Source organism: Argiope bruennichi, chromosome 5 (assembly GCF_947563725.1).
Source record: "Argiope bruennichi chromosome 5, qqArgBrue1.1, whole genome shotgun sequence".
In the NCBI taxonomy this organism is placed as follows: Eukaryota; Metazoa; Arthropoda; class Arachnida; order Araneae; family Araneidae; genus Argiope; species Argiope bruennichi.
This window is the reverse complement of record NC_079155.1, coordinates 137458535-137530623: the sequence shown is the minus strand read 5'-3', so window position 1 is coordinate 137530623 and position 72089 is coordinate 137458535.

The following is a 72089-nucleotide window of genomic DNA, read 5'->3' as shown; positions in this document are numbered from 1 at the left end:
CGTCGTACCCGCAGCGCGTCTGAATGGTCTAAGACTCTCATTATGATTATCCACTAAAAGTTTTAACGTGGTGTCATTCTGCTCTAAAAGCACAATGTTTTGAATAGGAATGAATTCTGCGCATGTGCGTGAACTCGACTCCTAAAATTTCTGTTGAATATAGAAATATTTTGACATAAAATTTTATTTTAGTAGTATAAGATTTGGAAAAGTTCTTAGTAAGTGTGGGAATAAAGGATAAAAATATCTTAAAAAAATGTAAAAAAAAAGAAAAGAAAAATATATTTAAAAATTTCTCAGTTTCGAGACTCGAACTGAAGACCAGCAAAACTAGATGGCTCGTGCTGCCGATCTGGCCACGAAGCTTCGTACCCGCAGCGCGTCTGAATGGTCTAAGACTCTTATTATGATTATCCACTAAAAGTTTTAACGTGGTGTCATTCTGGTCTAAAAGCACAATGTTTTGAATAGGAATGAATTCTGCGCATGTGCGTGAACTCGACTTCTAAAATTTCTCTTGAATATAGAAATATTTTGACATAAAATTTTATTTTAGTAGTATAAGATTTGGAAAAGTTCGTAGTAAGTGTGGGAATAAAGGAGAAAAATATCTAAAAAAAATGTAAAAAAAGAAAAGAAGAATATATTTAAAAAGTTCTCAGTTTCGAGACTCGAACTGAAGACCAGCAAAACTAGATGGCTCGTGCTGCCGATCTGGCCACGAAGCTTCGTACCTGCAGCGCGTCTGAATGGTCTAAGACTCTCATTATGATTATCAACTAAAAGTTTTAACGTGGTGTCATTCTTGTCCAAAAGCACAATGTTTTGAATAGGAATGAATTCTGCGCATGTGCGTGAACTCGACTCCTAAAATTTCTCTTGAATATAGAAATATTTTGACATAAAATTTTATTTTAGTAGTATAAGATTTGGAAAAGTTCGTAGTAAGTGTGGGAATAAAGGATAAAAATATCTAAAAAAAAATGTAAAAAAAAGAAAAGAAAAATATATTTAAAAAGTTCTCAGTTTCGAGACTCGAACTGAAGACCAGCAAAACTAGATGGCTCGTGCTGCCGATCTGGCCACGAATCTTCGTACCTGCAGCGCGTCTGAATGGTCTAAGACTCTTTTTATGATTATCCACTAAAAGTTTTAACGTGGTGTCATTCTTGTCCAAAAGCACAATGTTTTGAATAGGAATGAATTCTGCGCATGTGCGTGAACTCGACTCCTAAAATTTCTCTTGAATATAGAAATATTTTGACATAAAATTTTATTTTAGTAGTATAAGATTTGGAAAAGTTCGTAGTAAGTGTGGGAATAAAGGATAAAAATATCTAAAAAAAATGTAAAAAAAAGAAAAGAAAAATATATTTAAAAAGTTCTCAGTTTGAGGACTCGAATTGAAGACCAGCAAAACTAGATGGCTCGTGCTGCCGATCTGGATACGAATCTTCGTACCTGCAGCGCGTCTGAATGGTCTAAGACTCTCATTATGATTATCAACTAAAAGTTTTAACGTGGTGTCCTTCTGATCTAAAAGCACAATGTTTTGAATAGGAATGAATTCTGCGCATGTGCGTGAACTCGACTCCTAAGATTTCTCTTGAATATAGAAATATTTTGACATAAAATTTTATTTTAGTAGTATAAGATTTGGAAAAGTTCGTAGTAAGTGTGGGAATAAAGGATAAAAATATCTAAAAAAAATGTAAAAAAAAGAAAAGAAAAATATATTTAAAAAGTTCTCAGCTTCGAGACTCGAACTGAAGACCAGCAAAACTAGATGGCTCGTGTTGCCGATCTGGCCACGTAGCTTCGTACCAGCAGCGCGTCTGAAGGGTCTAAGACTCTTATTATGATTATCCACTAAAAGTTTTAACGTGGTGTCATTCTGGTCTAAAAGCACAATCTTTTGAATAGGATTGAATTCTGCGCATGTGCGTGAACTCGACTCCTAAAATTTCTGTTGAATATAGAAATATTTTGACATAAAATTATATTTTAGTAGTATAAGATTTGGAAAAGTTCTTAGTAAGTGTGGGAATAAAGGATAAAAATATCTTAAAAAAATGTAAAAAAAAGAAAAGAAAAATATATTTAAAAAGTTCTCAGTTTCGAGAATCGAACTGAAGACCAGCCAAACTAAATGGCTCGTGCTGCCGATCTGGCCACGAAGCTTCGTACCCGCAGCGCGTCTCAATGGTATAAGACTCTCATTATGATTATCCACTAAAAGTTTTAACGTGGTGTCATTCTGGTCTAAAAGCACAATGTTTTGAATAGGAATGAATTCTGCGCATGTGCGTGAACTCGACTTCTAAAATTTCTCTTGAATATAGAAATATTTTGACATAAAATTTTATTTTACTAGTATAAGATTTGGAAAAGTTCGTAGTAAGTGTGGGAATAAAGGATAAAAATATCTAAGAAAAATGTAAAAAAAAGAAAAGAAAAATATATTTAAAAAGTTCTCAGTTTCGAGACTCGAACTGAAGACCAGCAAAACTAGATGGCTCGTGCTGCCGATCTGGCCACGAAGCTTCGTATCCGCAGTGCGTCTGAATGGTCTAAGACTCTCATTATGATTATCTACTAAAAGTTTTAACGTGGTGTCATTCTGGTCTAAAATCACAATGTTTTGAATACGACTGAATTCTGCGCATGTGCATGAACTCGACTCCTAAAATTTCTCTTGAATATAGAAATAATTTGACATAAAATTTTATTTTAGTAGTATAAGATTTGGAAAAGTTCGTAGTAAGTGTGGGAATAAAGGATAAAAATATCTAAAATAAAACTTTAACAAAAGAAAAGAAAAATATATTGAGAAAGTTCTCAGTTTCGAGACTGAACTGAAGACCAGCAAAACTAGATGGCTCGTGCTGCCGATCTGGCCACGAAGCGTCGTACCCGTAGCGCGTCTGAATGGTCTAAGACTCTCATTATGATTATCCACTAAAAGTTTTAACGTGGTGTCATTCTGGTCTAAAAGCACAATGTTTTGAATAGGAATGAATTCTGCGCATGTGCATGAACTCGACTCCTAAAATTTCTCTTGAGTATAGAAATATTTTGACATAAAATTTTATTTTAGTAGTATAAGATTTGGAAAATTTCGTAGTAAGTGTGGGAATTAAAGGATAAAAATATCTTAGAAAAATGTAAAAAAAAGAAAAGAAAAATATATTTAAAAAGTTCTCAGTTTCGAGAATCGAACTGAAGACCAGCAAAACTAAATGGCTCGTGCTGCCGATCTGGCCACGAAGCTTCGTACCCGCAGCGCGTCTGAATGGTCTAAGACTCTCATTATGATTATCCACTAAAAGTTTTAACGTGGTGTCATTCTGGTCTAAAAGCACAATGTTTTGAATACGACTGAATTCTGCGCATGTGCATGAACTCGACTCCTAACATTTCTCTTGAATATAGAAATATTTTGACATAAAATTTTATTTTATTAGTATAAGATTTGGAAAAGTTCGTAGTAAGTGTGGGAATAAAGGATAAAAATATCTAAAAAAAATGTAAAAAAAAGAAAAGAAAAATATATTGAAAAAGTTCTCAGTTTCGAGACTCGAACTGAAGACCAGCAAAACTAAATGGCTCGTGCTGCCGATCTGGCCACGAAGCTTCGTACCCGCAGCGCGTCTGAATGGTCTAAGACTCTCATTATGATTATCCACTAAAAGTTTTAACGTGGTGTCATTCTGGTTTAAAAGCACAATGTTTTGAATAGGAATGAATTCTGCGCATGTGCGTGAACTCGACTTCTAAAATTTCTCTTGAATATAGAAATAATTTGACATAAAATTTTATTTAACTAGTATAAGATTTTTAAAAGTTCGTAGTAAGTGTGGGAATAAAGGATAAAAATATCTAAGAAAAATGTAAAAAAAAGAAAAGAAAAATATATTTAAAAAGTTCTCAGTTTCGAGACTCGAACTGAAGACCAGCAAAACTAGATGGCTCGTGCTGCCGATCTGGCCACGAAGCTTCGTACTCGCAGCGCGTCTGAATGGTCTAAGACTCTCATTATGATTATCCACTAAAAGTTTTAACGTGGTGTCATTCTGGTCTAAACGCACAATGTTTCGAATAGGAATGAATTCTGCGCATGTGCATTAACTCGACTCCTAAAATTTCTCTTGAATATCGAAATATTTTGACATAAAATTTTATTTTAGTAGTATAAGATTTGGAAAATTTCGTAGTAAGTGTGGGAATTAAAAGATAAAAATATCTTAGAAAAATGTAAAAAAAAGAAAAGAAAAATATATTTAAAAAGTTCTCAGTTTCGAGACTCGAACTGAAGACCAACAAAACTAAATGGCTCGCGCTGCCGATCTGGCCACGAAGCTTCGTACCCGCAGCGCGTCTGAATGGTCTAAGACTCTCATTATGATTATCCACTAAAAGTTTTAACGTGGTGTCATTCTGGTCTAAAATCACAATGTTTTGAATACGACTGAATTCATGCTCATGTGCGTGAACTCGACTCCTAAAATTTCTGTTGAATATAGAAATATTTTGACATAAAATTTTATTTTAGTAGTATAAGATTTGGAAAAGTTCTTAGTAAGTGTGGGAATAAAGGATAAAAATATCTTAAAAAAATGTAAAAAAAAGAAAAGAGAAATATATTTAAAAATTTCTCAGTTTCGAGACTCGAACTGAAGACCAGCAAAACTAGATGGCTCGTGCTGCCGATCTGGCCACGAAGCTTCTTACCCGCAGCGCGTCTGAATGGTCTAAGACTCTCATTATGATTACCCACTAAAAGTTTTAACGTGGTGTCATTCTGGTCTAAAATCACAGTGTTTTGAATAGGAATGAATTCTGCGCATGTGCGTGAACTCGACTCCTAAAATTTCTCTTGAATATAGAAATATTTTGACATAAAATTTTATTTTACTAGTATAAGATTTGGAAAAGTTCGTAGTAAGTGTGGGAATAAAGGATAAAAATATCTAAAAAAGATGTAAAAAAAAGAAAAGAAAAATATATTTAAAAAGTTCTCAGTTTCTAGACTCGAACTGAAGACCAGCAAAACTAGATGGCTCGTGCTGCCGATCTGGCCACGAAGCTTCGTACTCGCAGCGCGTCTGAATGGTCTAAGACTCTCATTATGATTATCCACTAAAAGCTTTAACGTGGTGTCATTCTGGTCTAAACGCACAATGTTTCGAATAGGAATGAATTCTGCGCATGTGCATGAACTCGACTCCTAAAATTTCTCTTGAATATAGAAATATTTTGACATAAAATTTTATTTTAGTAGTATAAGATTTGGAAAATTTCGTAGTAAGTGTGGGAATTAAAGGATAAAAATATCTTAGAAAAATGTAAAAAAAAGAAAAGAAAAATATATTTAAAAAGTTCTCAGTTTCGAGACTCGAACTGAAGACCAACAAAACTAGATGGATCGTGCTGCTGATCTGGCCACGAAGCTTCGTACCCGCAGCGCGTCTGAATGGTCTAAGACTCTCATTATGATTATCCACTAAAAGTTTTAACGTGGTGTCATTCTGGTCTAAAAGCACAATGTTTTGAATAGGAATGAATTCTGCGCATGTGCGTGAACTCGACTCCTAAAATTTCTGTTGAATATAGAAATATTTTGACATAAAATTTTATTTTAGTAGTATAAGATTTGGAAAAGTTCTTAGTAAGTGTGGGAATAAAGGATAAAAATATCTTTAAAAAATGTAAAAAAAAGAAAAGAAAAATATATTTAAAAAGTTCTCAGTTTCGAGACTCGAACTGAAGACCAGCAAAACTAAATGGCTCGTGCTGCCGATCTGGCCACGAAGCTTCGTACCCGGAGCGCGTCTGAATGGTCTAAGACTCTCATTATGATTATCTACTAAAAGTTTTAACGTGGTGTCATTCTGGTCTAAAATGACAATGTTTTGAATACGACTGAATTCTGCGCATGTGCATGAACTCGACTCCTAAAATTTCTCTTGAATATAGAAATATTTTGACATAAAATTTTATTTTAGTAGTATAAGATTTGGAAAAGTTCGTAGTAAGTGTGGGAATTAAAGGATAAAAATATGTTAGAAAAATGTAAAAAAAAGAAAAGAAAAATATATTTAAAAAGTTCTCAGTTTCGAGACTCGAACTGAAGACCAACAAAACTAGATAGATCGTGCTGCCGATCTGGCCAGGAAGCTTCGTACCCGCAGCGCGTCTGAATGGTCTAAGACTCTCATTATGATTATCCACTAAAAGTTTTAACGTGGTGTCATTCTGGTCTAAAAGCACAATGTTTTGAATAGGAATGAATTCTGCGCATGTGCGTGAACTCGACTCCTAAAATTTCTCTTGAATATAGAAATATTTTGACATAAAATTTTATTTTACTAATATAAGATTTGGAAAAGCTCGTAGTAAGTGTGGGAATAAAGGATAAAAATATCTAAGAAAAATGTAAAAAAAAGAAAAGAAAAATATATTTAAAAAGTTCTCAGTTTCGAGACTCGAACTGAAGACCAGCAAAACTAGACGGCTCGTGCTGCCGATCTGGCCACGAAGCTTCGAATCCGCTGTGCGTCTGAATGGTCTAAGACTCTCATTATGATTATCTACTAAAAGTTTTAACGTGGTGTCATTCTGGTCTAAAATCACAATGTTTTGAATACGACTGAATTCTGCGCATGTGCATGAACTCGACTCCTAAAATTTCTCTTGAATATAGAAATATTTTGACATAAAATTTTATTTTACTAGTATAAGATTTGGAAAAGTTCGTAGTAAGTGTGGGAATAAAGGATAAAAATATCTAAGAAAAATGTAAAAAAAAGAAAAGAAAAATATATTTAAAAAGTTCTCAGTTTCGAGACTCGAACTGAAGACCAGCAAAACTAGACGGCTCGTGCTGCCGATCTGGCCACGAAGCTTCGCATCCGCAGTGCGTCTGAATGGTCTAAGACTCTCATTATGATTATCTACTAAAAGTTTTAACGTGGTGTCATTCTGGTCTAAAATCACAATGTTTTGAATACGACTGAATTCTGCGCATGTGCATGAACTCGACTCCTAAAATTTCTCTTGAATATAGAAATATTTTGACATAAAATTTTATTTTACTAGTATAAGATTTGGAAAAGTTCGTAGTAAGTGTGGGAATAAAGGATAAAAATATCTAAAAAAAATGTAAAAAAAAAGAAAAGAAAAATATATTGAAAAAGTTCTCAGTTTCGAGACTCGAACTGAAGACCAACAAAACTAGATAGATCGTGCTGCCGATCTGGCCACGAAGCTTCGTACCCGCAGCGCGTCTGAATGGTCTAAGACTCTCATTATGATTATCCACTAAAAGTTTTAACGTGGTGTCATTCTGGTCTAAAAGCACAATGTTTTGAATACGACTGAATTCTGCGCATGTGCATGAACTCGACGACTAAAATTTCTCTTGAATATAGAAATATTTTGACATAAAATTTTATTTTAGTAGTATAAGATTTGGAAAAGTTCGTAGTAAGTGCTCGAATAAAGGATAAAAATATCTAAAAAAAATGTAAAAAAAAGAAAAGAAAAATCTATTGAAAAAGTTCTCAATTTCGAGACTCGAACTGAAGACCAGCAAAACTAGATGGCTCGTGCTGCCGATGTGGCCACGAAGCTTCGTACTCGCAGTGCGTCTGAATGGTCTAAGACTCTCATTATGATTATCCACTAAAAGTTTTAACGTGGTGTCATTCTGGGCTAAACGCACAATGTTTCGAATAGGAATGAATTCTGCGCATGTGCATGAACTCGACTCCTAAAATTTCTCTTGAATATAGAAATATTTTGACATAAAATTTTATTTTAGTAGTATAAGATTTGGAAAATTTCGTAGTAAGTGTGGGAATAAAGGATAAAAATATCTAAAAAAGATGTAAAAAAAAGAAAAGAAAAATATATTTAAAAAGTTCTCAGTTTCGAGACTCGAACTGAAGACCAGCAAAACTAGATGGCTCGTGCTGCCGATCTGGCCACGAAGCTTCGTACCCGCAGCGCGTCTGAATGGTCTAAGATTCTCATTATGATTATCCACTAAAAGTTTTAACGTGGTGTCATTCTGGTCTAAAAGCACAATGTTTTGAATAGGAATGAATTCTGCGCATGTGCGTGAACTCGACTTCTAAAATTTCTCTTGAATATAAAAATATTTTGACATAAAATTTTATTTTACTAGTATAAGATTTGGAAACGTTCGTAGTAAGTGTGGGAATAAAGAATAAAAATATCTAAGAAAAATGTAAAAAAAAGAAAAGAAAAATATATTTAAAAAGTTCTCAGTTTCGAGACTCAAACTGAAGACCAGCAAAACGAGATGGCTCGTGCTGCCGATCTGGCCACGAAGATTCGTACTCGCAGCGCGTCTGAATGGTCTAAGACTCTCATTATGATTATCCACTAAAAGTTTTAACGTGGTGTCATTCTGGTCTAAACGCACAATGTTTCGAATAGGAATGAATTCTGCGCATGTGCATGAACTCGACTCCTAAAATTTCTCTTGAATATAGAAATATTTTGACATAAAATTTTATTTTAGTAGTATAAGATTTATAAAATTTCGTAGTAAGTGTAAGAATTAAAGGATAAAAATATCTTAAAAAAAAGAAAAGAAAAATATATTTAAAAAGTTCTCAGTTTCGAGACTCGAACTGAAGACCAGCAAAACTAAATGGCTCGTGCTGCCAATCTGCCCACGAAGCTTCGTACCCGGAGCGCGTCTGAATGGTCTAAGACTCTCATTATGATTATCCACTAAAAGTTTTAACGTGGTGTCATTCTGGTCTAAAAGCACAATGTTTTGAATAGGAATGAATTCTGCGCATGTGCGTGAACTCGACTTCTAAAATTTCTCTTGAATATAGAAATATTTTGACATAAAATTTTATTTTACTAGTATAAGATTTGGAAAAGTTCGTAGTAAGTGTGGGAATAAAGGATAAAAATATCTAAGAAAAATGTAAAAAAAAGAAAAGAAAAATATATTTAAAAAGTTCTCAGTTTCGAGACTCGAACTGAAGACCAGCAAAACTAGATGGCTCGTGCTGCCGATCTGGCCACGAAGCTTCGTATCCGCAGTGCGTCTGAATGGTCTAAGACTCTCATTATGATTATCTACTAAAAGTTTTAACGTGGTGTCATTCTGGTCTAAAATCACAATGTTTTGAATACGACTGAATTCTGCGCATGTGCATGAACTCGACTCCTAAAATTTCTGTTGAATATAGAAATATTTTGACATAAAATTTTATTTTAGTAGTATAAGATTTGGAAAATTTCGTAGTAAGTGTGGGAATTAAAGTATAAAAATATCTTAGAAAAATGTAAAAAAAAGAAAAGAAAAATATATTTAAAAAGTTCTCAGTTTCGAGACTCGAACTGAAGACCAGCAAAACTAGATGGCTCGTGCTGCCGATGTGGCCACGAAGCTTCGTACTCGCAGCGCGTCTGAATGGTCTAAGACTCTCATTATGATTATCCACTAAAAGTTTTAAGGTGGTGTCATTCTGGTCTAAACGCACAATGTTTCGAATAGGAATGAATTCTGCGCATGTGCATGAACTCGACTCCTAAAATTTCTCTTGAATATAGAAATATTTTGACATAAAATTTTATTTTAGTAGTATAAGATTTGGAAAATTTCGTAGTAAGTGTGGGAATTAAAGGATAAAAATATGTTAGAAAAATGTAAAAAAAAGAAAAGAAAAATATATTTAAAAAGTTCTCAGTTTCGAGACTCGAACTGAAGACCAACAAAACTAGATAGATCGTGCTGCCGATCTGGCCACGAAGCTTCGTACCCGCAGCGCGTCTGAATGGTCTAAGACTCACATTATGATTATCCACTAAAAGTTTTAACGTGGTGTCATTCTGGTCTAAAAGCACAATGTTTTGAATAGGAATGAATTCTGCGCATGTGCGTGAACTCGACTCCTAAAATTTCTCTTGAATATAGAAATATTTTGACATAAAATTTTATTTTACTAATATAAGATTTGGAAAAGCTCGTAGTAAGTGTGGGAATAAAGGATAAAAATATCTAAGAAAAATGTAAAAAAAAGAAAAGAAAAATATATTTAAAAAGTTCTCAGTTTCGAGACTCGAACTGAAGACCAGCAAAACTAGACGGCTCGTGCTGCCGATCTGGCCACGAAGCTTCGAATCCGCTGTGCGTCTATATGGTCTAAGACTCTCATTATGATTATCTACTAAAAGTTTTAACGTGGTGTCATTCTGGTCTAAAATCACAATGTTTTGAATACGACTGAAATCTGCGCATGTGCATGAACTCGACTCCTAAAATTTCTCTTGAATATAGAAATATTTTGACATAAAATTTTATTTTAGTAGTATAAGATTTGGAAAATTTCGTAGTAAGTGTGGGAATTAAAGGATAAAAATATCTTAGAAAAATGTAAAAAAAAGAAAAGAAAAATATATTTAAAAAGTTCTCAGTTTCGAGACTCGAACTGAAGACCAACAAAACTAGATGGATCGTGCTGCCGATCTGGCCACGAAGCTTCGTACCCGCAGCGCGTCTGAATGGTCTAAGACTCTCATTATGATTATCCACTAAAAGTTTTAACGTGGTGTCATTCTGGTCTAAAAGCACAATGTTTTGAATAGGAATAAATTCTGCGCATGTGCGTGAACTCGACTCCTAAAATTTCTGTTGAATATAGAAATATTTTGACATAAAATTTTATTTTAGTAGTATAAGATTTGGAAAAGTTCTTAGTAAGTGTGGGAATAAAGGATAAAAATATCTTAAAAAATGTAAAAAAAGAAAAGAAAAATATATTTAAAAAGTTCTCAGTTTCGAGACTCGAACTGAAGACCAGCAAAACTAAATGGCTCGTGCTGCCGATCTGGCCACGGAGCTTCGTACCCGGAGCGCGTCTGAATGGTCTAAGACTCTCATTATGATTATCCACTAAAAGTTTTAACGTGGTGTCATTCTGGTCTAAAAGCACAATGTTTTGAATAGTAATGAATTCTGCGCATGTGCGTGAACTCGACTTCTAAAATTTCTCTTGAATATAGAAATATTTTGACATAAAATTTTATTTTACTAGTATAAGATTTGGAAAAGTTCGTAGTAAGTGTGGGAATAAAGGATAAAAATATCTAAGAAAAATGTAAAAAAAAGAAAAGAAAAATATATTTAAAAAGTTCTCAGTTTCGAGACTCGAACTGAAGACCAGCAAAACTAGATGGCTCGTGCTGCCGATCTGGCCACGAAGCTTCGTATCCGCAGTGCGTCTGAATGGTCTAAGACTCTCATTATGATTATCTACTAAAAGTTTTAACGTGGTGTCATTCTGGTCTAAAATCACAATGTTTTGAATACGACTGAATTCTGCGCATGTGCATGAACTCGACTCCTAAAATTTCTCTTGAATATAGAAATATTTTGACATAAAATTTTATTTTACTAGTATAAGATTTGGAAAAGTTCGTAGTAAGTGTGGGAATAAAGGATAAAAATATCTAAGAAAAATGTAAAAAAAAGAAAAGAAAAATATATTTAAAAAGTTCTCAGTTTCGAGACTCGAACTGAAGACCAGCAAAACTAGACGGCTCGTGCTGCCGATCTGGCCACGAAGCTTCGTATCCGCATTGCGTCTGAATGGTCTAAGACTCTCATTATGATTATCTACTAAAAGTTTTAACGTGGTGTCATTCTGGTCTAAAATCACAATGTTTTGAATACGACTGAATTCTTCGCATGTGCATGAACTTGACTCCTAAAATTTCTCTTGAATATAGAAATATTTTGACATAAAATTTTATTTTACTAGTATAAGATTTGGAAAAGTTCGTAGTAAGTGTGGGAATAAAGGATAAAAATATCTAAAAAAAATGTAAAAAAAAGAAAAGAAAAATATATTTAAAAAGTTCTCAGTTTCGAGACTCGAACTGAAGACCAACAAAACTAGATGGATCAAGCTGCCGATCTTGCCACGAAGCTTCGTACCCGCAGCGCGTCTGAATGGTCTAAGACTCTCATTATGATTATCCACTAAAAGTTTTAACGTGGTGTCATTCTGGTCTAAAAGCACAATGTTTTGAATAGAAATGAATTCAGCGCATGTGCGTGAACTCGACTCCTAAAATTTCTGTTGAATATAGAAATATTTTGACATAAAATTTTATTTTAGTAGTATAAGATTTGGAAAAGTTCTTAGTAAGTGTGGGAATAAAGGATAAAAATATCTTAAAAAAATGTAAAAAAAAGAAAAGAAAAATATATTTAAAAAGTTCTCAGTTTCGAGATTCGAACTGAAGACCAGCAAAACTAGATTGCTCGCGCTGCCGATCTGGCCACGAAGCTTCGTACCCGCAGCGCGTCTGAATGGTCTAAGACTCTCATTATGATTATCCACTAAAAGTTTTAACGTGGTGTCATTCTGGTCTAAAAGCACAATGTTTTGAATACGACTGAATTCTGCGCACGTGCATGAACTCGACGACTAAAATTTCTCTTGAATATAGAAATATTTTGACATAAAATTTTATTTTACTAGTATAAGATTTGGTAAAGTTCGTAGTAAGTGCGGAATAAAGGATAAAAATATCTAAAAAAAATGTAAAAAAAAGAAAAGAAAAATATATTGAAAAAGTTCTCAGTTTCGAGACTCGAACTGAAGACCAGCAAAACTAGATGGCTCGTGCTGCCGATCTGGCCACGAAGCTTCGTACCGGCAGCGCGTCTGAATGGTGTAAGACTCTCATTATGCTTATCCACTAAAAGTTTTAACGTGGTGTCATTCTGGTCTAAAAGCACAATGTTTCGAATAGGAATGAATTCTGCGCATGTGCGTGAACTCGACTCCTAAAATTTCTCTTGAATATAGAAATATTTTGACATAAAATTTTATTTTAGTAGTATAAGATTTGGAAAAGTTCGTAGTAAGTGTGGGAATAAAGGATAAAAATATCTTAAAAAAATGTAAAAAAAAGAAAAGAAAAATATATTGAAAAAGTTCTCAGTTTCGGGACTCGAACTGAAGACCATCAAAACTAGATGGCTCGTGCTGCCGATCTGGCCTCGAAGCTTCGTACAGGCAGCGCGTCTGAATGGTCTAAGACTCTCATTATGATTATCCACTAAAAGTTTTAACGTGGTGTCATTCTGGTCTAAAAGCACAATGTTTCGAATAGGAATGAATTCTGCTCATGTGCGTGAACTCGACTCCTAAAATTTCTGTTGAATATAGAAATATTTTGACATAAAATTTTATTTTAGTAGTATAAGATTTGGAAAAGTTCTTAGTAAGTGTGGGAATAAAGGATAAAAATATCTTTAAAAAATGTAAAAAAAAGAAAAGAAAAATATATTTAAAAAGTTCTCAGTTTCGAGATTCGAACTGAAGACCAGCAAAACTAGATTGCTCGCGCTGCCGATCAGGCCACGAAGCTTCGTACCCGCAGCGCGTCTGAATGGTCTAAGACTCTCATTATGATTATCCACTAAAAGTTTTAACGTGGTGTCATTCTGGTCTAAAAGCACAATGTTTTGAATACGACTGAATTCTGCGCACGTGCATGAACTCGACGACTAAAATTTCTCTTGAATATAGAAATATTTTGACATAAAATTTTATTTTACTAGTATAAGATTTGGAAAAGTTCGTAGTAAGTGTGGGAATAAAGGATAAAAATATCTAAGAAAAATGTAAAAAAAAGAAAAGAAAAATATATTTAAAAAGTTCTCAGTTTCGAGACTCGAACTGAAGACCAGCAAAACTAGACGGCTCGTGCTGCCGATCTGGCCACGAAGCTTCGTATCCGCAGTGCGTCTGAATGGTCTAAGACTCTCATTATGATTATCTACTAAAAGTTTTAACGTGGTGTCATTCTGGTCTAAAATCACAATGTTTTGAATACGACTGAATTCTGCGCATGTGCATGAACTTGACTCCTAAAATTTCTCTTGAATATAGAAATATTTTGACATAAAATTTTATTTTAGTATTATAAGATTTGGAAAAGTTCGTAGTAAGTGTGGGAATAAAGGATAAAAATATCTAAAAAAAATGTAAAAAAAAGAAAAGAAAAATATATTGAAAAAGTTCTCAGTTTCGAGACTCGAACTGAAGACCAGCAAAACTAGACGGCTCGTGCTGCCGATCTGGCCACGAAGCTTCGTACCGGCAGCGCGTCTGAATGGTGTAAGACTCTCATTATGCTTATCCACTAAAAGTTTTAACGTGGTGTCATTCTGGTCTAAAAGCACAATGTTTCGAATAGGAATGAATTCTGCGCATGTGCGTGAACTCGACTCCTAAAATTTCTCTTGAATATAGAAATATTTTGACATAAAATTTTATTTTAGTAGTATAAGATTTGGAAAAGTTCGTAGTAAGTGTGGGAATAAAGGATAAAAATATCTTAAAAAAATGTAAAAAAAAGAAAAGAAAAATATATTGAAAAAGTTCTCAGTTTCGAGACTCGAATTGAAGACCAGCAAAACTATATGGCTCGGGCTGCCGGTCTGGCCACGAAGCTTCGTACCCGCAGCGCGTCTGAATGGTGTAAGACTCTCATTATGCTTATCCACTAAAAGTTTTAACGTGGTGTCATTCTGGTCTAAAAGCACAATGTTTCGAATAGGAATGAATTCTGCGCATGTGCGTGAACTCGACTCCTAAAATTTCTCTTGAATATAGAAATATTTTGACATAAAATTTTATTTTAGTAGTATAAGATTTGGAAAAGTTCGTAGTAAGTGTGGGAATAAAGGATAAAAATATCTTAAAAAATTGTAAAAAAAAGAAAAGAAAAATATATTGAAAAAGTTCTCAGTTTCGGGACTCGAACTGAAGACCATCAAAACTAGATGGCTCGTGCTGCCGATCTGGCCTCGAAGCTTCGTACAGGCAGCGCGTCTGAATGGTCTAAGACTCTCATTATGATTATCCACTAAAAGTTTTAACGTGTTGTCATTCTGGTCTAAAAGCACAATGTTTCGAATAGGAATGAATTCTGCTCATGTGCGTGAACTCGACTCCTAAAATTTCTCTTGAATATAGAAATATTTTGACATAAAATTTTATTTTAGTAGTATAAGATTTGGAAAAGTTCGTAGTAAGTGCGGGAATAAAGGATAAAAATATCTTAAAAAAATGTAAAAAAAAGAAAAGAAAAATATATTGAAAATGTTCTCAGTTTCGAGACTCGAACTGAAGACCAGCAAAACTAAATGGCTCGTGCTGCCGATCTGGCCACGAAGCTTCGTACCCGCAGCGCGTCTGAATGGTGTAAGACTCTCATTATGCTTATCCACTAAAAGTTTTAACGTGGTGTCATTCTGGTCTAAAAGCACAATGTTTCGAATAGGAATGAATTCTGCGCATGTGCGTGAACTCGACTCCTAAAATTTCTCTTGAATATAGAAATATTTTGACATAAAATTTTATTTTAGTAGTATAAGATTTGGAAAAGTTCGTAGTAAGTGTGGGAATAAAGGATAAAAATATCTTAAAAAAATGTAAAAAAAAGAAAAGAAAAATATATTGAAAAAGTTCTCAGTTTCGGGACTCGAACTGAAGACCATCAAAACTAGATGGCTCGTGCTGCCGATCTGGCCTCGAAGCTTCGTACAGGTAGCGCGTCTGAATGGTCTAAGACTCTCATTATGATTATCCACTAAAAGTTTTAACGTGGTGTCATTCTGGTCTAAAAGCACAATGTTTCGAATAGGAATGAATTCTGCTCATGTGCGTGAACTCGACTCCTAAAATTTCTCTTTAATATATAAATATTTTGACATAAAATTTTATTTTAGTAGTATAAGATTTGGAAAAGTTCGTAGTAAGTGTGGGAATAAAGGATAAAAATATCTAAAAAAAATGTAAAAAAAAGAAAAGAAAAATATATTGAAAATGTTCTCAGTTTCGAGACTCGAACTGAAGACCAGCAAAACTAGATGGCTCGTGCTGCCGATCTGGCCACGAAGCTTCGTACCCGCAGCGCGCCTGAATGGTGTAAGACTCTCATTATGATTATCCACTAAAAGTTTTAACGTGGTGTCATTCTGGTCTAAAATCACAATGTTTTGAATACGACTGAATTCTGCGCATGTGCATGAACTCGACTCTTAAAATTTCTCTTGAATATAGAAATATTTTGACATAAAATTTTATTTCAGTAGTATAAGATTTGGAAAAGTTCGTAGTAAGTGTGGGAATAAAGGATAAAAATATCTAAAAAAAATGTAAAAAAAAGAAAAGAAAAATATATTGAAAAAGTTCTCAGTTTCGAGACTCGAACTGAAGACCAGCAAAACTAGATGGCTCGTGCTGCCGATCTGGCCACGAAGCTTCGTACCCGCAGCGCGTCTGAATGGTCTAAGACTCTCATTATGATTATCCACTAAAAGTTTTAACGTGCTGTCATTCTGTTCTAAAAGCACAATGTTTTGAATAGGAATGAATTCTGCGCATGTGCGTGAACTCGACTCTTAAAATTTCTCTTGAATATAGAAATATTTTGACATAAAATTTTATTTTAGTAGTATAAGATTTGGAAAAGTTCGTAGTAAGTGTGGGAATAAAGGTTAAAAATATCTAAAAAAGATGTAAAAAAAAGAAAAGAAAAATATATTGAAAAAGTTCTCAGTTTCGAGACTCGAACTGAAGACCAGCAAAACTAGATGGCTCGTGCTGCTGATCTGGCCACGAAGCTTCGTACCCGCATCGCGTCTGAATGGTCTAAGACTCGCATTATGATTATCCACTAAAAGTTTTAACGTGGTGTCATTCTGGTCTAAAAGCACAATGTTTCGAATAGGAATGAATTCTGCGCATGTGCGTGAACTCGACTCCTAAAATTTCTCTTGAATGTAGAAATATTTTGACATAAAATTTTATTTTAGTAGTATAAGATTTGGAAAAGTTCATAGTAAGTGTGGGATTAAAGGATAAAAATATATAAAAGAATTTTAAAAAAAAGAAAAGAAAAATATATTCAAAAAGTTCTCAGTTTCGAGACTCGAACTGAAGACCAGCAAAACTAGATGGCTCGTGCTGCCGATCTGGCCACGAAGCTTCGTACCCGCAGCGCGTCTGAATGGTCTTAGACTCTCATTATGTTTATCCACTAAAAGTTTTAACGTGGTGTCATTCTGGTCTAAAAGCACAATGTTTTGAATAGGACTGAATTATGCGCATGTGCATGAACTCGACTCCTAAAATTTCTCTTGAATATAGAAATATTTTGACATAAAATTTTATTTTACTAGTATAAGATTTGTGAAAGTTCGTAGTAAGTGTGGGAATAAAGAATAAAAATATCTAAAAAAAATGTAAAAAAAAGAAAAGAAAAATATATTGAAAAAGTTCTCAGTTTCGAGACTCGAACTGAAGACCAGCAAAACTAGATGGCTCGTGCTGCCGATCTGGCCACGAAGCTTCGTACCCGCAGCGCGTCTGAATGGTCTAAGACTCTCATTATGATTATCCACTAAAAGTTTTAACGTGGTGTCAATCTGGTCTAAAAGTACAATGTTTTGAATAGGAATGAATTCTGCGCATGTGCATGAACTCGACTCCTAAAATTTCACTTGAATATAGAAATATTTTGACATAAAATTTTATTTTACTAGTATAAGATTTGGGAAAGTTCGTAGTAAGTGTGGGAATAAAGGATAAAAATATCTAAAAAAAAGTGTAAAAAAAAGAAAAGAAAAATATATTGAAAAAGTTCTCAGTTTCGAGACTCGAACTGAAGACCAGCAAAACTAGATGGCTCGTGCTGCCGATCTGGCCACGAAGCTTCGCACCCGCAGCGCGTCTCAATGGTCTAAGACTCTCATTATGATTATCCACTAAAAGTTTTAACGTGGTGTCATTCTGTTCTAAAAGCACAATGTTTTGAATAGGAATGAATTCTGCGCATGTGCGTGAACTCGACTCCTAAAATTTCTCTTGAATATAGAAATATTTTGACATAAAATTTTATTTTACTAGTATAAGATTTGGGAAAGTTCGTAGTAAGTGTGGGAATAAAGGATAAAAATATCTAAAAAAAATGTAAAAAAAAGAAAAGAAAAATATATTGAAAAAGTTCTCAGTTTCGAGACTCGAACTGAAGACCAGCAAAACTAGATGGCTCGTGCTGCCGATCTGGCCACGAAGCTTCGTACCCGCAGCGCGTCTGAATGGTCTAAGACTCTCATTATGATTATCCACTAAAAGTTTTAACGTGGTGTCAATCTTTTCTAAAAGCACAATGTTTTGAATAGGAATGAATTCTGCGCATGTGCATGAACTCGACTCCTAAAATTTCTCTTGAATATAGAAATATTTTGACATAAAATTTTATTTTACTAGTATAAGATTTGGGAAAGTTCGTAGTAAGTGTGGGAATAAAGGATAAAAATATCTAAAAAAAATGTAAAAAAAAGAAAAGAAAAATATATTGAAAAAGTTCTCAGTTTCGAGACTCGAACTGAAGACCAGAAAAACTAGATGGCTCGTGCTGCCGATCTGGCCACGAAGCTTCGTACCCGCAGCGCGTCTGAATGGTCTAAGACTCTCATTATGATTATCCACTAAAAGTTTTAACGTGGTGTCATTCTGGTCTAAAAGCACAATGTTTTGAATAGGAATGAATTCTGCGCATGTGCGTGAACTCGACTCCTAAAATTTCTCTTGAATATAGAAATGTTTTGACATAAAATTTTATTTTAGTAGTATAAGATTCGGAAAAGTTCGTAGTAAGTGTGGGAATAAAGGATAAAAATATCTAAGAAAAATGTAAAAAAAAGAAAAGAAAAATATATTTAAAAAGTTCTCAGTTTCGAGACTCGAACTGAAGACCAGCAAAACTAGATGGCTCGTGCTGCCGATCTGGCCACGAAGCTTCGTACCCGCAGCGCGTCTGAATGGTCTAAGACTCTCATTATGATTATCCATTAAAAGTTTTAACGTGGTGTCATTCTGGTCTAAAAGCCCAATGTTTTGAATAGGAATGAATTCTGCGCATGTGCATGAACTCGACTCCTAAAATTTCTCTTGAATCTAGAAATATTTTGACATAAAATTTTATTTTAGTAGTATAAGATTTGGAAAATTTTTAGTAAGTGTGGGAATAAAGGATAAAAATATCTAAAAAAATGTAAAAAAAAGATAAGAAAAATATATTTAAAAAGTCCTCAGTTTCGAGACTCGAACTGAAAACCAGCAAAACCAGATGGCTCGTACTTCCGATCTGGCCACGAAGCTTCGTACCCACAGCGCGTCTGAATGGTCTAAGACTCTCATTATGATTATCCACTAAAAGTTTTAACGTGGTGTCATTCTCGTCTAAAAGCACAATGTTTTGAATAGGAATGAATTCTGCGCATGTGCATGAACTCGACTCCTAAAATTTCTCTTGAATATAGAAATATTTTGACATAAAATTTTATTTTACTAGTATAAGATTTGGGAAAGTTCGTAGTAAGTGTGGGAATAAAGGATAAAAATATCTAAAAAAAAATGTAAAAAAAAGAAAAGAAAAATATATTGAAAAAGTTCTCAGTTTCGAGACTCGAACTGAAGACCAGAAAAACTAGATGGCTCGTGCTGCCGATCTGGCCACGAAGCTTCGTACCCGCAGCGCGTCTGAATGGTCTAAGACTCTCATTATGATTATCCACTAAAAGTTTTAACGTGGTGTCATTCTGGTCTAAAAGCACAATGTTTTGAATAGGAATGAATTCTGCGCATGTGCGTGAACTCGACTCCTAAAATTTCTCTTGAATATAGAAATGTTTTGACATAAAATTTTATTTTAGTAGTATAAGATTCGGAAAAGTTCGTAGTAAGTGTGGGAATAAAGGATAAAAATATCTAAGAAAAATGTAAAAAAAAGAAAAGAAAAATATATTTAAAAAGTTCTCAGTTTCGAGACTCGAACTGAAGACCAGCAAAACTAGATGGCTCGTGCTGCCGATCTGGCCACGAAGCTTCGTACCCGCAGCGCGTCTGAATGGTCTAAGACTCTCATTATGATTATCCATTAAAAGTTTTAACGTGGTGTCATTCTGGTCTAAAAGCCCAATGTTTTGAATAGGAATGAATTCTGCGCATGTGCATGAACTCGACTCCTAAAATTTCTCTTGAATCTAGAAATATTTTGACATAAAATTTTATTTTAGTAGTATAAGATTTGGAAAATTTTTAGTAAGTGTGGGAATAAAGGATAAAAATATCTAAAAAAATGTAAAAAAAAGATAAGAAAAATATATTTAAAAAGTCCTCAGTTTCGAGACTCGAACTGAAAACCAGCAAAACCAGATGGCTCGTACTTCCGATCTGGCCACGAAGCTTCGTACCCACAGCGCGTCTGAATGGTCTAAGACTCTCATTATGATTATCCACTAAAAGTTTTAACGTGGTGTCATTCTCGTCTAAAAGCACAATGTTTTGAATAGGAATGAATTCTGCGCATGTGCGTGAACTCGACTCTTAAAATTTCTCTTGAATATAGAAATATTTTGACATAAAATTTTATTTTAGTAGTATAAGATTTCGAAAAGTTCGTAGTAAGTGTGGGATTAAAGGATAAAAATATATAAAAAAATTGTAAAAAAAAAGAAAAGAAAAATATATTCAAAAAGTTCTCAGTTTCGAGACTCGAACTGAAGACCAGCAAAACTAGATGGCTCGTGCTGCCGATCTGGCCACGAAGCTTCGTACCCGCAGCGCGTCTGAATGGTCTAAGACTCTCATTATGATTATCCACTAAAAGTTTTAACGTGGTGTCATTCTGGTCTAAAAGCACAATGTTTTGAATAGGAATGAATTCTGCGCATGTGCGTGAACTCGACTCCTAAAATTTCTCTTGAATATAGAAATGTTTTGACATAAAATTTTATTTTAGTAGTATAAGATTTGGAAAAGTTCGTAGTGAGTGTGGGAATAAAGGATAAAAATATCTAAGAAAAATGTAAAAAAAAGAAAAGAAAAATATATTTAAAAAGTTCTCAGTTTCGAGACTCGAACTGAAGACCAGCAAAACTAGATGGCTCGTGCTGCCGATCTGGCCACGAAGCTTCGTACCCGCAGCGCGTCTGAATGGTCTAAGACTCTCATTATGATTATCCATTAAAAGTTTTAACGTGGTGTCATTCTGGTCTAAAAGCCCAATGTTTTGAATAGGAATGAATTCTGCGCATGTGCGTGAACTCGACTCCTAAAATTTCTCTTGAATATAGAAATGTTTTGACATAAAATTTTATTTTAGTAGTATAAGATTCGGAAAAGTTCGTAGTAAGTGTGGGAATAAAGGATAAAAATATCTAAGAAAAATGTAAAAAAAAGAAAAGAAAAATATATTTAAAAAGTTCTCAGTTTCGAGACTCGAACTGAAGACCAGCAAAACTAGATGGCTCGTGCTGCCGATCTGGCCACGAAGCTTCGTACCCGCAGCGCGTCTGAATGGTCTAAGACTCTCATTATGATTATCCATTAAAAGTTTTAACGTGGTGTCATTCTGGTCTAAAAGCCCAATGTTTTGAATAGGAATGAATTCTGCGCATGTGCATGAACTCGACTCCTAAAATTTCTCTTGAATCTAGAAATATTTTGACATAAAATTTTATTTTAGTAGTATAAGATTTGGAAAATTTTTAGTAAGTGTGGGAATAAAGGATAAAAATATCTAAAAAAATGTAAAAAAAAGATAAGAAAAATATATTTAAAAAGTCCTCAGTTTCGAGACTCGAACTGAAAACCAGCAAAACCAGATGGCTCGTACTTCCGATCTGGCCACGAAGCTTCGTACCCACAGCGCGTCTGAATGGTCTAAGACTCTCATTATGATTATCCACTAAAAGTTTTAACGTGGTGTCATTCTCGTCTAAAAGCACAATGTTTTGAATAGGAATGAATTCTGCGCATGTGCGTGAACTCGACTCTTAAAATTTCTCTTGAATATAGAAATATTTTGACATAAAATTTTATTTTAGTAGTATAAGATTTCGAAAAGTTCGTAGTAAGTGTGGGATTAAAGGATAAAAATATATAAAAAAATTGTAAAAAAAAAGAAAAGAAAAATATATTCAAAAAGTTCTCAGTTTCGAGACTCGAACTGAAGACCAGCAAAACTAGATGGCTCGTGCTGCCGATCTGGCCACGAAGCTTCGTACCCGCAGCGCGTCTGAATGGTCTAAGACTCTCATTATGATTATCCACTAAAAGTTTTAACGTGGTGTCATTCTGGTCTAAAAGCACAATGTTTTGAATAGGAATGAATTCTGCGCATGTGCGTGAACTCGACTCCTAAAATTTCTCTTGAATATAGAAATGTTTTGACATAAAATTTTATTTTAGTAGTATAAGATTTGGAAAAGTTCGTAGTGAGTGTGGGAATAAAGGATAAAAATATCTAAGAAAAATGTAAAAAAAAGAAAAGAAAAATATATTTAAAAAGTTCTCAGTTTCGAGACTCGAACTGAAGACCAGCAAAACTAGATGGCTCGTGCTGCCGATCTGGCCACGAAGCTTCGTACCCGCAGCGCGTCTGAATGGTCTAAGACTCTCATTATGATTATCCATTAAAAGTTTTAACGTGGTGTCATTCTGGTCTAAAAGCCCAATGTTTTGAATAGGAATGAATTCTGCGCATGTGCATGAACTCGACTCCTAAAATTTCTCTTGAATATAGAAATATTTTGACATAAAATTTTATTTTAGTAGTATAAGATTTGGAAAATTTTTAGTAAGTGTGGGAATAAAGGATAAAAATATCTAAAAAAATGTAAAAAAAAGAAAAGAAAAATATATTTAAAAAGTTCTCAGTTTCGAGACTCGAACTGAAAACCAGCAAAACCAGATGGCTCGTACTTCCGATCTGGCCACGAAGCTTCGTACCCGCAGCGCGTCTGAATGGTCTAAGACTCTCATTATGATTATCCACTAAAAGTTTTAACGTGGTGTCATTCTCGTCTAAAAGCACAATGTTTTGAATAGGAATGAATTCTGCGCATGTGCGTGAACTCGACTCTTAAAATTTCTCTTGAATATAGAAATATTTTGACATAAAATTTTATTTTAGTAGTATAAGATTTCGAAAAGTTCGTAGTAAGTGTGGGATTAAAGGATAAAAATATATAAAAAAATTGTAAAAAAAAAGAAAAGAAAAATATATTCAAAAAGTTCTCAGTTTCGAGACTCGAACTGAAGACCAGCAAAACTAGATGGCTCGTGCTGCCGATCTGGCCACGAAGCTTCGTACCCGCAGCGCGTCTGAATGGTTTAAGACTCTCATTATGATTATCCACTAAAAGTTTTAACGTGGTGTCATTCTGGTCTAAAAGCACAATGTTTTGAATAGGAATGAATTCTGCGCATGTGCATGAACTCGACTCCTAAAATTTCTCTTGAATATAGAAATATTTTGACATAAAATTTTGTTTTAGTAGTATAAGATTTGGAAAATTTTTAGTAAGTGTGGGAATAAAGGATAAAAATATCTAAAACAATGTAAAAAAAGAAAAGAAAAATATATTTAAAAAGTTCTCAGTTTCGAGACTCGAACTGAAGACCAGCAAAACTAGATGGCTCGTGCTGCCGATCTGGCCACGAAGCTTCGTACCCGCAGCGCGTCTGAATGGTCTAAGACTCTCATTATGATTATCCACTAAAAGTTTTAACGTGGTGTCATTCTGGTCTAAAAGCACAATGTTTTGAATGGGAATGAATTCTGCGCATGTGCGTGAACTCGACTCTTAAAATTTCTCTTGAATATAGAAATATTTTGACATAAAATTTTATTTTAGTAGTATAAGATTTCGAAAAGTTCGTAGTAAGTGTGGGATTAAAGGATAAAAATATATAAAAAAATTGTAAAAAAAAAGAAAAGAAAAATATATTCAAAAAGTTCTTAGTTTCGAGACTCGAACTGAAGACCAGCAAAACTAGATGGCTCGTGCTGCCGATCTGGCCACGAAGCTTCGTACCCGCAGCGCGTCTGAATTGTCTAAGACTCTCATTATGTTTATCCACTAAAAGTTTTAACGTGGTGTCATTCTGGTCTAAAAGCACAATGTTTTGAATAGGACTGAATTATGCGCATGTGCATGAACTCGACTCCTAAAATTTCTCTTGAATATAGAAATATTTTGACATAAAATTTTATTTTAGTAGTATAAGTTTAGCAAACGTTCGTAGTAAGTGTGGGAATAAAGGATAAAAATATCTAAAAAAAAGATGTAAAAAAAAGAGAAGAAAAATATATTTAAAAAGTTCTCAGTTTCGAGACTCGAACTGAAGACCAGCAAAACTAGATGGCTCGTGCTGCCGATCTAGAAACGAAGCTTCGTACCCGCAGCGTGTCTGAATGGTCTAAGACTCTCATTATGATTATCCACTAAAAGTTTTAACGTGGTGTCATTCTGGTCTAAAAGCACAATGTTTTGAATAGGAATGAATTCTGCGTATGTGCGTGAACTCGACTCCTAAAATTTCTCTTGAATATAGAAATGTTTTGACATAAAATTTTATTTTAGTAGTATAAGATTTGGAAAAGTTCGTAGTAAGTGTGGGAATAAAGGATAAAAATATCTAAGAAAAATGTAAAAAAAAGAAAAGAAAAATATATTTAAAAAGTTCTCAGTTTCGAGACTCGAACTGAAGACCAGCAAAACTAGATGGCTCGTGCTGCCGATCTGGCCACGAAGCTTCGTACCCGCAGCGCGTCTGAATGGTCTAAGACTCTCAATATGATTATCCATTAAAAGTTTTAACGTGGTGTCATTCTGGTCTAAAAGCCCAATGTTTTGAATAGGAATGAATTCTGCGCATGTGCATGAACTCGACTCCTAAAATTTCTCTTGAATATAGAAATATTTTGACATAAAATTTTATTTTAGTAGTATAAGATTTGGAAAAGTTCGTAGTAAGTGTGGGAATAAAGGATAAAAATATCTAAGAAAAATGTAAAAAAAAGAAAAGAAAAATATATTTAAAAAGTTCTCAGTTTCGAGACTCGAACTGAAGACCAGCAAAACTAGATGGCTCGCGCTGCCGATCTGGCCACGAAGCGCCGTACCCGCACCGCGTCTGAATGGTCTAAGACTCACATTATGATTATCCACTAAAAGTTTTAACGTGGTGTCATTCTGGTGTAAAAGCACAATGTTTTGAATAGGAATGAATTCTGCGCATGTGCGTGAACTCGACTTCTAATATTTATCTTAAATATAGAAATATTTTGACATAAAATTTTATTTTAGTAGTATAAAATTTGGAAAAGTTCGTAGTAAGTGTGGGAATAAAGGATAAAAATATCTAAGAAAAATGTAAAAAAAAGAAAAGAAATATATATTTAAAAAGTTCTCAGTTTCGAGACTCGAACTGAAGACCAGCAAAACTAGATGGCTCGTGCTGCCCATCTGGCCACGAAGCTTCGTACCCGCAGCGCGTCTGAATGGTCTTAGACTCTCATTATGTTTATCCACTAAAAGTTTTAACGTGGTGTCATTCTGGTCTAAAAGCACAATGTTTTGAATAGGACTGAATTATGCGCACGTGCATGAACTCGACTCCTAAAATTTCTCTTGAATATAGAAATATTTTGACATAAAATTTTATTTTACTAGTATAAGATTTGGAAAAGTTCGTAGTAAGTGTGGGAATAAAGGATAAAAATATCTAAAAAAAAATGTAAAAAAAAGAAAAGAAAAATATATTTAAAAAGTTCTCATTTTCGAGACTCGAACTGAAGACCAGCAAAACTAGATGGCTCGTGCTGCCGATCTGGCCACGAAGCTTCGAACCCGCAGCGCGTCTGAATGGTCTAAGACTCTCAATATGATTATCCATTAAAAGTTTTAACGTGGTGTCATTCTGGTCTAAAAGCCCAATGTTTTGAATAGGAATGAATTCTGCGCATGTGCATGAACTCGACTCCTAAAATTTCTCTTGAATATAGAAATATTTTGACATAAAATTTTATTTTAGTAGTATAAGATTTGGAAAAGTTCGTAGTAAGTGTGGGAATAAAGGATAAAAATATCTAAGAAAAATGTAAAAAAAAGAAAAGAAATATATATTTAAAAAGTTCTCAGTTTCGAGACTCGAACTGAAGACCAGCAAAACTAGATGGCTCGTGCTGCCCATCTGGCCACGAAGCTTCGTACCCGCAGCGCGTCTGAATGGTCTTAGACTCTCATTATGTTTATCCACTAAAAGTTTTAACGTGGTGTCATTCTGGTCTAAAAGCACAATGTTTTGAATAGGACTGAATTATGCGCACGTGCATGAACTCGACTCCTAAAATTTCTCTTGAATATAGAAATATTTTGACATAAAATTTTATTTTACTAGTATAAGATTTGGAAAAGTTCGTAGTAAGTGTGGGAATAAAGGATAAAAATATCTAAAAAAAAATGTAAAAAAAAGAAAAGAAAAATATATTTAAAAAGTTCTCATTTTCGAGACTCGAACTGAAGACCAGCAAAACTAGATGGCTCGTGCTGCCGATCTGGCCACGAAGCTTCGAACCCGCAGCGCGTCTGAATGGTCTAAGACTCTCATTATGATTATCCACTAAAGTTTTAACGTGGTGTCATTCTGGTCTAAAAGCACAATGTTTTGAATAGGAATAAATTCTGCGCATGTGCGTGAACTCGACTCCTAAAATTTCTCTTGAATGAAGAAATATTTTGACACAAAATTTTATTTTAGTAGTATAAGATTTTGAAAAGTTCGTAGTAAGTGTGGGAATAAAGGATAAAAATATCTAAAAAAAATGTAAAAAAAAGAAAAGAAAAATATATTTAAAAAGTTCTCAGTTTCGAGACTCGAACTGAAGACCAGCAAAACTAGATGGCTCGTGCTGCCGATCTGGCCACGAAGCTTCGTACTCGCAGCGCGTCTGAATTATCTAAGACTCTCATTATGATTATCCACTAAAAGTTTTAACGTGGTGTCATTCTGGTCTAAAAGCACAATGTTTTGAATAGGAATGAATTCTGCGCATGTGCGTGAACTCGACTCCTAAAATTTCTCTTGAATATAGAAATATTTTGACATAAAATTTTATTTTAGTAGTATAAGATTTGGAAAAGTTCGTAGTAAGTGTGGGATTAAAAGATAAAAATATATAAAAAAATTGTAAAAAAAAATATATTTAAAAAGTTCTCAGTTTCGAGACTCGAACTGAAGACCAGCAAAACTAGATGTCTCGTGCTGCCGATCTGGCCACGAAGCTTCGTACCCGCACTGCGTCTGAATGTTCTAAGACTCTCATTATGATTATCCACTAAAAGTTTTAACGTGGTGTCATTCTGGTCTAAAAGCACAAAGTTTTGAATAGGAATGAATTCTGCGCATGTGCGTGAACTCGACTCCTAAAATTTGTCTTGAATATAAAAATATTTTGACATAAAATTTTATTTTAGTAGTATAAGATTTGGAAAAGTTCGTAGTAAGTGTGGGAATAAAGGATAAAAATATATAAAAAAATTTAAAAAAAAGAAAAGAAAAATATATTGAAAAAGTTCTCAGTTTCGAGACTTTAACTGGAGACCAGCAAAACTAGATGGCTCGTGCTGCCGATCTGGCCACGAAGCTTCGTACTTAGCAACGCGTCTGAATGGTCTAAGACTCTCATTACGATTATCCACTAAAAGTTTTAACGTGGTGTCATTCTGGTCTAAAAGCACAATGTTTTGAATAGGAATGAATTCTGCGCATGTGCGTGAACTCGAATCCTAAAATTTCTCTTGAATGTAGAAATATTTTGACACAAAATTTTATTTTAGTAGTATAAGATTTTGAAAAGTTCGTAGTAAGTGTGGGAATAAAGGATAAAAATATCTAAAAAAAATGTAAAAAAAGAAAAGAAAAATATATTTAAAAAGTTCTCAGTTTCGAGACTCGAACTGAAGACCAGCAAAACTAGATGGCTCGTGCTGCCGATCTGGCCACGAAGCTTCGTACCCGCAGAGCGTCTGAATGGTCTAAGACTCTCATTATGATTATCCACTAAAAGTTTTAACGTGGTGTCATTCTGGTCTAAAAGCACAATGTTTGAATATGAATGAATTCTGCGCATGTGCGTGAACTCAACTCCTAAAATTTCTCTTGAATATAGAATCATTTTGACATAATATTTTATTTTACTAGTGTAAGGTTTTTAAAAGTTCGTAGTAAGTGTGGGAATAAAGGATAAAAATATATAAAAAAAATGTAAAAAAAAGAAAAGAAAAATATATTTAAAAAGTTCTCAGTTTCGAGACTCGAACTGAAGACCAGCAAAACTAGATGGCTCGTGCTGCCGATCTGGCCACGAAGCTTCGTACCCGCAGCCCGTCTGAATGGTCTAAGACTCTCATTATGATTATCCACTAAAAGTTTTAACGTGGTGTTTTTCTGGTCTAAAAGCACAATGTTTTGAATAGGAATGAATTCTGCGCATGTGCGTGAACTCGACTCCTAACATTTCTCTTGAATATAGAAATATTTTGACATAAAATTTTATTTTAGTAGTATAAGATTTGGAAAAGTTCGTAGTAAGTGTGATAATAAAGGATAAAAATATATAAAAAAAATGAAAAGAAAAATAAATTGAAAAAGTTCTCAGTTTCGAGACTGGAACTGGAGACCAGCAAAACTAGATGGCTCGTGCTGCCGATCTGGCCACGAAGCTTCGTACCCGCAACGCGTCTGAATGGTCTAAGACTCTCATTACGATTATCCACTAAAAGTTTTAACGTGGTGTCATTCTGGTCTAAAAGCACAATGTTTTGAATTGGAATGAATTCTGCGCATGTGCGTGAACTCGACTCCTAAAATTTGTCTTGAATATAAAAATATTTTGACATAAAATTTTATTTTAGTAGTATAAGATTTGGAAAAGTTCGTAGTAAGTGTGGGAATAAAGGATAAAAATATATAAAAAAATTTAAAAAAAAGAAAAGAAAAATATATTGAAAAAGTTCTCAGTTTCGAGACTTTAACTGCAGACCAGCAAAACTAGATGGCTCGTGCTGCCGATCTGGCCACGAAGCTTCGTACTTAGCAACGCGTCTGAATGGTCTAAGACTCTCATTACGATTATCCACTAAAAGTTTTAACGTGGTGTCATTCTGGTCTAAAAGCACAATGTTTTGAATAGGAATGAATTCTGCGCATGTGCGTGAACTCGAATCCTAAAATTTCTCTTGAATGTAGAAATATTTTGACACAAAATTTTATTTTAGTAGTATAAGATTTTGAAAAGTTCGTAGTAAGTGTGGGAATAAAGGATAAAAATATCTAAAAAAAATGTAAAAAAAGAAAAGAAAAATATATTTAAAAAGTTCTCAGTTTCGAGACTCGAACTGAAGACCAGCAAAACTAGATGGCTCGTGCTGCCGATCTGGCCACGAAGCTTCGTACCCGCAGAGCGTCTAAATGGTCTAAGACTCTCATTATGATTATCCACTAAAAGTTTTAACGTGGTGTCATTCTGGTCTAAAAGCACAATGTTTTGAATAGGAATGAATTCTGCGCATGTGCGTGAACTCGACTCCTAACATTTCTCTTGAATATAGAAATATTTTGACATAAAATTTTATTTTAGTAGTATAAGATTTGGAAAAGTTCGTAGTAAGTGTGATAATAAAGGATAAAAATATATAAAAAAAATGAAAAGAAAAATATATTGAAAAAGTTCTCAGTTTCGAGACTCGAACTGAAGACCAGCAAAACTAGATGGCTCCTGCTGCCGATCTGGCCACGAAGCTTCGTACCCGCAGCCCGTCTGAATGGTCTAAGACTCTCATTATGATTATCCACTAAAAGTTTTAACGTGGTGTTTTTCTGGTCTAAAAGCACAATGTTTTGAATAGGAATGAATTCTGCGCATGTGCGTGAACTCGACTCCTAACATTTCTCTTGAATATAGAAATATTTTGACATAAAATTTTATTTTAGTAGTATAAGATTTGGAAAAGTTCGTAGTAAGTGTGGGAATAAAGGATAAAAATATATAAAAAAAATGAAAAGAAAAATATATTGAAAAAGTTCTCAGTTTCGAGACTGGAACTGGAGACCAGCAAAACTAGATGGCTCGTGCTGCCGATCTGGTCACGAAGCTTCGTACCCGCAACGCGTCTGAATGGTCTAAGACTCTCATTACGATTATCCACTAAAAGTTTTAATGTGGTGTCATTCTGGTCTAAAAGCACAATGTTTGGAATAGGAATGAATTCTGCGCATGTGCGTGAATTCGACTCCTAAAATTTATCCTGAATGTAGAAATATTTTGACACAAAATTTTATTTTAGTAGTATAAGATTTTGAAAAGTTCGTAGTAAGTGTGGGAATAAAGGATAAAAATATCTAAAAAAAATGTTAAAAAAAGAAAAGAAAAATATATTTAAAAAGTTCTCAGTTTCGAGACTCGAACTGAAGACCAGCAAAACTAGATGGCTCGTGCTGCCGATCTGGCCACGAAGCTTCGTACTCGCAGCGCGTCTGAATTGTCTAAGACTCTCATTATGATTATCCACTAAAAGTTTTAACGTGGTGTCATTCTGGTCTAAAAGCACAATGTTTGAATAGGAATGAATTCTGCGCATGTGCGTGAACTCAACTCCTAAAATTTCTCTTGAATATAGAAATATTTTGACATAAAATTTTATTTTACTAGTATAAGGTTTTTAAAAGTTCGTAGTAAGTGTGGGAATAAAGGATAAAAATATATAAAAAAAATGTTAAAAAAAGGAAAGAAAAATATATTTAAAAAGTTCTTAGTTTCGAGACTCGAACTGAAGACCAGCAAAACTAGATGGCTCGTGCTGCCGATTTGGCCACGAAGCTTCGTACCCGCAGCACGTCTGAATGGTCTAAGACTCTCATTATGATTATCCACTAAAAGTTTTAACGTGGTGTCATTCTGGTCTAAAAGCACAATGTTTTGAATAGGAATGAATTCTGCGCATGTGCGTGAACTCGACTCTTAAAATTTCTCTTGAATATAGAAATATTTTGACATAAAATTTTATTTTAGTAGTATAAGATTTGGAAAAGTTCGTAGTAAGTGTGGGAATAAAGGATAAAAATATCTAAAAAAATGAAAAGAAAAATATATTGAAAAAGTTCTCAGTTTCGAGACTCGAACTGAAGACCAGCAAAACTAGGTGGCGTGTGCTGCCGATCTGGCCACGAAGCTTCGTACTCGCAGCGCGTCTGAATGGTCTAAGACTCTCATTATGATTATCCACTAAAAGTTTTAACGTGGTGTCATTCTGGTCTAAAAGCACAATGTTTTGAATAGGAATGAAGTCTGCGCATGTGCGTGAACTCGACTCCTAAAATTTCTCTTGAATATAGAAATATTTTGACATAAAATTTTATTTTAGTAGTATAAGATTTGGAAAAGTTCGTAGTAAGTGTGGGATAAAAGGATAAAGATATCTAAAAAAATGTAAAAAAAAGAAAAGAAAAATATATTTAAAAAGTTCTAAGTTTCGAGACTCGAACTGAAGACCAGCAAAACTAGATGGCTCGCGCTGCCGATCTGGCCACGAAGCTTCGTACCCGCAGCGCGTCTGAATGGTCTAAGACTCTCATTATGATTATCCACTAAAAGTTTTAACGTGGTGTCATTCTGGTCTAAAAGCACAATGTTTTGAATAGGAATGAATTCTGCGCATGTGCGTGAACTCAACTCCTAAAATTTCTCTTGAATATAGAAATATTTTGACATAAAATTTTATTTTAATAGTATAAGATTTGGAAAAGTTCGTAGTAAGTGTGGGATTAAAGGATAAAGATATCTAAAAAAATGTAAAAAAAAGAAAAGAAAAATATATTTAAAAAGTTCTAAGTTTCGAGACTCGAACTGAAGACCAGCAAAACTAGATGGCTCGTGCTGCCGATCTGGCCACGAAGCTTCGCACCCGCATCGGGTCTGAATGGTCTAAGACTCTCATTATGATTATCCACTAAAAGTTTTAACGTGGTGTCATTCTGGTCTAAAAGCACAATGTTTTGAATAGGAATGAATTCTGCGCATGTGCATGAACTCGACTCCTAAAATTTCTCTTGAATATAGAAATATTTTGACATAAAATTTTATTTTACTAGTATAAGATTTGGGAAAGTTCGTAGTAAGTGTGGGAATAAAGGATAAAAATATATAAAAAAAAAGTTAAAAAAAGGAAAGAAAAATATATTTAAAAAGTTCTTAGTTTCGAGACTCGAACTGAAGACCAGCAAAACTAGATGGCTCGTGCTGCCGATTTGGCCACGAAGCTTCGTACTCGCAGCGCGTCTGAATGGTCTAAGACTCTCATTATGATTATCCACTAAAAGTTTTAACGTGGTGTCATTCTGGTCTAAAAGCACAATGTTTTGAATAGGAATGAATTCTGTGCATGTGCGTGAACTCGACTTCTAAAATTTCTCTTGAATACAGAAATATTTTGACATAAAATTTTATTTTAGTAGTATAAGATTTGGAAAAGTTCGTAGAAAGTGTGGGAATAAAGGATAAAAATATCTAAAAAAAATGAAAATAAAAATATATTGAAAAAGTTCTCAGTTTCTAGACTCGAACTGAAGACCAGCAAAACTAGATGGCTCGTGCTGCAGATCTGGCCACGAAGCTTCGTACTCGCAGTTGGTCTGAATTATCTAAGACTCTCATTATCATTATCCACTAAAAGTTTTAACGTGGTGTCATTCTGGTCTAAAAGCACAATGTTTGAATAGGAATGAATTCTGCGCATGTGCGTGAACTCAACTCCTAAAATTTCTCTTGAATATAGAAATATTTTGACATAAAATTTTATTTTAATAGTATAAGATTTGGAAAAGTTCGTAGTAAGTGTGGGATTAAAGGATAAAGATATCTAAAAAAATGTAAAAAAAAGAAAAGAAAAATATATTTAAAAAGTTCTCAGTTTCGAGACTCGAACTGAAGACCAGCAAAACTAGATGGCTCGTGCTGCCGATCTGGCCACGAAGCTTCGTACCCGCATCGGGTCTGAATGGTCTAAGACTCTCATTATGATTATCCACTAAAAGTTTTAACGTGGTGTCATTCTGGTCTAAAAGCACAATGTTTTGAATAGGAATGAATTCTGCGCATGTGCATGAACTCGACTCCTAAAATTTCTCTTGAATATAGAAATATTTTGACATAAAATTTTATTTTACTAGTATAAGATTTGGGAAAGTTCGTAGTAAGTGTGGGAATAAAGGATAAAAATATATAAAAAAAATGTTAAAAAAAGGAAAGAAAAATATATTTAAAAAGTTCTTAGTTTCGAGACTCGAACTGAAGACCAGCAAAACTAGATGGCTCGTGCTGCCGATTTGGCCACGAAGCTTCGTACCCACAGCACGTCTGAATGGTCTAAGACTCTCATTATGATTATCCACTAAAAGTTTTAACGTGGTGTCATTCTGGTCTAAAAGCACAATGTTTTGAATAGGAATGAATTCTGCGCATGTGCGTGAACTCGACTCTTAAAATTTCTCTTGAACATAGAAATATTTTGACATAAAATTTTATTTTAGTAGTATAAGATTTAGAAAAGTTCGTAGTAAGTGTGGGAATAAAGGATAAAAATATCTAAAAAAAATGAAAAGAAAAATATATTGAAAAAGTTCTCAGTTTCGAGACTCGAACTGAAGACCAGCAAAACTAGGTGGCTTGTGCTGCCGATCTGGCCACGCAGCTTCGTACTCGCAGCGCGTCTGAATGGTCTAAGACTCTCATTATGATTATCCACTAAACGTTTTAACGTGGTGTCATTCTGGTCTAAAAGCACAATGTTTTGAATAGGAATGAAGTCTGCGCATGTGCGTGAACTCGACTCCTAAAATTTCTCTTGAATATAGAAATATTTTGACATAAAATTTTATTTTAGTAGTATAAGATTTGGAAATTTCGTAGTAAGTGTGGGAATAAAGGATAAAAATATCTAAAAAAAAATGTAAAAAAAAGAAAAGAAAAATATATTTAAAAAGTTCTCAGTTTCGAGAGTCGAACTGAAGACCAGCAAAACAAGATGGCTCGTGCTGCCGATCTGGCCACGAAGCTTCGTACCCGCAGCGCGTCTGAATGGTCTAAGACTCTCATTATGATTATCCACTAAAAGTTTTAACGTGGTGTCATTCTGGTCTAAAAGCACAATGTTTTGAATAGGAATGAATTCTGTGCATGTGCGTGAACTCGACTTCTAAAATTTCTCTTGAATACAGAAATATTTTGACATAAAATTTTATTTTAGTAGTATAAGATTTGGAAAAGTTCGTAGTTAGTGTGGGATTAAAGGATAAAGATATCTAAAAAAATGTAAAAAAAAGAAAAGAAAAATATATTTAAAAAGTTCTAAGTTTCGAGACTCGAACTGAAGACCAGCAAAACTAGATGGCTCGTGCTGCCGATCTGGCCACGAAGCTTCGTACCCGCAGCGCGTCTGAATGGTCTAAGACTCTCATTATGATTATCCACTAAAAGTTTTAACGTGGTGTCATTCTGGTCTAAAAGCACAATGTTTTGAATAGGAATGAATTCTGCGCATGTGCATGAACTCGACTCCTAAAATTTCTCTTGAATATAGAAATATTTTGACATAAAATTTTATTTTACTAGTATAAGATTTGGGAAAGTTCGTAGTAAGTGTGGGAATAAAGGATAAAAATATATAAAAAAAATGTTAAAAAAAGGAAAGAAAAATATATTTAAAAAGTTCTTAGTTTCGAGACTCGAACTGAAGACCAGCAAAACTAGATGGCTCGTGCTGCCGATTTGGCCACGAAGCTTCGTACCCGCAGCACGTCTGAATGGTCTAAGACTCTCATTATGATTATCCACTAAAAGTTTTAACGTGGTGTCATTCTGGTCTAAAAGCACAATGTTTTGAATAGGAATGAATTCTGCGCATGTGCGTGAACTCGACTCTTAAAATTTCTCTTGAACATAGAAATATTTTGACATAAAATTTTATTTTAGTAGTATAAGATTTAGAAAAGTTCGTAGTAAGTGTGGGAATAAAGGATAAAAATATCTAAAAAAAATGAAAAGAAAAATATATTGAAAAAGTTCTCAGTTTCGAGACTCGAACTGAAGACCAGCAAAACTAGGTGGCTTGTGCTGCCGATCTGTCCACGAAGCTTCGTACTCGCAGCGCGTCTGAATGGTCTAAGACTCTCATTATGATTATCCACTAAAAGTTTTAACGTGGTGTCATTCTGGTCTAAAAGCACAATGTTTTGAATAGGAATGAAGTCTGCGCATGTGCGTGAACTCGACTCCTAAAATTTCTCTTGAATATAGAAATATTTTGACATAAAATTTTATTTTAGTAGTATAAGATTTGGAAATTTCGTAGTAAGTGTGGGAATAAAGGATAAAAATATCTAAAAAAAATGTAAAAAAAAGAAAAGAAAAATATATTTAAAAAGTTCTCAGTTTCGAGACTCGAACTGAAGACCAGCAAAACAAGATGGCTCGTGCTGCCGATCTGGCCACGAAGCTTCGTACCCGCAGCGCGTCTGAATGGTCTAAGACTCTCATTATGATTATCCACTAAAAGTTTTAACGTGGTGTCATTCTGGTCTAAAAGCACAATGTTTTGAATAGGAATGAATTCTGTGCATGTGCGTGAACTCGACTTCTAAAATTTCTCTTGAATACAGAAATATTTTGACATAAAATTTTATTTTAGTAGTATAAGATTTGGAAAAGTTCGTAGTTAGTGTGGGATTAAAGGATAAAGATATCTAAAAAAATGTAAAAAAAAGAAAAGAAAAATATATTTAAAAAGTTCTAAGTTTCGAGACTCGAACTGAAGACCAGCAAAACTAGATGGCTCGTGCTGCCGATCTCGCCACGAAGCTTCGTACCCGCAGCGCGTCTGAATGGTCTAAGACTCTCATTATGATTATCCACTAAAAGTTTTAACGTGGTGTCATTCTGGTCTAAAAGCACAATGTTTTGAATAGGAATGAATTCTGCGCATGTGCATGAACTCGACTCCTAAAATTTCTCTTGAATATAGAAATATTTTGACATAAAATTTTATTTTACTAGTATAAGATTTGGGAAAGTTCGTAGTAAGTGTGGGATTAAAGGATAAAGATATCTAAAAAAATGTAAAAAAAAAGAAAAGAAAAATATATTTAAAAAGTTCTCAGTTTCGAGACTCGAACTGAAGACCAGCAAAACTAAATGGCTCGTGCTTCCGATCTGGCCCCGAAGCTTCGTACCCGCAGCGCGTCTGAATGGTCTAAGACTCTCATTATGATTATCCACTAAAAGTTTTAACGTGGTGTCATTCTCGTCTAAAAGCACAATGTTTTGAATAGGAATGAATTCTGCGCATGTGCGTGAACTCGACTCCTAAAATTTCTCTTGAATATAGAAATATTTTGACATAAAATTTTATTTTAGTAGTATAAGATTTGGAAAAGTTCGTAGTAAGTGTGGGAATAAAGGATAAAAATATCTAAAAAAAATGAAAAGAAAAATATATTGAAAAAGTTCTCAGTTTCGAGACTCGAACTGAAGACCAGCAAAACTAGGTGGCTTGTGCTGCCGATCTGGCCACGAAGCTTCGTACTCGCAGTGCGTCTGAATGGTCTAAGACTCTCATTATGATTATCCACTAAAAGTTTTAACGTGGTGTCATTCTGGTCTAAAAGCACAATGTTTGGAATAGGAATGAATTCTGCGCATGTGCGTGAACTCGACTTCTAAAATTTCTCTTGAATGTAGAAATATTTTGACACAAAATTTTATTTTAGTAGTATAAGATTTTGAAAAGTTCGTAGTAAGAGTGGGAATAAAGGATAAAAATATCTAAACAAAATTTAAAAAAAAGAAAAGAAAAATATATTTAAAAAGTTCTCAGTTTCGAGACTCGAACTGAAGACCAGCAAAACTAGATGGCTCGTGCTGCCGATCTGGCCACGAAGCTTCGTACTCGCAGCGCGTCTGAATTGTCTAAGACTCTCATTATGATTATCCACTAAAAGTTTTAACGTGGTGTCATTCTGGTCTAAAAGCACAATGTTTGAATAGGAATGAATTCTGCGCATGTGCGTGAACTCAACTCCTAAAATTTCTCTTGAATATAGAAATATTTTGACATAAAATTTTATTTTACTAGTATAAGGTTTTTAAAAGTTCGTAGTAAGTGTGGGAATAAAGGATAAAAATATATAAAAAAAATGTTAAAAAAAGGAAAGAAAAATATATTTAAAAAGTTCTTAGTTTCGAGACTCGAACTGAAGACCAGCAAAACTAGATGGCTCGTGCTGCCGATCTGGCCACGAAGCTTCGTACTCGCAGCGCGTCTGAATGGTCTAAGACTCTCATTATGATTATCCACTAAAAGTTTTAACGTGGTGTCATTCTGGTCTAAAAGCACAATGTTTTGAATAGGAATGAAGTCTGCGCATGTGCGTGAACTCGACTCCTAAAATTTCTCTTGAATATAGAAATATTTTGACATAAAATTTTATTTTAGTAGTATAAGATTTGGAAAAGTTCGTAGTAAGTGTGGGAATAAAGGATAAAGATATCTAAAAAAATGTAAAAAAAAAGAAAAGAAAAATATATTTAAAAAGTTCTAAATTTCGAGACTCGAACTGAAGACCAGCAAAACTAGATGGCTCGTGCTGCCGATCTGGCCACGAAGCTTCGTACCCGCAGCGCGTCTGAATGGTCTAAGACTCTCATTATGATTATCCACTAAAAGTTTTAACGTGGTGTCATTCTGGTCTAAAAGCACAATGTTTTGAATAGGAATGAATTCTGCGCATGTGCATGAACTCGACTCCTAAAATTTCTCTTGAATATAGAAATATTTTGACATAAAATTTTATTTTACTAGTATAAGATTTGGGAAAGTTCGTAGTAAGTGTGGGATTAAAGGATAAAGATATCTAAAAAAAATGTAAAAAAAAGAAAAGAAAAATATATTTAAAAAGTTCTCAGTTTCGAGACTCGAACTGAAGACCAGCAAAACTAAATGGCTCGTGCTTCCGATCTGGCCCCGAAGCTTCGTACCCGCAGCGCGTCTGAATGGTCTAAGACTCTCATTATGATTATCCACTAAAAGTTTTAACGTGGTGTCATTCTCGTCTAAAAGCACAATGTTTTGAATAGGAATGAATTCTGCGCATGTGCGTGAACTCGACTCCTAAAATTTCTCTTGAATATAGAAATATTTTGACATAAAATTTTATTTTAGTAGTATAAGATTTGGAAAAGTTCGTAATAAGTGTGGGAATAAAGGATAAAAATATCTAAAAAAAATGAAAATAAAAATATATTGAAAAAGTTCTCAGTTTCGAGACTCGAACTGAAGACCAGCAAAACTATATGGATCGTGCTGCCGGTCTGGCCACGAAGCATCTTACCCGCAGCGCGTCTTAATGGTCTAAGACTCTCATTATGATTATCCACTAAAAGTTTTAACGTGGTGTCATTCTGGTCTAAAAGCACAATGTTTTGAATAGGAATGAATTCTGCGCATGACCGTGAACTCAACTCCTAAAATTTCTCTTGAATATAGAAATATTTTGACATAAAATTTTATTTTAGTAGTATAAGATTTGGAAAAGTTCGTAGTAAGTGTGGGAATAAAGGATAAAAATATCTAAAAAAAATGAAAAGAAAAATATATTGAAAAAGTTCTCAGTTTCGAGACTCGAACTGAAGACCAGCAAAACTAGGTGGCTTGTGCTGCCGATCTGGCCACGAAGCTTCGTACTCGCAGTGCGTCTGAATGGTCTAAGACTCTCTTTATGATTATCCACTAAAAGTTTTAACGTGGTGTCATTCTGGTCTAAAAGCACAATGTTTGGAATAGGAATGAATTCTGCGCATGTGCGTGAACTCGACTCCTAAAATTTCTCTTGAATGTAGAAATATTTTGACACAAAATTTTATTTTAGTAGTATAAGATTTTGAAAAGTTCGTAGTAAGAGTGGGAATAAAGGATAAAAATATCTAAACAAAATTTAAAAAAAAGAAAAGAAAAATATATTTAAAAAGTTCTCAGTTTCGAGACTCGAACTGAAGACCAGCAAAACTAGATGGCTCGTGCTGCCGATCTGGCCACGAAGCTTCGTACTCGCAGCGCGTCTGAATTGTCTAAGACTCTCATTATGATTATCCACTAAAAGTTTTAACGTTTTGTCATTCTGGTCTAAAAGCACAATGTTTGAATAGGAATGAATTCTGCGCATGTGCGTGAACTCAACTCCTAAAATTTCTCTTGAATATAGAAATATTTTGACATAAAATTTTATTTTACTAGTATAAGGTTTTTAAAAGTTCGTAGTAAGTGTGGGAATAAAGGATAAAAATATATAAAAAAAATGTTAAAAAAAGGAAAGAAAAATATATTTAAAAAGTTCTTAGTTTCGAGACTCGAACTGAAGACCAGCAAAACTAGATGGCTCGTGCTGCCGATTTGGCCACGAAGCTTCGTACCCGCAGCACGTCTGAATGGTCTAAGACTCTCATTATGATTATAAACTAAAAGTTTTAACGTGGTGTCATTCTGGTCTAAAAGCACAATGTTTTGAATAGGAATGAATTCTGCGCATGTGCGTGAACTCGACTCTTAAAATTTCTCTTGAATATAGAAATATTTTGACATAAAATTTTATTTTAGTAGTATAAGATTTGGAAAAGTTCGTAGTAAGTGTGGGAATAAAGGATAAAGATATCTAAAAAAATGTAAAAAAAAAAGAAAAGAAAAATATATTTAAAAAGTTCTAAATTTCGAGACTCGAACTGAAGACCAGCAAAACTAGATGGCTCGTGCTGCCGATCTGGCCACGAAGCTTCGTACCCGCAGCGCGTCTGAATGGTCTAAGACTCTCATTATGATTATCCACTAAAAGTTTTAACGTGGTGTCATTCTCGTCTAAAAGCACAATGTTTTGAATAGGAATGAATTCTGCGCATGTGCGTGAACTCGACTCCTAAAATTTCTCTTGAATATAGAAATATTTTGACATAAAATTTTATTTTAGTAGTATAAGATTTGGAAAAGTTCGTAGTAAGTGTGGGAATAAAGGATAAAAATATCTAAAAAAAATGAAAATAAAAATATATTGAAAAAGTTCTCAGTTTCGAGACTCGAACTGAAGACCAGCAAAACTATATGGCTCGTGCTGCCGGTCTGGCCACGAAGCATCTTACCCGCAGCGCGTCTTAATGGTCTAAGACTCTCATTATGATTATCCACTAAAAGTTTTAACGTGGTGTCATTCTGGTCTAAAAGCACAATGTTTTGAATAGGAATGAATTCTGCGCATGACCGTGAACTCAACTCCTAAAATTTCTCTTGAATATAGAAATATTTTGACATAAAATTTTATTTTAGTAGTATAAGATTTGGAAAAGTTCGTAGTAAGTGTGGGAATAAAGGATAAAAATATCTAAAAAAAATGAAAAGAAAAATATATTGAAAAAGTTCTCAGTTTCGAGACTCGAACTGAAGACCAGCAAAACTAGGTGGCTTGTGCTGCCGATCTGGCCACGAAGCTTCGTACTCGCAGTGCGTCTGAATGGTCTAAGACTCTCATTATGATTATCCACTAAAAGTTTTAACGTGGTGTCATTCTGGTCTAAAAGCACAATGTTTGGAATAGGAATGAATTCTGCGCATGTGCGTGAACTCGACTCCTAAAATTTCTCTTGAATGTAGAAATATTTTGACACAAAATTTTATTTTAGTAGTATAAGATTTTGAAAAGTTCGTAGTAAGAGTGGGAATAAAGGATAAAAATATCTAAACAAAATTTAAAAAAAAGAAAAGAAAAATATATTTAAAAAGTTCTCAGTTTCGAGACTCGAACTGAAGACCAGCAAAACTAGATGGCTCGTGCTGCCGATCTGGCCACGAAGCTTCGTACTCGCAGCGCGTCTGAATTGTCTAAGACTCTCATTATGATTATCCACTAAAAGTTTTAACGTGGTGTCATTCTGGTCTAAAAGCACAATGTTTGAATAGGAATGAATTCTGCGCATGTGCGTGAACTCAACTCCTAAAATTTCTCTTGAATATAGAAATATTTTGACATAAAATTTTATTTTACTAGTATAAGGTTTTTAAAAGTTCGTAGTAAGTGTGGGAATAAAGGATAAAAATATATAAAAAAAATGTTAAAAAAAGGAAAGAAAAATATATTTAAAAAGTTCTTAGTTTCGAGACTCGAACTGAAGACCAGCAAAACTAGATGGCTCGTGCTGCCGATCTGGCCACGAAGCTTCGTACTCGCAGCGCGTCTGAATGGTCTAAGACTCTCATTATGATTATCCACTAAAAGTTTTAACGTGGTGTCATTCTGGTCTAAAAGCACAATGTTTTGAATAGGAATGAAGTCTGCGCATGTGCGTGAACTCGACTCCTAAAATTTCTCTTGAATATAGAAATATTTTGACATAAAATTTTATTTTAGTAGTATAAGATTTGGAAATTTCGTAGTAAGTGTGGGAATAAAGGATAAAAATATCTAAAAAATATGTAAAAAAAAAAAAAAAGAAAAATATATTTAAAAAGTTCTCAGTTTCGAGACTCGAACTGAAGACCAGCAAAACTAGATGGCTCGTGCTGCCGATCTGGCCACGAAGCTTCGTACCCGCAGCGCGTCTGAATGGTCTAAGACTCTCATTATGATTATCCACTAAAAGTTTTAACGTGGTGTCATTCTGGTCTAAAAGCACAATGTTTTGAATAGGAATGAATTCTGCGCATGTGCGTGAACTCGACTCCTAAAATTTCTCTTGAATATAGAAATATTTTGACATAAAATTTTATTTTAGTAGTATAAGATTTGGAAAAGTTCGTAGTAAGTGTGGGAATAAAGGATAAAGATATCTAAAAAAATGTTAAAAAAAAGAAAAGAAAAATATATTTAAAAAGTTCTAAATTTCGAGACTCGAACTGAAGACCAGCAAAACTAGATGGCTCGTGCTGCCGATCTGGCCACGAAGCTTCGTACCCGCAGCGCGTCTGAATGGTCTAAGACTCTCATTATGATTATCCACTAAAAGTTTTAACGTGGTGTCATTCTGGTCTAAAAGCACAATGTTTTGAATAGGAATGAATTCTGCGCATGTGCATGAACTCGACTCCTAAAATTTCTCTTGAATATAGAAATATTTTGACATAAAATTTTATTTTACTAGTATAAGATTTGGGAAAGTTCGTAGTAAGTGTGGGATTAAAGGATAAAGATATCTAAAAAAAATGTAAAAAAAAGAAAAGAAAAATATATTTAAAAAGTTCTCAGTTTCGAGACTCGAACTGAAGACCAGCAAAACTAAATGGCTCGTGCTTCCGATCTGGCCCCGAAGCTTCGTACCCGCAGCGCGTCTGAATGGTCTAAGACTCTCATTATGATTATCCACTAAAAGTTTTAACGTGGTGTCATTCTCGTCTAAAAGCACAATGTTTTGAATAGGAATGAATTCTGCGCATGTGCGTGAACTCGACTCCTAAAATTTCTCTTGAATATAGAAATATTTTGACATAAAATTTTATTTTAGTAGTATAAGATTTGGAAAAGTTCGTAGTAAGTGTGGGAATAAAGGATAAAAATATCTAAAAAAAATGAAAATAAAAATATATTGAAAAAGTTCTCAGTTTCGAGACTCGAACTGAAGACCAGCAAAACTATATGGCTCGTGCTGCCGGTCTGGCCACGAAGCATCTTACCCGCAGCGCGTCTTAATGGTCTAAGACTCTCATTATGATTATCCACTAAAAGTTTTAACGTGGTGTCATTCTGGTCTAAAAGCACAATGTTTTGAATAGGAATGAATTCTGCGCATGACCGTGAACTCAACTCCTAAAATTTCTCTTGAATATAGAAATATTTTGACATAAAATTTTATTTTAGTAGTATAAGATTTGGAAAAGTTCGTAGTAAGTGTGGGAATAAAGGATAAAAATATCTAAAAAAAATGAAAAGAAAAATATATTGAAAAAGTTCTCAGTTTCGAGACTCGAACTGAAGACCAGCAAAACTAGGTGGCTTGTGCTGCCGATCTGGCCACGAAGCTTCGTACTCGCAGTGCGTCTGAATGGTCTAAGACTCTCTTTATGATTATCCACTAAAAGTTTTAACGTGGTGTCATTCTGGTCTAAAAGCACAATGTTTGGAATAGGACTGAATTCTGCGCATGTGCGTGAACTCGACTCCTAAAATTTCTCTTGAATGTAGAAATATTTTGACACAAAATTTTATTTTAGTAGTATAAGATTTTGAAAAGTTCGTAGTAAGAGTGGGAATAAAGGATAAAAATATCTAAACAAAATTTAAAAAAAAGAAAAGAAAAATATATTTAAAAAGTTCTCAGTTTCGAGACTCGAACTGAAGACCAGCAAAACTAGATGGCTCGTGCTGCCGATCTGGCCACGAAGCTTCGTACTCGCAGCGCGTCTGAATTGTCTAAGACTCTCATTATGATTATCCACTAAAAGTTTTAACGTTTTGTCATTCTGGTCTAAAAGCACAATGTTTGAATAGGAATGAATTCTGCGCATGTGCGTGAACTCAACTCCTAAAATTTCTCTTGAATATAGAAATATTTTGACATAAAATTTTATTTTACTAGTATAAGGTTTTTAAAAGTTCGTAGTAAGTGTGGGAATAAAGGATAAAAATATATAAAAAAAATGTTAAAAAAAGGAAAGAAAAATATATTTAAAAAGTTCTTAGTTTCGAGACTCGAACTGAAGACCAGCAAAACTAGATGGCTCGTGCTGCCGATTTGGCCACGAAGCTTCGTACCCGCAGCACGTCTGAATGGTCTAAGACTCTCATTATGATTATAAACTAAAAGTTTTAACGTGGTGTCATTCTGGTCTAAAAGCACAATGTTTTGAATAGGAATGAATTCTGCGCATGTGCGTGAACTCGACTCTTAAAATTTCTCTTGAATATAGAAATATTTTGACATAAAATTTTATTTTAGTAGTATAAGATTTGGAAAAGTTCGTAGTAAGTGTGGGAATAAAGGATAAAAATATCTAAAAAAAATGAAAAGAAAAATATATTGAAAAAGTTCTCAGTTTCGAGACTCGAACTGAAGACCAGCAAAACTAGGTGGCGTGTGCTGCCGATCTGGCCACGAAGCTTCGTACTCGCAGCGCGTCTGAATGGTCTAAGACTCTCATTATGATTATCCACTAAAAGTTTTAACGTGGTGTCATTCTGGTCTAAAAGCACAATGTTTTGAATAGGAATGAATTCTGCGCATGTGCGTGAACTCGACTCCTAAAATTTCTCTTGAATATAGAAATATTTTGACATAAAATTTTATTTTAGTAGTATAAGATTTGGAAAAGTTCGTAGTAAGTGTGGGAATAAAGGATAAAAATATCTAAAAAAAATGAAAATAAAAATATATTGAAAAAGTTCTCAGTTTCGAGACTCGAACTGAAGACCAGCAAAACTATATGGTTCGTGCTGCCGGTCTGGCCACGAAGCATCTTACCCGCAGCGCGTCTGAATGGTCTAAGACTCTCATTATGATTATCCACTAAAAGTTTTAACGTGGTGTCATTCTGGTCTAAAAGCACAATGTTTTGAATAGGAATGAAGTCTGCGCATGTGCGTGAACTCGACTCCTAAAATTTCTCTTGAATATAGAAATATTTTGACATAAAATTTTATTTTAGTAGTATAAGATTTGGAAATTTCGTAGTAAGTGTGGGAATAAAGGATAAAAATATCTAAAAAATATGTAAAAAAAAAAAAAGAAAAATATATTTAAAAAGTTCTCAGTTTCGAGACTCGAACTGAAGACCAGCAAAACTAGATGGCTCGTGCTGCCGATCTGGCCACGAAGCTTCGTACCCACAGCGCGTCTGAATGGTCTAAGACTCTCATTATGATTATCCACTAAAAGTTTTAACGTGGTGTCATTCTGGTCTAAAAGCACAATGTTTTGAATAGGAATGAATTCTGCGCATGTGCGTGAACTCGACTCCTAAAATTTCTCTTGAATATAGAAATATTTTGACATAAAATTTTATTTTAGTAGTATAAGATTTGGAAAAGTTCGTAGTAAGTGTGGGAATAAAGGATAAAGATATCTAAAAAAATGTAAAAAAAAAGAAAAGAAAAATATATTTAAAAAGTTCTAAATTTCGAGACTCGAACTGAAGACCAGCAAAACTAGATGGCTCGTGCTGCCGATCTGGCCACGAAGCTTCGTACCCGCAGCGCGTCTGAATGGTCTAAGACTCTCATTATGATTTTCCACTAAAAGTTTTAACGTGGTGTCATTCTGGTCTAAAAGCACAATGTTTTGAATAGGAATGAATTCTGCGCATGTGCATGAACTCGACTCCTAAAATTTCTCTTGAATATAGAAATATTTTGACATAAAATTTTATTTTACTAGTATAAGATTTGGGAAAGTTCGTAGTAAGTGTGGGATTAAAGGATAAAGATATCTAAAAAAAATGTAAAAAAAAGAAAAGAAAAATATATTTAAAAAGTTCTCAGTTTCGAGACTCGAACTGAAGACCAGCAAAACTAAATGGCTCGTGCTTCCGATCTGGCCCCGAAGCTTCGTACCCGCAGCGCGTCTGAATGGTCTAAGACTCTCATTATGATTATCCACTAAAAGTTTTAACGTGGTGTCATTCTCGTCTAAAAGCACAATGTTTTGAATAGGAATGAATTCTGCGCATGTGCGTGAACTCGACTCCTAAAATTTCTCTTGAATATAGAAATATTTTGACATAAAATTTTATTTTAGTAGTATAAGATTTGGAAAAGTTCGTAGTAAGTGTGGGAATAAAGGATAAAAATATCTAAAAAAAATGAAAATAAAAATATATTGAAAAAGTTCTCAGTTTCGAGACTCGAACTGAAGACCAGCAAAACTATATGGCTCGTGCTGCCGGTCTGGCCACGAAGCATCTTACCCGCAGCGCGTCTTAATGGTCTAAGACTCTCATTATGATTATCCACTAAAAGTTTTAACGTGGTGTCATTCTGGTCTAAAAGCACAATGTTTTGAATAGGAATGAATTCTGCGCATGACCGTGAACTCAACTCCTAAAATTTCTCTTGAATATAGAAATATTTTGACATAAAATTTTATTTTAGTAGTATAAGATTTGGAAAAGTTCGTAGTAAGTGTGGGAATAAAGGATAAAAATATCTAAAAAAAATGAAAAGAAAAATATATTGAAAAAGTTCTCAGTTTCGAGACTCGAACTGAAGACCAGCAAAACTAGGTGGCTTGTGCTGCCGATCTGGCCACGAAGCTTCGTACTCGCAGTGCGTCTGAATGGTCTAAGACTCTCTTTATGATTATCCACTAAAAGTTTTAACGTGGTGTCATTCTGGTCTAAAAGCACAATGTTTGGAATAGGAATGAATTCTGCGCATGTGCGTGAACTCGACTCCTAAAATTTCTCTTGAATGTAGAAATATTTTGACACAAAATTTTATTTTAGTAGTATAAGATTTTGAAAAGTTCGTAGTAAGAGTGGGAATAAAGGATAAAAATATCTAAACAAAATTTAAAAAAAAGAAAAGAAAAATATATTTAAAAAGTTCTCAGTTTCGAGACTCGAACTGAAGACCAGCAAAACTAGATGGCTCGTGCTGCCGATCTGGCCACGAAGCTTCGTACTCGCAGCGCGTCTGAATTGTCTAAGACTCTCATTATGATTATCCACTAAAAGTTTTAACGTTTTGTCATTCTGGTCTAAAAGCACAATGTTTGAATAGGAATGAATTCTGCGCATGTGCGTGAACTCAACTCCTAAAATTTCTCTTGAATATAGAAATATTTTGACATAAAATTTTATTTTACTAGTATAAGGTTTTTAAAAGTTCGTAGTAAGTGTGGGAATAAAGGATAAAAATATATTAAAAAAATGTTAAAAAAAGGAAAGAAAAATATATTTAAAAAGTTCTTAGTTTCGAGACTCGAACTGAAGACCAGCAAAACTAGATGGCTCGTGCTGCCGATTTGGCCACGAAGCTTCGTACCCGCAGCACGTCTGAATGGTCTAAGACTCTCATTATGATTATAAACTAAAAGTTTTAACGTGGTGTCATTCTGGTCTAAAAGCACAATGTTTTGAATAGGAATGAATTCTGCGCATGTGCGTGAACTCGACTCTTAAAATTTCTCTTGAATATAGAAATATTTTGACATAAAATTTTATTTTAGTAGTATAAGATTTGGAAAAGTTCGTAGTAAGTGTGGGAATAAAGGATAAAAATATCTAAAAAATATGTAAAAAAAAAAAAAAAGAAAAATATATTTAAAAAGTTCTCAGTTTCGAGACTCGAACTGAAGACCAGCAAAACTAGATGGCTCGTGCTGCCGATCTGGCCACGAAGCTTCGTACCCGCAGCGCGTCTGAATGGTCTAAGACTCTCATTATGATTATCCACTAAAAGTTTTAACGTGGTGTCATTCTGGTCTAAAAGCACAATGTTTTGAATAGGAATGAATTCTGCGCATGTGCGTGAACTCGACTCCTAAAATTTCTCTTGAATATAGAAATATTTTGACATAAAATTTTATTTTAGTAGTATAAGATTTAGAAAAGTTCGTAGTAAGTGTGGGAATAAAGGATAAAGATATCTAAAAAAATGTAAAAAAAAAGAAAAGAAAAATATATTTAAAAAGTTCTAAATTTCGAGACTCGAACTGAAGACCAGCAAAACTAGATGGCTCGTGCTGCCGATCTGGCCACGAAGCTTCGTACCCGCAGCGCGTCTGAATGGTCTAAGACTCTCATTATGATTATCCACTAAAAGTTTTAACGTGGTGTCATTCTGGTCTAAAAGCACAATGTTTTGAATAGGAATGAATTCTGCGCATGTGCATGAACTCGACTCCTAAAATTTCTCTTGAATATAGAAATATTTTGACATAAAATTTTATTTTACTAGTATAAGATTTGGGAAAGTTCGTAGTAAGTGTGGGATTAAAGGATAAAGATATCTAAAAAAAATGTAAAAAAAAGAAAAGAAAAATATATTTAAAAAGTTCTCAGTTTCGAGACTCGAACTGAAGACCAGCAAAACTAGATGGCTCGTGCTTCCGATCTGGCCCCGAAGCTTCGTACCCGCAGCGCGTCTGAATGGTCTAAGACTCTCATTATGATTATCCACTAAAAGTTTTAACGTGGTGTCATTCTCGTCTAAAAGCACAATGTTTTGAATAGGAATGAATTCTGCGCATGTGCGTGAACTTTACTCCTAAAATTTCTCTTGAATATAGAAATATTTTGACATAAAATTTTATTTTAGTAGTATAAGATTTGGAAAAGTTCGTAGTAAGTGTGGGAATAAAGGATAAAAATATCTAAAAAAAATGAAAATAAAAATATATTGAAAAAGTTCTCAGTTTCGAGACTCGAACTGAAGACCAGCAAAACTATATGGTTCGTGCTGCCGGTCTGGCCACGAAGCATCTTACCCGCAGCGCGTCTGAATGGTCTAAGACTCTCATTATGATTATCCACTAAAAGTTTTAACGTGGTGTCATTCTGGTCTAAAAGCACAATGTTTTGAATAGGAATGAATTCTGCGCATGTGCGTGAACTCAACTCCTAAAATTTCTCTTGAATATAGAAATATTTTGACATAAAATTTTATTTTAGTAGTATAAGATTTGGAAAAGTTCGTAGTAAGTGTGGGAATAAAGGATAAAAATATCTAAAAAAACGTAAAAAAAAGAAAAGAAAAATATATTGAAAAAGTTCTCAGTTTCGAGACTCGAACTGAAGACCAGCAAAACTAGATTTCTCGTGCTGCCGATCTGGCCACGAAGCTTCCTACTCGCAGCGCGTCTGAATTGTCTAAGACTCTCATTATGATTATCCACTAAAAGTTTTAACGTGGTGTCATTCTGGTCTAAAAGCACAATGTTTGAATAGGAATGAATTCTGCGCATGTGCGTGAACTCAACTCCTAAAATTTCTCTTGAATATAGAAATATTTTGACATAAAATTTTATTTTACTAGTATAAGGTTTTTAAAAGTTCGTAGTAAGTGTGGGAATAAAGGATAAAAATATCTAAAAAAAATGTTAAAAAAAGGAAAGAAAAATATATTTAAAAAGTTCTCAGTTTCGAGACTCGAACTGAAGACCAGCAAAACTAGATGGCTCGTGCTGCCGATCTGGCCACGAAGCTTCGTACCCGCAGCACGTCTGAATGGTCTAAGACTCTCATTATGATTATCCACTAAAAGTTTTAATGTGGTGTTTTTCTAGTCTAAAGGCACAATGTTTTGAATAGGAATGAATTCTGCGCATGTGCGTGAACTCGACTCCTAACATTTATCTTGAATATAGAAATATTTTGACATAAAATTTTATTTTACTAGTATAAGATTTGGAAAAGTTCGTAGTAAGTGTGGGAATAAAGGATAAAAATATCTAAAAAAATGTAAAAAAAAAAGAAAAATATATTGAAAAAGTTCTCAGTTTCGAGACTCGAACTGGAGACCAGCAAAACTACATGGCTCGTGCTGCCGATCTGGCCACGAAGCTTCGTACCCGCAGCGCGTCTGAATGGTCTAAGACTCTCATTATGATTATCCACTAAAAGTTTTAACGTGGTGTCATTCTGGTCTAAAAGCACAATGTTTTGAATAGGAATGAATTCTGCGCATGTGCGTGAACTCGACTCCTAACATTTATCTTGAATATAGAAATATTTTGACATAAAATTTTATTTTACTAGTATAAGATTTGGAAAAGTTCGTAGTAAGTGTGGGAATAAAGGATAAAAATATATAAAAAAAAATGTAAAAAAAAAAAGAAAAATATATTGAAAAAGTTCTCAGTTTCGAGACTCGAACTGGAGACCAGCAAAACTAGATGGCTCGTGCTGCCGATCTGGCCACGAAGCTTCGTACCCGCAGCGCGTCTGAATGGTCTAAGACTCTCATTATGATTATCCACTAAAAGTTTTAACGTGGTGTCATTCTGGTCTAAAAGCACAATGTTTTGAATAGGACTGAATTCTGCGCATGTGCATGAACTCGACTCCTAAAATTTCTCTTGAATATAGAAATATTTTGACATAAAATTTTATTTTAGTAGTATAAGATTTGGAAAAGTTCGTAGTAAGTGTGGGAATAAAGGATAAAAATATCTAAAAAAAATGTTAAAAAAAAGAAAAGAAAAATATATTTAAAAAGTTCTCAGTTTCGAGACTCGAACTGAAGACCAGCAAAAATAGATGGCTCGTGTTCCAATCTGGCCACGAAGCTTCGTACTCGCAGCACGTCTGAATGGTCTAAGACTCTCATTATGATTATCCACTAAAAGTTTTAACGTGGTGTTTTTCTGGTCTAAAAGCACAATGTTTCGAATAGGAATGAATTCTGCGCATGTGCGTGAACTCGACTCCTAAAATTTCTCTTGAATATAGAAATATTTTGACATAAAATTTTATTTTAGTAGTATAAGATTTGGAAAAGTTCGTAGTAAGTGTGGGAATAAAGGATAAAAATATATAAAAAAAAATGTAAAAAAAAAGAAAAGAAAAATATATTTAAAAAGTTCTAAATTTCGAGACTCGAACTGAAGACCAGCAAAACTAGATGGCTCGTGCTGCCGATCTGGCCACGAAGCTTCGTACCCGCAGCGCGTCTGAATGGTCTAAGACTCTCATTATGATTATCCACTAAAAGTTTTAACGTGGTGTCATTCTGGTCTAAAAGCACAATGTTTTGAATAGGAATGAATTCTGCGCATGTGCATGAACTCGACTCCTAAAATTTCTCTTGAATATAGAAATATTTTGACATAAAATTTTATTTTACTAGTATAAGATTTGGGAAAGTTCGTAGTAAGTGTGGGATTAAAGGATAAAGATATCTAAAAAAAATGTAAAAAAAAGAAAAGAAAAATATATTTAAAAAGTTCTCAGTTTCGAGACTCGAACTGAAGACCAGCAAAACTAGATGGCTCGTGCTTCCGATCTGGCCCCGAAGCTTCGTACCCGCAGCGCGTCTGAATGGTCTAAGACTCTCATTATGATTATCCACTAAAAGTTTTAACGTGGTGTCATTCTCGTCTAAAAGCACAATGTTTTGAATAGGAATGAATTCTGCGCATGTGCGTGAACTCGACTCCTAAAATTTCTCTTGAATATAGAAATATTTTGACATAAAATTTTATTTTAGTAGTATAAGATTTGGAAAAGTTCGTAGTAAGTGTGGGAATAAAGGATAAAAATATCTAAAAAAAATGAAAATAAAAATATATTGAAAAAGTTCTCAGTTTCGAGACTCGAACTGAAGACCAGCAAAACTATATGGTTCGTGCTGCCGGTCTGGCCACGAAGCATCTTACCCGCAGCGCGTCTGAATGGTCTAAGACTCTCATTATGATTATCCACTAAAAGTTTTAACGTGGTGTCATTCTGGTCTAAAAGCACAATGTTTTGAATAGGAATGAATTCTGCGCATGTGCGTGAACTCAACTCCTAAAATTTCTCTTGAATATAGAAATATTTTGACATAAAATTTTATTTTAGTAGTATAAGATTTGGAAAAGTTCGTAGTAAGTGTGGGAATAAAGGATAAAAATATCTAAAAAAACGTAAAAAAAAGAAAAGAAAAATATATTGAAAAAGTTCTCAGTTTCGAGACTCGAACTGAAGACCAGCAAAACTAGATTTCTCGTGCTGCCGATCTGGCCACGAAGCTTCCTACTCGCAGCGCGTCTGAATTGTCTAAGACTCTCATTATGATTATCCACTAAAAGTTTTAACGTGGTGTCATTCTGGTCTAAAAGCACAATGTTTGAATAGGAATGAATTCTGCGCATGTGCGTGAACTCAACTCCTAAAATTTCTCTTGAATATAGAAATATTTTGACATAAAATTTTATTTTACTAGTATAAGGTTTTTAAAAGTTCGTAGTAAGTGTGGGAATAAAGGATAAAAATATCTAAAAAAAATGTTAAAAAAAGGAAAGAAAAATATATTTAAAAAGTTCTCAGTTTCGAGACTCGAACTGAAGACCAGCAAAACTAGATGGCTCGTGCTGCCGATCTGGCCACGAAGCTTCGTACCCGCAGCACGTCTGAATGGTCTAAGACTCTCATTATGATTATCCACTAAAAGTTTTAATGTGGTGTTTTTCTAGTCTAAAGGCACAATGTTTTGAATAGGAATGAATTCTGCGCATGTGCGTGAACTCGACTCCTAACATTTATCTTGAATATAGAAATATTTTGACATAAAATTTTATTTTACTAGTATAAGATTTGGAAAAGTTCGTAGTAAGTGTGGGAATAAAGGATAAAAATATCTAAAAAAATGTAAAAAAAAAAGAAAAATATATTGAAAAAGTTCTCAGTTTCGAGACTCGAACTGGAGACCAGCAAAACTACATGGCTCGTGCTGCCGATCTGGCCACGAAGCTTCGTACCCGCAGCGCGTCTGAATGGTCTAAGACTCTCATTATGATTATCCACTAAAAGTTTTAACGTGGTGTCATTCTGGTCTAAAAGCACAATGTTTTGAATAGGAATGAATTCTGCGCATGTGCGTGAACTCGACTCCTAACATTTATCTTGAATATAGAAATATTTTGACATAAAATTTTATTTTACTAGTATAAGATTTGGAAAAGTTCGTAGTAAGTGTGGGAATAAAGGATAAAAATATATAAAAAAAAATGTAAAAAAAAAAAGAAAAATATATTGAAAAAGTTCTCAGTTTCGAGACTCGAACTGGAGACCAGCAAAACTAGATGGCTCGTGCTGCCGATCTGGCCACGAAGCTTCGTACCCGCAGCGCGTCTGAATGGTCTAAGACTCTCATTATGATTATCCACTAAAAGTTTTAACGTGGTGTCATTCTGGTCTAAAAGCACAATGTTTTGAATAGGACTGAATTCTGCGCATGTGCATGAACTCGACTCCTAAAATTTCTCTTGAATATAGAAATATTTTGACATAAAATTTTATTTTAGTAGTATAAGATTTTGAAAAGTTCGTAGTAAGTGTGGGAATAAAGGATAAAAATATCTAAAAAAAATGTTAAAAAAAAGAAAAGAAAAATATATTTAAAAAGTTCTCAGTTTCGAGACTCGAACTGAAGACCAGCAAAAATAGATGGCTCGGGTTCCAATCTGGCCACGAAGCTTCGTACTCGCAGCACGTCTGAATGGTCTAAGACTCTCATTATGATTATCCACTAAAAGTTTTAACGTGGTGTTTTTCTGGTCTAAAAGCACAATGTTTCGAATAGGAATGAATTCTGCGCATGTGCGTGAACTCGACTCCTAAAATTTCTCTTCAATATAGAAATATTTTGACATAAAATTTTATTTTAGTAGTATAAGATTTGGAAAAGTTCGTAGTAAGTGTGGGAATAAAGGATAAAAATATATAAAAAAAAATGTAAAAAAAAAGAAAAGAAAAATATATTTAAAAAGTTCTAAATTTCGAGACTCGAACTGAAGACCAGCAAAACTAGATGGCTCGTGCTGCCGATCTGGCCACGAAGCTTCGTACCCGCAGCGCGTCTGAATGGTCTAAGACTCTCATTATGATTATCCACTAAAAGTTTTAACGTGGTGTCATTCTGGTCTAAAAGCACAATGTTTTGAATAGGAATGAATTCTGCGCATGTGCATGAACTCGACTCCTAAAATTTCTCTTGAATATAGAAATATTTTGACATAAAATTTTATTTTACTAGTATAAGATTTGGGAAAGTTCGTAGTAAGTGTGGGATTAAAGGATAAAGATATCTAAAAAAAATGTAAAAAAAAGAAAAGAAAAATATATTTAAAAAGTTCTCAGTTTCGAGACTCGAACTGAAGACCAGCAAAACTAGATGGCTCGTGCTTCCGATCTGGCCCCGAAGCTTCGTACCCGCAGCGCGTCTGAATGGTCTAAGACTCTCATTATGATTATCCACTAAAAGTTTTAACGTGGTGTCATTCTGGTCTAAAAGCACAATGTTTTGAATAGGACTGAATTCTGCGCATGTGCATGAACTCGACTCCTAAAATTTCTCTTGAATATAGAAATATTTTGACATAAAATTTTATTTTAGTAGTATAAGATTTTGAAAAGTTCGTAGTAAGTGTGGGTATAAAGGATAAAAATATCTAAAAAAAATGTTAAAAAAAAGAAAAGAAAAATATATTTAAAAAGTTCTCAGTTTCGAGACTCGAACTGAAGACCAGCAAAAATAGATGGCTCGTGTTCCAATCTGGCCACGAAGCTTCGTACTCGCAGCACGTCTGAATGGTCTAAGACTCTCATTATGATTATCCACTAAAAGTTTTAATGTGGTGTTTTTCTAGTCTAAAGGCACAATGTTTTGAATAGGAATGAATTCTGCGCATGTGCGTGAACTCGACTCCTAACATTTATCTTGAATATAGAAATATTTTGACATAAAATTTTATTTTACTAGTATAAGATTTGGAAAAGTTCGTAGTAAGTGTGGGAATAAAGGATAAAAATATCTAAAAAAATGTAAAAAAAAAAGAAAAATATATTGAAAAAGTTCTCAGTTTCGAGACTCGAACTGGAGACCAGCAAAACTACATGGCTCGTGCTGCCGATCTGGCCACGAAGCTTCGTACCCGCAGCGCGTCTGAATGGTCTAAGACTCTCATTATGATTATCCACTAAAAGTTTTAACGTGGTGTCATTCTGGTCTAAAAGCACAATGTTTTGAATAGGAATGAATTCTGCGCATGTGCGTGAACTCGACTCCTAACATTTATCTTGAATATAGAAATATTTTGACATAAAATTTTATTTTACTAGTATAAGATTTGGAAAAGTTCGTAGTAAGTGTGGGAATAAAGGATAAAAATATATAAAAAAAAATGTAAAAAAAAAAGAAAAATATATTGAAAAAGTTCTCAGTTTCGAGACTCGAACTGGAGACCAACAAAACTAGATGGCTCGTGCTGCCGATCTGGCCACGAAGCTTCGTACCCGCAGCGCGTCTGAATGGTCTAAGACTCTCATTATGATTATCCACTAAAAGTTTTAACGTGGTGTCATTCTGGTCTAAAAGCACAATGTTTTGAATAGGACTGAATTCTGCGCATGTGCATGAACTCGACTCCTAAAATTTCTCTTGAATATAGAAATATTTTGACATAAAATTTTATTTTAGTAGTATAAGATTTTGAAAAGTTCGTAGTAAGTGTGGGAATAAAGGATAAAAATATCTAAAAAAAATGTTAAAAAAAAGAAAAGAAAAATATATTTAAAAAGTTCTCAGTTTCGAGACTCGAACTGAAGACCAGCAAAAATAGATGGCTCGTGTTCCAATCTGGCCACGAAGCTTCGTACTCGCAGCACGTCTGAATGGTCTAAGACTCTCATTATGATTATCCACTAAAAGTTTTAACGTGGTGTTTTTCTGGTCTAAAAGCACAATGTTTCGAATAGGAATGAATTCTGCGCATGTGCGTGAACTCGACTCCTAAAATTTCTCTTGAATATAGAAATATTTTGACATAAAATTTTATTTTAGTAGTATAAGATTTGGAAAAGTTCGTAGTAAGTGTGGGAATAAAGGATAAAAATATATAAAAAAAAATGTAAAAAAAAAGAAAAGAAAAATATATTTAAAAAGTTCTAAATTTCGAGACTCGAACTGAAGACCAGCAAAACTAGATGGCTCGTGCTGCCGATCTGGCCACGAAGCTTCGTACCCGCAGCGCGTCTGAATGGTCTAAGACTCTCATTATGATTATCCACTAAAAGTTTTAACGTGGTGTCATTCTGGTCTAAAAGCACAATGTTTTGAATAGGAATGAATTCTGCGCATGTGCATGAACTCGACTCCTAAAATTTCTCTTGAATATAGAAATATTTTGACATAAAATTTTATTTTACTAGTATAAGATTTGGGAAAGTTCGTAGTAAGTGTGGGATTAAAGGATAAAGATATCTAAAAAAAATGTAAAAAAAAGAAAAGAAAAATATATTTAAAAAGTTCTCAGTTTCGAGACTCGAACTGAAGACCAGCAAAACTAGATGGCTCGTGCTTCCGATCTGGCCCCGAAGCTTCGTACCCGCAGCGCGTCTGAATGGTCTAAGACTCTCATTATGATTATCCACTAAAAGTTTTAACGTGGTGTCATTCTCGTCTAAAAGCACAATGTTTTGAATAGGAATGAATTCTGCGCATGTGCGTGAACTCGACTCCTAAAATTTCTCTTGAATATAGAAATATTTTGACATAAAATTTTATTTTAGTAGTATAAGATTTGGAAAAGTTCGTAGTAAGTGTGGGAATAAAGGATAAAAATATCTAAAAAAAATGAAAATAAAAATATATTGAAAAAGTTCTCAGTTTCGAGACTCGAACTGAAGACCAGCAAAACTATATGGTTCGTGCTGCCGGTCTGGCCACGAAGCATCTTACCCGCAGCGCGTCTGAATGGTCTAAGACTCTCATTATGATTATCCACTAAAAGTTTTAACGTGGTGTCATTCTGGTCTAAAAGCACAATGTTTTGAATAGGAATGAATTCTGCGCATGTGCGTGAACTCAACTCCTAAAATTTCTCTTGAATATAGAAATATTTTGACATAAAATTTTATTTTAGTAGTATAAGATTTGGAAAAGTTCGTAGTAAGTGTGGGAATAAAGGATAAAAATATCTAAAAAAACGTAAGAAAAAGAAAAGAAAAATATATTGAAAAAGTTCTCAGTTTCGAGACTCGAACTGAAGACCAGCAAAACTAGATTTCTCGTGCTGCCGATCTGGCCACGAAGCTTCCTACTCGCAGCGCGTCTGAATTGTCTAAGACTCTCATTATGATTATCCACTAAAAGTTTTAACGTGGTGTCATTCTGGTCTAAAAGCACAATGTTTGAATAGGAATGAATTCTGCGCATGTGCGTGAACTCAACTCCTAAAATTTCTCTTGAATATAGAAATATTTTGACATAAAATTTTATTTTACTAGTATAAGGTTTTTAAAAGTTCGTAGTAAGTGTGGGAATAAAGGATAAAAATATCTAAAAAAAATGTTAAAAAAAGGAAAGAAAAATATATTTAAAAAGTTCTCAGTTTCGAGACTCGAACTGAAGACCAGCAAAACTAGATGGCTCGTGCTGCCGATCTGGCCACGAAGCTTCGTACCCGCAGCACGTCTGAATGGTCTAAGACTCTCATTATGATTATCCACTAAAAGTTTTAATGTGGTGTTTTTCTAGTCTAAAGGCACAATGTTTTGAATAGGAATGAATTCTGCGCATGTGCGTGAACTCGACTCCTAACATTTATCTTGAATATAGAAATATTTTGACATAAAATTTTATTTTACTAGTATAAGATTTGGAAAAGTTCGTAGTAAGTGTGGGAATAAAGGATAAAAATATCTAAAAAAATGTAAAAAAAAAAGAAAAATATATTGAAAAAGTTCTCAGTTTCGAGACTCGAACTGGAGACCAGCAAAACTACATGGCTCGTGCTGCCGATCTGGCCACGAAGCTTCGTACCCGCAGCGCGTCTGAATGGTCTAAGACTCTCATTATGATTATCCACTAAAAGTTTTAACGTGGTGTCATTCTGGTCTAAAAGCACAATGTTTTGAATAGGAATGAATTCTGCGCATGTGCGTGAACTCGACTCCTAACATTTATCTTGAATATAGAAATATTTTGACATAAAATTTTATTTTACTAGTATAAGATTTGGAAAAGTTCGTAGTAAGTGTGGGAATAAAGGATAAAAATATATAAAAAAAAATGTAAAAAAAAAAGAAAAATATATTGAAAAAGTTCTCAGTTTCGAGACTCGAACTGGAGACCAGCAAAACTAGATGGCTCGTGCTGCCGATCTGGCCACGAAGCTTCGTACCCGCAGCGCGTCTGAATGGTCTAAGACTCTCATTATGATTATCCACTAAAAGTTTTAACGTGGTGTCATTCTGGTCTAAAAGCACAATGTTTTGAATAGGACTGAATTCTGCGCATGTGCATGAACTCGACTCCTAAAATTTCTCTTGAATATAGAAATATTTTGACATAAAATTTTATTTTAGTAGTATAAGATTTTGAAAAGTTCGTAGTAAGTGTGGGAATAAAGGATAAAAATATCTAAAAAAAATGTTAAAAAAAAGAAAAGAAAAATATATTTAAAAAGTTCTCAGTTTCGAGACTCGAACTGAAGACCAGCAAAAATAGATGGCTCGTGTTCCAATCTGGCCACGAAGCTTCGTACTCGCAGCACGTCTGAATGGTCTAAGACTCTCATTATGATTATCCACTAAAAGTTTTAACGTGGTGTTTTTCTGGTCTAAAAGCACAATGTTTCGAATAGGAATGAATTCTGCGCATGTGCGTGAACTCGACTCCTAAAATTTCTCTTGAATATAGAAATATTTTGGCATAAAATTTTATTTTAGTAGTATAAGATTTGGAAAAGTTCGTAGTAAGTGTGGGATTAAATGATAAAAATATCTAAAAAAAATGTAAAAAAAGGAAAAGTAAAATATATTTAAAAAGTTCTCAGTTTCGAGACACGAACTGAAGACCAGCAAAACTAGATGGCTCGTGCTGCCGATCTGGCCACGAAGCTTCGTACCCGCAGCGCGTCTGAATGGTCTAAGACTCTCATTATGATTATCCACTAAAAGTTTTAACGTGGTGTCAATCTGGTCTAAAAGCACAATGTTTTGAATAGGAATGAATTCTGCGCATGTGCGTGATTAAAGGATAAAAATATCTAAAAAAAATGTAAAAAAAAAGAAAAGAAAAATATATTAAAAAAGTTTTCAGTTTCCAGACTCGAACTGAAGACCAGCAAAACTATATGGTTCGTGCTGCCGGTCTGGCCACGAAGCATCTTACCCGCAGCGCGTCTGAATGGTCTAAGACTCTCATTATGATTATCCACTAAAAGTTTTAACGTGGTGTCATTCTGGTCTAAAAGCACAATGTTTTGAATAGGAATGAATTCTGCGCATGTGCGTGAACTCAACTCCTAAAATTTCTCTTGAATATAGAAATATTTTGACATAAAATTTTATTTTACTAGTATAAGGTTTTTAAAAGTTCGTAGTAAGTGTGGGAATAAAGGATAAAAATATCTAAAAAAAATGTTAAAAAAAGGAAAGAAAAATATATTTAAAAAGTTCTCAGTTTCGAGACTCGAACTGATGACCAGCAAAACTAGATGGCTCGTGCTGCCGATCTGGCCACGAAGCTTCGTACCCGCAGCACGTCTAAATGGTCTAAGACTCTCATTATGATTATCCACTAAAAGTTTTAACGTGGTGTCATTCTGGTCTAAAAGCACAATGTTTGAATAGGAATGAATTCTGCGCATGTGCGTGAACTCAACTCCTAAAATTTCTCTTGAATATAGAAATATTTTGACATAAAATTTTATTTTAGTAGTATAAGATTTGGAAAAGTTCGTAGTAAGTGTGGGAATAAAGGATAAAAATATCTAAAAAAACGTAAAAAAAGGAAAAGAAAAATATATTGAAAACGTTCTCAGTTTCGAGACTCGAACTGAAGACCAGCAAAACTAGATTTCTCGTGCTGCCGATCTGGCCACGAAGCTTCCTACTAGCAGCGCGTCTGAATTGTCTAAGACTCTCATTATGATTATCCACTAAAAGTTTTAACGTGGTGTCATTCTGGTCTAAAAGCACAATGTTTGAATAGGAATGAATTCTGCGCATGTGCGTGAACTCAACTCCTAAAATTTCTCTTGAATATAGAAATATTTTGACATAAAATTTTATTTTACTAGTATAAGGTTTTTAAAAGTTCGTAGTAAGTGTGGGAATAAAGGATAAAAATATCTAAAAAAAATGTTAAAAAAAGGAAAGAAAAATATATTTAAAAAGTTCTCAGTTTCGAGACTCGAACTGAAGACCAGCAAAACTAGATGGCTCGTGCTGCCGATCTGGCCACGAAGCTTCGTACTCGCAGCGGGTCTGAATTATCTAAGACTCTCATTATGATTATCCAATAAAAGTTTTAACGTGGTGTCATTCTGGTCTAAAAGCACAATGTTTTGAATAGGACTGAATTCTGCGCATGTGCGTGAACTCGACTCCTAAAATTTCTCTTGAATATAGAAATATTTTGACATAAAATTTTATTTTAGTAGTATAAGATTTGGAAAAGTTCGTAGTAAGTGTGGGAATAAATTTTTAAAATATCTTAAAAAAATGTAAAAAAAAGAAAAGAAAAATATATTTAAAAAGTTCTCAGTTTCGAGACTCGAATTTAAGACCAGCAAAAATAGATTGCTCGTGTTGCCGATCTGGCCACGAAGCTTCGTACTCGCAGCACGTCTGAATGGTCTAAGACTCTCATTATGATTATCAACTAAAAGTTTTAACGTGGTGTTTTTCTGGTCTAAAAGCACAATGTTTTGAATAGGAATGAATTCTGCGCATGTGCGTGAACTCGACTCCTAAAATTTCTCTTGAATATAGAAATATTTTGACATAAAATTTTATTTTAGTAGTATAAGATTTGGAAAAGTTCGTAGTAAGTGTGGGAATAAAGGATAAAAATATCTAAAAAAAATGTAAAAAAATGAAAAGAAAAATATATTTAAAAAGTTCTCAGTTTCGAGACTCGAACTGAAGACCACCAAAACTATATGGCTCGTGCGGCCGGTCTGGCCACGAAGCATCGTACCCGCAGCGCGTCTGAATGGTCTAAGACTCTCATTATGATTATCCACTAAAAGTATTAACGTGGTGTCATTCTGGTCTAAAAGCACAATGTTTTGAACAGGAATGAATTCTGCGCATGTGCGTGAAGTCGACTCCTAAAATTTCTCTTGAATACAGAAATATTTTGACATAAAACTTTATTTTAGTAGTATAAGATTTGGAAAAGTTCGTAGTAAGTGTCGGAATAAAGGATAAAAATATCTGAAAAAAACGTAAAAAAAAGAAAAGAAAAATATATTTAAAAAGTTCTCAGTTTCGAGACTCGAACTGAAGACCAGCAAAACTAGATGGCTCGTGCTGCCGATCTGGCCACGAAGCTTCGTACCCGCAGCGCGTCTGAATGGTCTAAGACTCTCATTATGATTATCCCCTAAAAGTTTTAACGTGGTGTCATTCTGGTCTAAAAGCACAATGTTTTGAATAGGAATGAATTCTGCGCATGTGCGTGAACTCGACTCCTAAAATTTCTCTTAAATATAAAATTATTTTGACATAAAATTTTATTTTAGTAGTATAAGATTTGGAAAAGTTCGTAGTAATTGTGGGAATAAAGGATAAAAATATCTAAAAAAAAATGTAAAAAAAAGAAAAGAAAAATATATTTAAAAAGTTCTCAGTTTCGAGACTCGAACTGGAGACCAGCAAAACTAGATGGCTCGTGCTGCCGATCTGGCCACGAAGCATCGTACCCGCAGCGCGTCTGAATGGTATAAGACTCTCATTATGATTATCCACTAAAAGTTTTAACGTAGTGTCATTCTGGTCTAAAAGCACAATGTTTTGAATAGGAATGAATTCTGCGCATGTGCGTGATTAAAGGATAAAAATACCTAAAAAAAATGTAAAAAAAAGAAAAGAAAAATATATTTAAAAAGTTCTCAGTTTCGAGACTCGAACTGAAGACCAGCAAAACTAGATGGCTCGTGCTGCCGATCTGGCCACGAAGCTTCGTATCCGCAGTGCGTCTGAATGGTCTAAGACTCTCATTATGATTATCTACTAAAAGTTTTAACGTGGTGTCATTCTGGTCTAAAATCACAATGTTTTGAATACGACTGAATTCTGCGCATGTGCATGAACTCGACTCCTAAAATTTCTGTTGAATATAGAAATATTTTGACATAAAATTTTATTTTAGTAGTATAAGATTTGGAAAATTTCGTAGTAAGTGTGGGAATTAAAGTATAAAAATATCTTAGAAAAATGTAAAAAAAAGAAAAGAAAAATATATTTAAAAAGTTCTCAGTTTCGAGACTCGAACTGAAGACCAGCAAAACTAGATGGCTCGTGCTGCCGATGTGGCCACGAAGCTTCGTACTCGCAGCGCGTCTGAATGGTCTAAGACTCTCATTATGATTATCCACTAAAAGTTTTAACGTGGTGTCATTCTGGTCTAAACGCACAATGTTTCGAATAGGAATGAATTCTGCGCATGTGCATGAACTCGACTCCTAAAATTTCTCTTGAATATAGAAATATTTTGACATAAAATTTTATTTTAGTAGTATAAGATTTGGAAAATTTCGTAGTAAGTGTGGGAATTAAAGGATAAAAATATGTTAGAAAAATGTAAAAAAAAGAAAAGAAAAATATATTTAAAAAGTTCTCAGTTTCGAGACTCGAACTGAAGACCAACAAAACTAGATAGATCGTGCTGCCGATCTGGCCACGAAGCTTCGTACCCGCAGCGCGTCTGAATGGTCTAAGACTCACATTATGATTATCCACTAAAAGTTTTAACGTGGTGTCATTCTGGTCTAAAAGCACAATGTTTTGAATAGGAATGAATTCTGCGCATGTGCGTGAACTCGACTCCTAAAATTTCTCTTGAATATAGAAATATTTTGACATAAAATTTTATTTTACTAATATAAGATTTGGAAACGCTCGTAGTAAGTGTGGGAATAAAGGATAAAAATATCTAAGAAAAATGTAAAAAAAAGAAAAGAAAAATATATTTAAAAAGTTCTCAGTTTCGAGACTCGAACTGAAGACCAGCAAAACTAGACGGCTCGTGCTGCCGATCTGGCCACGAAGCTTCGAATCCGCTGTGCGTCTGAATGGTCTAAGACTCTCATTATGATTATCTACTAAAAGTTTTAACGTGGTGTCATTCTGGTCTAAAATCACAATGTTTTGAATACGACTGAAATCTGCGCATGTGCATGAACTCGACTCCTAAAATTTCTCTTGAATATAGAAATATTTTGACATAAAATTTTATTTTAGTAGTATAAGATTTGGAAAATTTCGTAGTAAGTGTGGGAATAAAGGATAAAAATATCTAAGAAAAATGTAAAAAAAAGAAAAGAAAAATATATTTAAAAAGTTCTCAGTTTCGAGACTCGAACTGAAGACCAGCAAAACTAGATGGCTCGTGCTGCCGATCTGGCCACGAAGCTTCGTATCCGCAGTGCGTCTGAATGGTCTAAGACTCTCATTATGATTATCTACTAAAAGTTTTAACGTGGTGTCATTCTGGTCTAAAATCACAATGTTTTGAATACGACTGAATTCTGCGCATGTGCATTAACTCGACTCCTAAAATTTCTCTTGAATATAGAAATATTTTGACATAAAATTTTATTTTAGTAGTATAAGATTTGGAAAATTTCGTAGTAAGTGTGGGAATTAAAGGATAAAAATATCTTAGAAAAATGTAAAAAAAAGAAAAGAAAAATATATGTAAAAAGTTCTCAGTTTCGAGACTCGAACTGAAGACCAGCAAAACTAGATGGCTCGTGCCGCCGATGTGGCCACGAAGCTTCGTACTCGCAGCGCGTCTGAATGGTCTAAGACTCTCATTATGATTATCCACTAAAAGTTTTAACGTGGTGTCATTCTGGTCTAAACGCACAATGTTTCGAATAGGAATGAATTCTGCGCATGTGCATGAACTCGACTCCTAAAATTTCTCTTGAATATAGAAATATTTTGACATAAAATTTTATTTTAGTAGTATAAGATTTGGAAAATTTCGTAGTAAGTGTGGGAATTAAAGGATAAAAATATGTTAGAAAAATGTAAAAAAAAGAAAAGAAAAATATATTTAAAAAGTTCTCAGTTTCGAGACTCGAACTGAAGACCAACAAAACTAGATAGATCGTGCTGCCGATCTGGCCACGAAGCTTCGTACCCGCAGCGCGTCTGAATGGTCTAAGACTCTCATTATGATTATCCACTAAAAGTTTTAACGTGGTGTCATTCTGGTCTAAAAGCACAATGTTTTGAATAGGAATGAATTCTGCGCATGTGCGCGAACTCGACTCCTAAAATTTCTCTTGAATATAGAAATATTTTGACATAAAATTTTATTTTACTAATATAAGATTTGGAAAAGCTCGTAGTAAGTGTGGGAATAAAGGATAAAAATATCTAAGAAAAATGTAAAAAAAAGAAAAGAAAAATATATTTAAAAAGTTCTCAGTTTCGAGACTCGAACTGAAGACCAGCAAAACTAGACGGCTCGTGCTGCCGATCTGGCCACGAAGCTTCGAATCCGCTGTGCGTCTGAATGGTCTAAGACTCTCATTATGATTATCTACTAAAAGTTTTAACGTGGTGTCATTCTGGTCTAAAATCACAATGTTTTGAATACGACTGAATTCTGCGCATGTGCATGAACTCGACTCCTAAAATTTCTCTTGAATATAGAAATATTTTGACATAAAATTTTATTTTACTAGTATAAGATTTGGAAAAGTTCGTAGTAAGTGTGGGAATAAAGGATAAAAATATCTAAGAAAAATGTAAAAAAAAGAAAAGAAAAATATATTTAAAAAGTTCTCAGTTTCGAGACTCGAACTGAAGACCAGCAAAACTAGACGGCTCGTGCTGCCGATCTGGCCACGAAGCTTCGTATCCGCATTGCGTCTGAATGGTCTAAGACTCTCATTATGATTATCTACTAAAAGTTTTAACGTGGTGTCATTCTGGTCTAAAATCACAATGTTTTGAATACGACTGAATTCTGCGCATGTGCATGAACTTGACTCCTAAAATTTCTCTTGAATATAGAAATATTTTGACATAAAATTTTATTTTACTAGTATAAGATTTGGAAAAGTTCGTAGTAAGTGTGGGAATAAAGGATAAAAATATCTAAAAAAAATGTAAAAAAAAGAAAAGAAAAATATATTTAAAAAGTTCTCAGTTTCGAGACTCGAACTGAAGACCAACAAAACTAGATGGATCAAGCTGCCGATCTTGCCACGAAGCTTCGTACCCGCAGCGCGTCTGAATGGTCTAAGACTCTCATTATGATTATCCACTAAAAGTTTTAACGTGGTGTCATTCTGGTCTAAAAGCACAATGTTTTGAATAGAAATGAATTCAGCGCATGTGCGTGAACTCGACTCCTAAAATTTCTGTTGAATATAGAAATATTTTGACATAAAATTTTATTTTAGTAGTATAAGATTTGGAAAAGTTCTTAGTAAGTGTGGGAATAAAGGATAAAAATATCTTAAAAAAATGTAAAAAAAAGAAAAGAAAAATATATTTAAAAAGTTCTCAGTTTCGAGATTCGAACTGAAGACCAGCAAAACTAGATTGCTCGCGCTGCCGATCTGGCCACGAAGCTTCGTACCCGCAGCGCGTCTGAATGGTCTAAGACTCTCATTATGATTATCCACTAAAAGTTTTAACGTGGTGTCATTCTGGTCTAAAAGCACAATGTTTTGAATACGACTGAATTCTGCGCACGTGCATGAACTCGACGACTAAAATTTCTCTTGAATATAGAAATATTTTGACATAAAATTTTATTTTACTAGTATAAGATTTGGTAAAGTTCGTAGTAAGTGCGGAATAAAGGATAAAAATATCTAAAAAAAATGTAAAAAAAAAGAAAAGAAAAATATATTGAAAAAGTTCTCAGTTTCGAGACTCGAACTGAAGACCAGCAAAACTAGATGGCTCGTGCTGCCGATCTGGCCACGAAGCTTCGTACCGGCAGCGCGTCTGAATGGTGTAAGACTCTCATTATGCTTATCCACTAAAAGTTTTAACGTGGTGTCATTCTGGTCTAAAAGCACAATGTTTCGAATAGGAATGAATTCTGCGCATGTGCGTGAACTCGACTCCTAAAATTTCTCTTGAATATAGAAATATTTTGACATAAAATTTTATTTTAGTAGTATAAGATTTGGAAAAGTTCGTAGTAAGTGTGGGAATAAAGGATAAAAATATCTTAAAAAAATGTAAAAAAAAGAAAAGAAAAATATATTGAAAAAGTTCTCAGTTTCGGGACTCGAACTGAAGACCATCAAAACTAGATGGCTCGTGCTGCCGATCTGGCCTCGAAGCTTCGTACAGGCAGCGCGTCTGAATGGTCTAAGACTCTCATTATGATTATCCACTAAAAGTTTTAACGTGGTGTCATTCTGGTCTAAAAGCACAATGTTTCGAATAGGAATGAATTCTGCTCATGTGCGTGAACTCGACTCCTAAAATTTCTGTTGAATATAGAAATATTTTGACATAAAATTTTATTTTAGTAGTATAAGATTTGGAAAAGTTCTTAGTAAGTGTGGGAATAAAGGATAAAAATATCTTTAAAAAATGTAAAAAAAAGAAAAGAAAAATATATTTAAAAAGTTCTCAGTTTCGAGATTCGAACTGAAGACCAGCAAAACTAGATTGCTCGCGCTGCCGATCAGGCCACGAAGCTTCGTACCCGCAGCGCGTCTGAATGGTCTAAGACTCTCATTATGATTATCCACTAAAAGTTTTAACGTGGTGTCATTCTGGTCTAAAAGCACAATGTTTTGAATAGGAATGAATTCTGCGCATGTGCGCGAACTCGACTCCTAAAATTTCTCTTGAATATAGAAATATTTTGACATAAAATTTTATTTTACTAATATAAGATTTGGAAAAGCTCGTAGTAAGTGTGGGAATAAAGGATAAAAATATCTAAGAAAAATGTAAAAAAAAGAAAAGAAAAATATATTTAAAAAGTTCTCAGTTTCGAGACTCGAACTGAAGACCAGCAAAACTAGACGGCTCGTGCTGCCGATCTGGCCACGAAGCTTCGAATCCGCTGTGCGTCTGAATGGTCTAAGACTCTCATTATGATTATCTACTAAAAGTTTTAACGTGGTGTCATTCTGGTCTAAAATCACAATGTTTTGAATACGACTGAATTCTGCGCATGTGCATGAACTCGACTCCTAAAATTTCTCTTGAATATAGAAATATTTTGACATAAAATTTTATTTTACTAGTATAAGATTTGGAAAAGTTCGTAGTAAGTGTGGGAATAAAGGATAAAAATATCTAAGAAAAATGTAAAAAAAAGAAAAGAAAAATATATTTAAAAAGTTCTCAGTTTCGAGACTCGAACTGAAGACCAGCAAAACTAGACGGCTCGTGCTGCCGATCTGGCCACGAAGCTTCGTATCCGCATTGCGTCTGAATGGTCTAAGACTCTCATTATGATTATCTACTAAAAGTTTTAACGTGGTGTCATTCTGGTCTAAAATCACAATGTTTTGAATACGACTGAATTCTGCGCATGTGCATGAACTTGACTCCTAAAATTTCTCTTGAATATAGAAATATTTTGACATAAAATTTTATTTTACTAGTATAAGATTTGGAAAAGTTCGTAGTAAGTGTGGGAATAAAGGATAAAAATATCTAAAAAAAATGTAAAAAAAAGAAAAGAAAAATATATTTAAAAAGTTCTCAGTTTCGAGACTCGAACTGAAGACCAACAAAACTAGATGGATCAAGCTGCCGATCTTGCCACGAAGCTTCGTACCCGCAGCGCGTCTGAATGGTCTAAGACTCTCATTATGATTATCCACTAAAAGTTTTAACGTGGTGTCATTCTGGTCTAAAAGCACAATGTTTTGAATAGAAATGAATTCAGCGCATGTGCGTGAACTCGACTCCTAAAATTTCTGTTGAATATAGAAATATTTTGACATAAAATTTTATTTTAGTAGTATAAGATTTGGAAAAGTTCTTAGTAAGTGTGGGAATAAAGGATAAAAATATCTTAAAAAAATGTAAAAAAAAGAAAAGAAAAATATATTTAAAAAGTTCTCAGTTTCGAGATTCGAACTGAAGACCAGCAAAACTAGATTGCTCGCGCTGCCGATCTGGCCACGAAGCTTCGTACCCGCAGCGCGTCTGAATGGTCTAAGACTCTCATTATGATTATCCACTAAAAGTTTTAACGTGGTGTCATTCTGGTCTAAAAGCACAATGTTTTGAATACGACTGAATTCTGCGCACGTGCATGAACTCGACGACTAAAATTTCTCTTGAATATAGAAATATTTTGACATAAAATTTTATTTTACTAGTATAAGATTTGGTAAAGTTCGTAGTAAGTGCGGAATAAAGGATAAAAATATCTAAAAAAAATGTAAAAAAAAAGAAAAGAAAAATATATTGAAAAAGTTCTCAGTTTCGAGACTCGAACTGAAGACCAGCAAAACTAGATGGCTCGTGCTGCCGATCTGGCCACGAAGCTTCGTACCGGCAGCGCGTCTGAATGGTGTAAGACTCTCATTATGCTTATCCACTAAAAGTTTTAACGTGGTGTCATTCTGGTCTAAAAGCACAATGTTTCGAATAGGAATGAATTCTGCGCATGTGCGTGAACTCGACTCCTAAAATTTCTCTTGAATATAGAAATATTTTGACATAAAATTTTATTTTAGTAGTATAAGATTTGGAAAAGTTCGTAGTAAGTGTGGGAATAAAGGATAAAAATATCTTAAAAAAATGTAAAAAAAAGAAAAGAAAAATATATTGAAAAAGTTCTCAGTTTCGGGACTCGAACTGAAGACCATCAAAACTAGATGGCTCGTGCTGCCGATCTGGCCTCGAAGCTTCGTACAGGCAGCGCGTCTGAATGGTCTAAGACTCTCATTATGATTATCCACTAAAAGTTTTAACGTGGTGTCATTCTGGTCTAAAAGCACAATGTTTCGAATAAGAATGAATTCTGCTCATGTGCGTGAACTCGACTCCTAAAATTTCTGTTGAATATAGAAATATTTTGACATAAAATTTTATTTTAGTAGTATAAGATTTGGAAAAGTTCTTAGTAAGTGTGGGAATAAAGGATAAAAATATCTTTAAAAAATGTAAAAAAAAGAAAAGAAAAATATATTTAAAAAGTTCTCAGTTTCGAGATTCGAACTGAAGACCAGCAAAACTAGATTGCTCGCGCTGCCGATCAGGCCACGAAGCTTCGTACCCGCAGCGCGTCTGAATGGTCTAAGACTCTCATTATGATTATCCACTAAAAGTTTTAACGTGGTGTCATTCTGGTCTAAAAGCACAATGTTTTGAATACGACTGAATTCTGCGCACGTGCATGAACTCGACGACTAAAATTTCTCTTGAATATAGAAATATTTTGACATAAAATTTTATTTTACTAGTATAAGATTTGGAAAAGTTCGTAGTAAGTGTGGGAATAAAGGATAAAAATATCTAAGAAAAATGTAAAAAAAAGAAAAGAAAAATATATTTAAAAAGTTCTCAGTTTCGAGACTCGAACTGAAGACCAGCAAAACTAGACGGCTCGTGCTGCCGATCTGGCCACGAAGCTTCGTATCCGCAGTGCGTCTGAATGGTCTAAGACTCTCATTATGATTATCTACTAAAAGTTTTAACGTGGTGTCATTCTGGTCTAAAATCACAATGTTTTGAATACGACTGAATTCTGCGCATGTGCATGAACTTGACTCCTAAAATTTCTCTTGAATATAGAAATATTTTGACATAAAATTTTATTTTAGTAGTATAAGATTTGGAAAAGTTCGTAGTAAGTGTGGGAATAAAGGATAAAAATATCTAAAAAAAATGTAAAAAAAAGAAAAGAAAAATATATTGAAAAAGTTCTCAGTTTCGAGACTCGAACTGAAGACCAGCAAAACTAGACGGCTCGTGCTGCCGATCTGGCCACGAAGCTTCGTACCCGCAGCGCGTCTGAATGGTGTAAGACTCTCATTATGCTTATCCACTAAAAGTTTTAACGTGGTGTCATTCTGGTCTAAAAGCACAATGTTTCGAATAGGAATGAATTCTGCGCATGTGCGTGAACTCGACTCCTAAAATTTCTCTTGAATATAGAAATATTTTGACATAAAATTTTATTTTAGTAGTATAAGATTTGGAAAAGTTCGTAGTAAGTGTGGGAATAAAGGATAAAAATATCTTAAAAAATTGTAAAAAAAAGAAAAGAAAAATATATTGAAAAAGTTCTCAGTTTCGGGACTCGAACTGAAGACCATCAAAACTAGATGGCTCGTGCTGCCGATCTGGCCTCGAAGCTTCGTACAGGCAGCGCGTCTTAATGGTCTAAGACTCTCATTATGATTATCCACTAAAAGTTTTAACGTGTTGTCATTCTGGTCTAAAAGCACAATGTTTCGAATAGGAATGAATTCTGCTCATGTGCGTGAACTCGACTCCTAAAATTTCTCTTGAATATAGAAATATTTTGACATAAAATTTTATTTTAGTAGTATAAGATTTGGAAAAGTTCTTAGTAAGTGTGGGAATAAAGGATAAAAATATCTTAAAAAAATGTAAAAAAAAGAAAAGAAGAATATATTTAAAAAGTTTTCAGTTTCGAGATTCGAACTGAAGACCAGCAAAACTAGATTGCTCGCGCTGCCGATCAGGCCACGAAGCTTCGTACCCGCAGCGCGTCTGAATGGTCTAAGACTCTCATTATGATTATCCACTAAAAGTTTTAACGTGGTGTCATTCTGGTCTAAAAGCACAATGTTTTGAATACGACTGAATTCTGCGCACGTGCATGAACTCGACGACTAAAATTTCTCTTGAATATAGAAATATTTTGACATAAAATTTTATTTTACTAGTATAAGATTTGGAAAAGTTCGTAGTAAGTGTGGGAATAAAGGATAAAAATATCTAAGAAAAATGTAAAAAAAAGAAAAGAAAAATATATTTAAAAAGTTCTCAGTTTCGAGACTCGAACTGAAGACCAGCAAAACTAGACGGCTCGTGCTGCCGATCTGGCCACGAAGCTTCGTATCCGCAGTGCGTCTGAATGGTCTAAGACTCTCATTATGATTATCTACTAAAAGTTTTAACGTGGTGTCATTCTGGTCTAAAATCACAATGTTTTGAATACGACTGAATTCTGCGCATGTGCGTGAACTCGACTCCTAAAATTTCTCTTGAATATAGAAATATTTTGACATAAAATTTTATTTTAGTAGTATAAGATTTGGAAAAGTTCGTAGTAAGTGTGGGAATAAAGGATAAAAATATCTTAAAAAATTGTAAAAAAAAGAAAAGAAAAATATATTGAAAAAGTTCTCAGTTTCGGGACTCGAACTGAAGACCATCAAAACTAGATGGCTCGTGCTGCCGATCTGGCCTCGAAGCTTCGTACAGGCAGCGCGTCTGAATGGTCTAAGACTCTCATTATGATTATCCACTAAAAGTTTTAACGTGTTGTCATTCTGGTCTAAAAGCACAATGTTTCGAATAGGAATGAATTCTGCTCATGTGCGTGAACTCGACTCCTAAAATTTCTCTTGAATATAGAAATATTTTGACATAAAATTTTATTTTAGTAGTATAAGATTTGGAAAAGTTCGTAGTAAGTGCGGGAATAAAGGATAAAAATATCTTAAAAAAATGTAAAAAAAAGAAAAGAAAAATATATTGAAAATGTTCTCAGTTTCGAGACTCGAACTGAAGACCAGCAAAACTAAATGGCTCGTGCTGCCGATCTGGCCACGAAGCTTCGTACCCGCAGCGCGTCTGAATGGTGTAAGACTCTCATTATGCTTATCCACTAAAAGTTTTAACGTGGTGTCATTCTGGTCTAAAAGCACAATGTTTCGAATAGGAATGAATTCTGCGCACGTGCGTGAACTCGACTCCTAAAATTTCTCTTGAATATAGAAATATTTTGACATAAAATTTTATTTTAGTAGTATAAGATTTGGAAAAGTTCGTAGTAAGTGTGGGAATAAAGGATAAAAATATCTTAAAAAAATGTAAAAAAAAAAAAAGAAAAATATATTGAAAAAGTTCTCAGTTTCGGGACTCGAACTGAAGACCATCAAAACTAGATGGCTCGTGCTGCCGATCTGGCCTCGAAGCTTCGTACAGGTAGCGCGTCTGAATGGTCTAAGACTCTCATTATGATTATCCACTAAAAGTTTTAACGTGGTGTCATTCTGGTCTAAAAGCACAATGTTTCGAATAGGAATGAATTCTGCTCATGTGCGTGAACTCGACTCCTAAAATTTCTCTTTAATATATAAATATTTTGACATAAAATTTTATTTTAGTAGTATAAGATTTGGAAAAGTTCGTAGTAAGTGTGGGAATAAAGGATAAAAATATCTAAAAAAAATGTAAAAAAAAGAAAAGAAAAATATATTGAAAATGTTCTCAGTTTCGA